Below are 72,089 nucleotides of genomic sequence, written 5' to 3'. Positions count from 1 at the left end.
CCTATTGGGACTTGTTGACTAAAGTTGATGGTATTGAAGTTGGCAATGGTCTGGGCAATACTGATACGAAGCTCAATGGCTGAGATGCCAGTTTTGATAAAATGGGAGGACGCTCCGTTCCTTGGTTAGCAAGAGAGAAGCTTGTGATGGCTTATTTTGTTGTCATTTCTGTTGTCCGGATTATTCTTAGGGTTGTAATCCGAATATTGTCTTGTGTCAAACCTTCTTATCTTTCCAGTTTGTCATATCAGTTTGTTTAAGTTTTGTCAAGGCTGTGTTAGGATTTTATTCTGGTTTTTTTGTTTGTTTTATTATTCAAACCATTTCGCCGGTAGTCTAATACAAAATCCGGTCTTTTATTGTTTCCAGTCATCTTTTGTTTAGTCCTTTTATCATTTTGTTCAGCGCCGATTCTCGTGACATGACATGCGCACACAGTTTGGGCCTAATTTTAAAAGTTAATCATAAAACTCTGGGAAGGTGATCAAAACATTTAAAGGAAATAAGAACGGTTTGGGATTATTTGAAGCCCGAGTCATGTGGAACTGGGGCAATTTAAACACGAAGAAAACCGTTAAAAGCAAGATTCGCCAAATTGGCATGAGGGCCGTTCATGATAATGAGAGTGTCGTCCAACGGTGCTTTAGAAATGACAAAGGAAAAATAAAATGTTTAACATAATTGTCAAAGTCCAGCACCATCGGAAGAGACTATAAATCTATGTTCAATTGTGTTGTTTGCACTTGGCATGTTTTGAAGACTGGAATGACGAAGGCATTTTGTTCTGCTACCTAAACACTTTATCCTTCGTTACCCCTTTTGAGCCTTATTTATTTTCTTTCATACCCCTCGTTCGGAATCAGTAGCAACGAAGAGAAACAGAGAGAGAAAGAAAACAACAAAACGAAAAAAAAGAAAAAGGAAGAGGAAAAGAAAAGAAAAGAAAAATGATAACAAAAAAAAAAACAAAGGAAAGTCAATTGAAAATAGAGGAATTGGGAACTACGTTTGACCTGATTCCTCAAAGAGGATACGTAGGCGCTTTACGGCTCGGTCATAGTTTTGAAAAATAAAAAAAAATCAATTAAAATATCCCTAAGCAAGAAACTGGGGAAAATGTTGCGTTTGTTGTAAATAAATCTAGTTCCGAAAGTTGTAATTAATAACCCAATATCGATGCATTTTTGAGCCTTTAATACCCTTTCTTTCCAGCCCTATCCAAAACCCACATTACGGTCCAAAGAAAGACCTTCTGATCAGTCTTCAAAAGATGCCAAGTCAGACAAATGAGAGTCTTACCGATGAACATAACACTCTGTGCCATAGCACAAAGGACCCTAAGCCCCAACAGAAAGAGTCATTCCGGCAACACGCCAAATCCCCAGCTGGAAAGTGATACAAATGAGAGAGTCTTATCGGTGAAAATCTTTACGGACACCGTAAGGCGATGAAAGCTGAGAGAAAAATCAAAATGAGAGAGACTTGATAGTGAAAACCTTTTGGGCACTACAAGTCGAATAAGATTGAGAATCAGATGGGGAATTGCCAAGTGAAGGCCTTGAAAGATGATTGACGGCGGAGGATAGGCCACATGTGCATGTCATGACCATTAGAGTCGGTGTCTGCGTTTGATAGGTTTTTATTTATAGTTTCTTTTGTTAAAGAGTCATCTTTTTCCTTTGTTTTTTATTCTGTTCCTTTTATCTTTTCCTTTCATAGAAAAATTCCCCAGTAGAGTCTCTTTGGTCAGAACCAGTGGGAAATGACTTCAAAATAGGCCATAAACTTTCCAATCATGCAAGATGAGATCTGACAAGTACATCCAAATGGTATGGTCAGCAAGGAACAAGCGCGAGGCCAGTGTCAAAAAAGATATCCCCAGCAAAAGGGAATTGACAAAAGGATTGATGAATGTCAAGAGGGATACCCTTGCCAAAATCAAAGGTTATTAAAACCTCAAGGCCGAGGCCCGTGGACAAATCAAGGAGAGTAGTGAGCACGATTTGGCGAAATCCATACTAGACTAAAAGGTCGGGGAAATGCCAGTTTCCGAGCTATGCCACAAAATAAGAGGGATATCCCCAGCAGAAAGGGATTATCCCCAGAAAATAATATCATCCCCAATAAGTTGTGGAACGCAGAGCAAGGAAGGAGAAAGGGAAGACCATCCCAGTAGGAGTATCACAACCAACCACCGCATTTTAAACTAACAAATTTTGTTTGATTTGAAACATGTAAAGGAAATAGCATTGACGACAGAAATGCATTCCATAAGGGAGACTGTCAAACTGGGGCAGAAAATTTTCCTTTCATTTAGAAAATTTTCTGGAAGTCAGGTACCCATTCGAGGAAGAATAAAGATAACACCAATCTCAAGGAAAATGGTCTTAGAACCAATGTTTCCCCCAACATAATAAGTTTCAATGGAGGAAGTTGTTCCCCAGCAGACAGAACAAAGGGATGAAACTTGTGCTTAGAAGAGCAAAAGGCTAGTATCATTCCCAACAGCCTTCCGAAGAGTGAAGCACTAGTTCTGAAGGAATCAGAATCCCCCAGCAGTGTTATCCTCGACAGAGTTATCCCCCGCTGATAACATTCTATCCCCCAACAGGTAAGTAAATAATTCCCCAACAGTGTTATCCCCAGCAGTTTCGAGGAGTCCAACACAAGTTTGGTGAAAATCGGTATCCTCAGCGGTTCCTTTCGGGGAAAGGCAAAACGAATCTTAAGGGAGTTAGTCTTCGAAGGAAGAATATAAAAAAAAAGAGAGAGAGAGAGAAAAGAAAGGGGAAGTAGTTTGCAGAGGAATGAAACATCCTACTCAAAGGGAAGTAATTTTGGAAGGAGTAAGATAACATATTTACTCAACAGAGTTATCCTCAGCAGTGTTATCCCCAGCGGATCATCGAGATGTAGAAGCATCCTCGACAGAGTTTTTGGCAACCCAGAGTGGGTAAGGAAAAAGTGAAAATTCATCCCCCGCAAAATAATCCCCAGCAAGTTTTCGAGGTAAGACAATATTTTGGGTTCATCCGCCCTCGAATAGGATATTTTGGGTTCATCCGCCCTCGAATAGGATATTTTGGATTCATCCACCCTCGAATAGGATATTTTGGGTTCATCCGCCCTCGAATAAGATATTTTGGGTTCATCCGCCCTCGAATAGGATATTTTGGGTTCATCCGCCCTCGAATAGGATTTTATTTTCAAAGTTGTTGTTGAAGACAGGCGCCCACCTGAATAACGAGAGGAATACTTTTTTGTCTGTCCATTTCATATTTTAGGTGCCCACCTGTATAACAAGGGAATACATTCCACGCCTTTACCAATAGGTGACACACTTCCTAGGTCTAGTTTTGCCAATAGGAGACGCACTTCCTAAGTTTTACCCATAGGAGACGCATTTCCTAAGTTTATTTTACCCATAGGAGACGCACTTCCTAAGTTACTTTTACCCCAGAGGAGACGCACTTCCTGAATTAAGATTTCACGCATAGGAGACGCACTTCCTAAGTTAAAGATTTCATTAATAGGAGACGCACTTCCTAAGTTTAGTTTTACCGATAGGAGAAGCACTTCCTAAGTTCATTTTACCCATAGGAGATGCATCTCCTAAGTTCATTTTACCCATAGGAGATGCATTTCCTCCTAAGTTTACTTTTACCCATAGGAGACGCATTTCCTCCTAAGTTTAGTTTTACCCATAGGAGATGCATTTCCTCCTAAGTTTAGTTTTACCCATAGGAGACGCATTTCCTCCTAAGTTTATTTTACCCATAAGAGAGGCATTTCCTCCTAAGTTTAGTTTTACCCATAGGAGAGGCATTTCCTCCTAAGTTGTTGTTGAAATCAGGAGCCCGCCTGAAGAGAGGAAAGACGTTTTATTTTTAAAAGTTGTTGAAATCTCGCCAACCTAAAGGAAGGAATGACATTTTATTTTCAAAGTTGTTAAAATCAGGAGCTCGCCTGAAGAGAGGAATGACGTTTATTTTAAAAGTTGTTTGTTGAAATCAGGAGCCCGCCAGAAGAGAGGAAAGACATTTTATTTTTAAAAAGTTGTTGAAATCTCGCCAACCTAAAGAAAGGAATGACATCTTATTTTCAAAGTTGTCGAAATCAGGAGCCCGCCTGAAGAGAGGAATGGCGTTTATTTTAAAAGTTGTTGAAATCAGGAGCCTGCCTGAAGAGAGGAAAGGCATTTTATTTTTAAAAGTTGTTGAAATCTCGCCAACCTAAAGAAAGGAATGACATTTTATTTTCAAAGTTATTGAAATCAGGAGCCCGCCTGAAGAGATGAATGACGTTTATTTTCAAAGTTGTTTGTTGAAATCAGGAGCCCGCCAGAAGAGAGGAAATGCGTTTTATTTTTAAAAAGTTGTTGAAATCTCGCCAACCTAAAGAAAGGAATGACATTTTATTTTCAAAGTTGTTGAAATCAGGAGCCCGCCTGAAGAGAGGAATGACGTTTATTTTCAAAGTTGTTGTTGAAATCAGGAGCCCGCCTGAAGAGAGGAATGGCGTTTATTTTCAAAGTTGTTGAAATCAGGAGCCCGCCTGAAGAGAGGAGAGGAATGACGTTTATTTTTAAAGTTGTTGTTGAAGTTGGGAGCCCGCCCATAGAACAGAGGCATACATTTCAGTCTTTTCATTTCAAGTGTTGAAGTTGGGAGCCCGCCCATAGAACAGAGGCATACATTTCAGTCTTTTCATTTCAAGTGTTGAAGTTGGGAGCCCGCCCATAGAACAGAGGCATACATTTCAGTCTTTACATTTCAAGTGTTGAAGTTGGGAGCCCGCCCATAGAACAGAGGCATACATTTCAGTCTTTTCATTTCAAGTGTTGAAGTTGGGAGCCCGCCCATAGAACAGAGGCATACATTTCAGTCTTTTCATTTCAAGTGTTGAAGTTGGGAGCCCGCCCATATAACAGAGGCATACATTTCAGTCTTTATATTTCCAGTATTGAAGTTGGGAGCCCGCCCATATAACAGAGGCATACATTTCAGTCTTTACATTTCAAGCGTTGAAGTTGGGAGCCCGCCCATATAACAGAGGCATACATTTCAGTCTTTTCATTTCAAGTATTGAAGTTGGGAGCCCACCCATATAACAGAGGCATACATTTCAGTCTTTACATTTCAAGCGTTGAAGTTGGGAGCCCTCCCATATAACAGAGGCATACATTTCAGTCTTTTCATTTCAAGTATTGAAGTTGGGCGCCTGCCCATATAACAGAGGCATACATTTTAGTCTATACATTTCAAGCATTGAAGTTGGGAGCCCGCCCATATAACAGAGGCATACATTTCAGTCTTTACATTTCAAGTATTGAAGTTGGGAGCCCGCCCATATAACAGAGGCATACATTTTAGTCTTTACATTTCAGTCTTTACAGGGCATACATTTCAGTCTTTACATTTCAGGCATTGAAGTTGGGAGCCTGCCCATATAACAGAGGCATACATTTTAGTCTTTACATTTCAAGTATTGAAGTTGGGAGCCCGCCCATATAACAGAGGCATACATTTCAGTCTTTACATTTCAAGCATTGAAGTTGGGAGCCCGCCCATATAACAGAGGCATATATTTCAGTCTTTACATTTCAAGTATTGAAGTTGGGAGCCCGCCCATATAACAGAGGCATACATTTTAGTATTTCATTTCAAGTGTTGAAGTTGGGAGCCCGCCCATAGAACAGAGGAATACATTTCAAGATCAAGTCAGAAGACAATAAAACAGAGGGTTACAACAGGAATCCCCAGCAGGAAACCATAAAAATCCCCAGCACCGGGAAACAGAAGGTTGCAACAAGAGGTCCCAACACAAATTCAAGCGCATGAGTCAAAAAGAAGAAAAGACGCGTCTTGAAAGAAGTGGCTTGTGAACATTAAATCATTCCCAGCATAACAAATATGATGAAGAGAGCCGTAACCCCAGAGGAACCGCCGAAAAGCTTAATGAAGAAAGCCATGTCCCAGCGGACCGAGCAAAGTGATGAAAACTGGTATTCAGAAAAGCAAAGGGCCAGTATCATTCCCAAATTCACGGAAGAAAAGCGCCGGAGGAAACACAAGCCGACAAGAGAGCAAGGCAACAAGAACAAATTTTAGTCTAGCCTAGCTTCTTGTTTTCTTTTAAGCATGGTGTAACAAGGAGATCGGTAAACAGTGATAACAGCATGCAACAGCAGTAACATTGCAGTCCCACGGTAGTCCCAGCTACCAAAACTTCCCGAACTACACTAACCTGATTCCCCTTTAGCCAGGGATATGTAGGAAACCTTTGAAGCAAAGGTTCGGTTAAATCTTTTTCAAAAAATGCTTCACACGGAGTACTCGGAGAGGCAAAAATCGCTCGCTTTATCTTTACGCGAAAACCCTTCGTGTCTTCGGGCAAAGAGGGGCAGCTGTAAGCACGTGATTTTTGCTCTATATGAGAATTACTCCCAAAAAATTCAAAATCAAATGATTTTCCTTGGTGTGCAATTTTGTGAGATTTTGTGATATTTTTGGATAATTATTTGTATTTGTCTATGCTTGTTTATTTGTTAAATTAATAAAAAATACAAAAATATGTCGCATTTTGCATGTAGGATTTAATTCTACAATTGTTAGTAATTAAATTTGTTTTACAAAAATTAAAAATTATAAAATAGGCATCTTTTGCATTTTTAGCATTTAATGTCCAAATGAATAATTTTATGCTTAATTATTACTTAATTGTGCGTTAATTATTATTGGGAGTTAATTTGCGTTTCTATAACTTAATTTAGTTCTTAATAATTATTTAAGAATTTTTAGAATTTAGTTTAAGGAAAATAAAAGAAGAAAAGAGGGCAAAAATACAAAGAAAAATCGGATTGGGCCACTTCTTCAATTTCAAACCACAGGCCCAAATAATTGCCCAACCTTCCCCATGACCCGGTCCATTCTAAACTGAGTCGACCCGGTTCGCCCCATTAACCCAAATACCCAACACCCTTTCTTCATTTTTTGACCAAAACAAAACAAAAAAAAAAATACCAAAAACCCTAAAAACTAAAACCATCCGCCCCCTTCCCTATTTTCACCTTCTTCTTCCCCAAAACAACCCCTCCACCTTCAACCCTCCCATGGATGCCCTCGCTACTTCCCTTCCCCCTCACGACCAACTTCTGCTCCTCCTCCTTCGTTCTTCATTCAAACCACCAAACGACACAACCACCCTCGCGTCCAAACGACCCCCTGTCCTCCATTAAAACCAAACAACCACCTTCAAGCTCGAGCTCGACATCCATGGTCGCCACTGCTGCGTCTTCGTCGTCAACAACCAGTCGTTGCTACTCCATTCCAGCTGCTTCTGTGTCCTCGCTCCAGCTGCGTCGTCCGCTTCTTCATCTGCGTCTTGCGTCGTCTGCTTCTTCAGCTAATCGAGCTGCGACCATGAAGAGTGCCACTGATTTGGCTGCAATAGTCGCTGCTACTGTTTCAGTTTTCCTCCTCGTCGTCGTCCATGGATGCTGTTGCTGCTCGAGCATCGCTTCTGCTGCGTCGACTGTTGCTGCTACTGTTTCAGTCTTCTTCCTCATCGACGACCTTAGTCGTTAAACACAGCAGCATGTCGACGACCATAGCTGCTTCAGCTGCGTCCGCCACTGTCCGTCGACCTCGCTACTCCATCATCTTCATTTCTTCGTCGTTGTTTTGAATCGGTTAGTTGGTTTATGTTTCAAATTTCGTCCATATTTTGTTCTGTGTTTTTCGGATCCAAAATCGATAAATGATTCAATTCTTATTTTGTTTGTTCGTCGTTGAAATGATTTTTGTTTTGTTCATGTTCATATGTTTTGTTGAATTAATTTCCAGATTTCAAATGGAAATTTAATTAGTTGTTTTTCATGTTTATTTCATGTTTGTTTTATTGTTTAGGTAAAAAATTGTTAGTTTAATGTTTGTTAGATTCAAATTGAAATTTAATTGATTATTTCTTCAATTTGTTTCATGTGTTTTATGTATTTTTTTAGAAATTATTAATGTTGTTGAATCATTTAATCCGTCATATTTGTTGTTTAAAATAGATTTTAATGCATGTTTATTCATTGTTTGAAGTTCGTCCAGTAAATTAATTTGAGTTTGTTTTGCTTTTTAATTTGTTGATTTAATTTGAATCATGCATTTTGTTGTTTGTATTGTTGTATCCTTGCTCATCCATTGATGGTCTAAATTAACCAGGATTGGTTCCCAATATGGTTAATTCATTCTATTAATTTCGAGTTGTGTTGTTCATCGTGTTCGTGTAATTTGTTGTTGAAGATTGTTGAGAAATTGGTCATCTTGGCTATATTTTGGTTAAGTTATGATTAATTGATTGTTTAGAGCTGATGGGGGTAGTTTGGTAAATTGCATTACATTCAGGGGTAGAATGGTAATGGCAATAAGGTCGGAGGGGTAGTTTGATAATTGAACATTATTATAATTGTTTATGTAGGCATGGGGGACAAAATGTAATGGGGTGGTGTTTTGATATAATTGTTTAACATAATGGGGGACAAAACATGAAATAGTGGGGTGGGAATATTGTATTTGTTTATGTTAGGCATGGGGGACAAATTGTAATGGGTTGGGGTGGATGTATTTATTTAATGTAGGCATGGGAGACAAGGTTTAAAATAAAGAAAACATTAAGTAGTGGGGACAAAGCATGCCCTTGGGGGAATAATTTCGGGTTGGGGATTCAAGACTTGTCTTGCTATATATATAGGGTCATTTGACATATTTTGGAGTACCGGAAAATTAGAGAGGAAGATTTGAGATAGAGAGTGAGAAGAGAAAAGAACTTGAAGAAGACTTAGGACTCGAACATTAAACAGATTTTTACACTTGAGAGCGGACAGACGTGAAACATTTTGAGAGTAAAAGTGAACTTCAATTTGAACTTTCACTCGAATAATTTCCGTTTGCTTTTCTCGAGTGTTATTCAAAATCAGTAAGCTACTGCATCTTGTATCTGTCTCTCTTCTGCTTTGACTGCGATTGCACTTTGGTATTGCTAATTTTTCAATCCGTTGCTGGGTTATTCTACTGGTTGTTACTGGTTTGCGGTGTTGCTGAACCTACTGTTACTGTGTTATTATTGCTGCTGACTTCTCCTTCTTTCGTTCTTGTACTGCCATTTCCAGGTACACATTTGTACACTCTCGGCTTGAAGCGAAATGAAATATTAATCAGGCTCTTGTTTCCTGTTGAATTCCTTTTGTTTAGATTTGTGTTTGAATAAAATTTTCCTTTCTTTGTATAAAAATGTAGTTGACTGATTAATGAGTAATGGGGTTGCATATGTATAACTTCTTCATCTAATAATATTAGTTCAAATTAATCAAAGTTGTTTCGATATTATTATCTATCTCATGTTCTAGTATTATTGAATAATAGAATATAGAATGAAAGCAGTTTTCCTTTGCACAAACTCGATCGCAATTTTCCATTCACATTAGCCGTAACTTAATAACTAATAAGTTACGTTTTTCAGCATGTAATTAATTGAGAAATTTTCTTTTATTTTTAGAGACAAACTTAATAGAAGAAATGTAGTCACTATAGGTTCATCCTTTAAAATAAAAATGAGACGAGCCTCGCTAAATAAATCACACATCGCCGGGGCCCTCAATAAGATACATAACCATTGACTAGACTTTGGATTTGGCCGTTTAATGAACCTTCACGGCCTCTTCCTAAAATAACAATACGTTAGTCTCTTTAGGACGCGCCTTAATAAACCTTACCTTCTTAAACTCGGGTGCACATTTATGTGACCCAAATCCAAATCTCAACGGAGTCGAAATGTGTCTTTAATCACGGGTACATTGATTGTGACGTGGTTCGAGATGCGTGTCCATGACGTTGCAAATTCCTTTTGAAAAATAATAACGAGATGAGCCTCGCCGAATAAAAATACAAAATTGCAGGGCCCTCAGTAAATATTTGCTTTAAAATTGCTTAGACTTCGGGATGGACCGTTTAGCAAAATTCCACGGCCCTACCCAAAGTAGATGATACGCTAGTCGCTTTAGGCGCGCCTTTAATAATTTAATTTCCTTAAACTCGGGTGCACATTGATGTGACCCAAATCCAAATCTCAACGGAGTCAAAGTGTGTCGACGACCACGGGTACATTGATTGTAACGTGGTTCGAGATACATTTTCACAACGTTGCAATTCTTGATAAAAATAACAGTAAATGATAAAAGCGGTTAAAAGTTAAATTTTGCACATAGGTTCAACATGTATTAAATCAGATAATCAAGCCGAATATGACAGTTGAGCGACCGTGCTAGAACCACGGAACTCGGGAATGCCTAACACCTTCTCCCGGGTTAACAGAATTCCTTATCCAGATTTCTGGTACGCAGACTGTAATATGAAGTCATTCTTTTCCTCGATTCGGGATTAAAATTGGTGACTTGGGACACCCTAAATCTCCCAAGTGGCGACTCTGAAATAAATAAACAAATCCCGTTTCGATTGTCCTTTAATTGTAAAAAACTCCCTTGTACCCTCTCGGGTATGTAAAAAGGAGGTGTGACACTGGGCATTAGCGGCTGGTTCAGATATTTGATAGTGGTAATCACCATGATCTTCGTATATATCAAGAGAGAATAAGGTTTCGTCAGTGGGTTCATCATCCATAGAGAATATGGACTCGAGGTCTTCTTCTTTTCCGAGATGTAAGCCAGTATAATCTTCAATTTCTTGCAAGAGCTTGACATATTCACACGATTAGGGATAATTTCTAGCGAAATGTCCAATCTTGTGGGAAATAAAGCATCTGTTCTTTTTGTGAAAATTTTCTGGCCTCCTTCGTCTGAAATATTTTGTGCGCCTCCCGGACCTTGATTTCCCGTCTGGAATTCTTGGCTATCTGAATCTCCTGAATCCTCTCCGTCGCCTAGATATGTGGCAGGAACATCCCGATCCGGTGATCAGATCAGATTTGTAGCATTCTTTTTCAAGCGCTGGATTGTGTTGGATAATTTGTTTTAGGACAGAGCGCTTTCGTAAAAATATCATCCAATGCGACGAAAATAGCTTTCCTGATGTAACCAACTTGTGGGATTGTTATGGTCTGAAATTTTTCTTCAATAATGGTCATGGTTCGGCTTGCCAATAGCTTTGGAAGGGAAGAGACAAAGGCTTGCTTTAGATTGATGTCTTCACCGATCTCGAAGTATATCTTCGCCATTTTTTGAAAATGCTTTTCATTATCATTTTTGTCGAATGACAGACACTTCATCTCAAAGAGTTGTCTTCACATATTTTCTTGTCTATGGCCAGTATCTCCACAGAAAACTTCATGTAATATTCTGATGTTGAAGGCAAAGTCTTAGGAAGTAAGGAAAGTGTTTTTGTCTTGAATTCCAAGTGAATTCCACCAATCTCTGAGAATTCTTGAGAACCGTGAAATAAGTTATGACAAGATGATATACTTTTCTCGTTCCACCAAATTCCATCCAAGTATAGATGTCTTGGATCCTTTGAGGCCATTTTGAAACCTTGACGTCATCAAAGGTGAAAGTGTGGAAACTAGTTCCAACTAGTTTTGACGCCATGGGCTCATATCGTTTTTTTGGGATTGGTTCATCGGTCATGCCTTCTTGTTCCTCATATACTTCAGATGTTTTTGGGTCTCTTGGCTGGTATACAATTATTGGGGGATCGCCATCTTTGGAAGAGTTTGTTGTGGATTCATTGCTTGATTTAGAGCTATCTTCGATTATTTCATTGTCTGATGAATTTAGAGATTCCGACCATGGGGTATCTTCTTCTGATATGTTTCTTGGCTGGGAGACATAGAGGTCTGGAGCCTTCTAATCAGAAATCATCAAATTTTTGGGGTTGGACCCTTTTGAACTTTCACCATGATCTCGTCTTTTCTTGGTTTATTTTTGTTCCGCAAGAGCATCTTTCGTTTCCCAAACCATTTTGCAATATCAAAATCATCTTCTTTTAAGGGTTGGGTGAAAGAAATAGGATTTTGTGAGGCAGTTGGAAAAGTAGAAAATGTGTAGTCCAATTTAGGTGGGGAATATGCTTGTGGTGACATAGGAAAGAAGGTAGGTTTTGAGGGGAAAGCTGGGGTATTTTGTGAGTCAAAGCGGTCATTTATCAGAAGTTTAATTTGTTCTCTGATTGAAATCGTCTCCTATTGTTGTTGTTAGTAGAATTGGAAAAGTGAGGTTCCTGGCGGATAAATCTCATATTGTAAATTTGTCAACCTTAGTTCCAAGGCATTGATTAGTCCTGCATAGTGAGACGATGTCTGCTCCGCCTTTTTCACAATTGTTTCCACTTTGCTCATCAATTTGTTTTGTGTATGGGCCACATTCTCTATGGTGTTGCCGATTTTGTTCAACACTTTGTTTTGGCAGATGAAATTTTCTGATTGCCAGTTCATTGTTGCTTCGATGTCAGTTGTTGGGGGCGTTTTTCTCCAGTAGGTAGCAATTTGTTTTCTTGGGAATTTTTAGAGCATGACTTATACCCTCTTTTTCAAAAGGTTGAAGTGAAGAAAAATCTTGGGTATGAGTGGAGCTTGAAGGACTTAGCATGAATATATGTGATTGTGTGGGTTTCGTGATTTTTTGAGTTGGTGAAGTTTTAGGTTCAGATGGTTTTTTGGATTTTGGGGTATGAGTTGATGGTGGTTTGGGTTTGGGTATGGTTTCACTATCTTCCCAAATTGGAATGAATTTTTCTGGTAATTTTGGCCATTCTTGGGGTTTGTAACTAACAAGAAATTCATATTTATCCGGACGGCTTAATGAGCCAATTGAAGGGTCTTTATTTTCATATTTGGCTCGAAATTGCTTTTCAATGGTTTTCCCTTTTTTCTTGAATTTTGGTTTGGGCTCGTTGAGGGCAAATCTTTCCCAATGACGCAGATGGTGTTCATCATATTCTCTAATTGGGTCTTCCAATCAGTCTTGGAAGTCACAACCAAGATTCCAAGGACAGTATGCCATAAAGGGGAATTTGAACCACCAAACTCTTTTTCCTTCTTTGTCAAAATGTTGACACCAGTCATGTTCTTCCATGATAGTTTGTATATTCAAGAAGAGTTCTCTTTTAGGATCGAGGTCTATATCTTTGGGTTGGATCATTTGGCAAGAAAAAATAGTTTTATTGGGTTTTTTGAGATGGGAATTGTCAAAGCTTATGGAAACGGTTTTGTCATTTCTTTTGACCTGTTCTAGAATCAACAAGGGGATATCTCTGAGCGATCGACACTTTTCTCTCTTCTCCTTCCATATTCTTAAGATTATGGTGCAAACCTGTAACAGATGTAAGCTTATCATTTACATTTGATGTATGACAACAATCTTAAGAAATACTATAGGAGCTCATTCCTCTTTGATTTTTTACTTAGCATGCCTGGATCTAAAGTTAATTATATTTGGCTAAGATTTACCTTTTATCTCTCTATTAATTAGTTTAACTAAAGAGTTTAATACATTTTTAGTCAAACAATTTAGCACTGTCTGTGGGGATTTCTTAGCCAAATTTTTTAGTTTCCTTTAGATCCAGAACCAGCGAATTATCACTACCAGGCTGTCGTGGCCTCGCCATCTCGGCACTAACACCAACTCGAAAGAGTGGTAGGTAAACCTTCGAGATGGCCGCACCAAACTAGGTCAGGTTGCTACATAAATTTGAAGTTATATCCCATGTCTATGCAACACACGCGTCTCACCTGTAACGATAGGTCTGGCACGACATATGCACGTTTAAAATAGGATCATGGTTGTTTGGCATGGCCACAACCCCATTTGACGTATCTGCCTTATATATTGACCAGTATTTCAACCCCTTGGGAAGGGATGGCGGCCTACGGTGCAGTCTATTGAAAGAGCAGGCACATCCTGCCCTATTTTCACATTCCCCCCCACACAGGATGGTCTATGAACGAAGTGTGACATACTTCCCTTGTTGTTTGTGTAAATCGGACGAGATCGGATCAGGACTCTATTTCAAAACTTCAGCGAGTGAGGTGGGCCCAACCTGTGAGAAGCGCAGACACTATTAACGATGAAGCCGTACATGGCCACCAAATCTAAAACCACCATTCAAGCACCAAGCGGAACGAGTAACCTTACAACATCTCTCCTTCTCTCACTGACATGTTGGGTCGAGGTAGCCAAAAATTTAATTTTTGTTTACGTTCTCTCTTTTTGTTGATTCAAACAAGAATGCAAGCACTCATATGGGTAAGTGAGCGAGGAACCAACACCTCAAAAGACACCCCCGAAATGGTTCCGTAGCATACCACCCCGCAAGTAATGACCAAGCAAAATCCCCCCAAACCGCAGCATATACCGAATAATAGAAATGACTCGGCATAGAACAACTATAAAAAATTCTCCAATGAAGGTGAAGTTAAGCGAGCCGGGACTCACCCAGAAAGCGCACAATATTCTCCAACAAAAGCGAAGTTAAGCAAAACCAGGACTCACCCAAAAAGCGCACAGTATTCTCCGATGAAAGCAAAATTAAGCAAACTGGGACTCACCTAAGAAGCGCACAGTATTCTCTAATGAGAGCAAAATTGAGCAAACCGAGACTCACCCAGGGAACGCCCGGTATTCTCCAATAAAAACAAAGTTGAGCACACCGGGGCTCACCCCGACGCATGCATAAATAGGACGACGACGCGTAAAGTTCCCCAAAAAATATTCATAACTATGACACAACAGGTTAACATTTCGACCTTTTCTCGAAATAACACCCATATGGCCAACGACCATCGCCAAAAGAAGAATTCGACTTTGATCGAATCACGACGGGTTAACATTTTAAGCTCGCTCGAAATGACACCCCTACGGCCAACGACCATCCCCAAAAGAAGAATTCCATTTCGATCGAATCATGACGGGTTAACATTTTGACCTTAGCTCGAAATAACACCCCTATGGCAACGACCATTACCAAAAGAAGGATTCGACTTCGCTCGAATCATGACGGGTTAACATTTCTACCTTTGCTCGAAATAACACCCCTATGGCCAACGACCACCACCAAAAGAAATATTCGACTTCAGTCGAATCATCACAAGTTAACATTCTGACATCGCTCGAAATGACACCCCTACGGCCAACGGCCATTGCCAAAAGAAGGATTCGACTTTGCTCGAATCTTGACAGGATAACATTCCGATCTCACTCCAAATGACACCCTTACAGCCAGCGGCCATCGCCAAAATAATGATTCTACTTAGCTCAAATCATGACGGGTTACCATTCCATCCTCGCTCGAAATGACACCCATACGACCAACGGGAATTGCCAAAAGAAGGATTCAATTTCGCTCAAATTATGATGTGTTAACATCCCGACCTTGCTCAAAATGACACCCCTATGGTCAACGACCATCGTCAAAAGAAGGATTCTACTTTGCTCGAATCATGACAGGTTACTATTCTGACCTCGCTCGAAATGACACCCCTATGGCGAGCAGCCATAGCCAAAAGAAGAAATTGACTTCACTTGAATCATGACGGTTTAACATTCTAACCTCGCTCGAAATGACACCCCTACGGCCAACGGCCATCGCAAAAAGAAGGATTCGACTTCACCCGAATCATGACAGTTTAACATTCCGACCTCGCTCGAAATGACAACAATACGGCCAATGACCATCGCCAAAAGAAGAATTTGACTTCGATCAAATCATGAAGGGTTAATATTCCGACCTTGCTCGAAATGACACCCCTATGGCCAATGTCCATAGCCAAAAGAAGAATTCGACTTTGCTCGAATCATGACATGTTAACATTCCGATCTCACTCGAAATAACACCCTTACGGCCACTAGCCATCGTCGAACCAAACAGGTCACTGTTTACCTTGAAAATGATAATTACAATTAGATTTGATTTTGTGGTTCTAAAAATATGCGATTTATTTTTATGCTAGTTGTTAGGAAGTAGATGCTAATTGTGAGACTAGATAATAAGATAAGAACTCAAAAGTAGTATGTTTCAGCAAACCGAGTGGCTGAGAATTGGGGCCTCGAGCCAGGCTATACGCGGCCTCGAGGTCGAGCTAGGTACTGAGCTGTGGAGAGCCGATAAAGGAGTAACAGTTTTGGGAGCTTTGATGAAGCTCTTTCATGATCAATAATGAGCAATAAATGAAGAGCAATCAATGGAACACAATAAATATAAGCAATAAATGTAAATAATAGAATCAAGAGAGAATGTGTTAGAGAGCAGAGAATGTTCTTGTATTTAATGTTGTAAGTGATATCCTATGTTATCATGTGTGGAAAAAATAATAAGGGTCCCTTTTATATAGGAGGGGAAATCCCAACATAGTACATGTGCATTTATTAAAAAGAGATGTAGCTGGTACAACTACTTAGCAGTCTGGTACAGACTAGTACTATTCTTGTAAGTGTTGTCAGCTTTGACCACGTGCCTAGGAAACTTCCCATTTATCCATGATAACCATCTATTTAGGCTGCCCCGTGGTCGGGCATAAAGAACCCTTGAGGTCGAAAACTCAAACCTCGCCCCGGGCCTTCGAGGTGAAGCTACGAAAGGACGTAATGATCGTAAAATCCGGCTCTCCGATTTTATCCCTATACAGATAGTCCCCGCGTTTCTTAGAGTGAAACTATAAGAAACGATCTCGAATTCTTGCCCCTTCGATACTTCCATCACGACGTTAATCATGCCCCACCAAGCGATTGACATGACAAAATGAGGTGTCTAAAGGTCGCGCCCACACAGCCCTTGAAAGCCTTTGAATTTATTACAGCGGTTGGCTGTCCTTTGGTCCGTTCCAACGTGCACGTTAGACCTCTATAAATACTTCTTCTTTCACTCCTTATTTTGCACTGCACCATCAAGCCCTCAAAAGAGTTCTTCTCACTTCTCTCTTATGCTCTCTTCTGAAATGCTATTTTCATTTCTCCTCTGAAATATTTTAAGAATGGCGAAGACTTCCACCTCTGTCCCTCAGGAAGATGCGCCCACTTCTTCTTTGCGCTCATCTAAAGGCAAAGCAACAATTCCCCCTTGCGTTGGGGAATGCATTCTAGAAACCTTTGAAACAACCTCCGACTTTAAGACTGAAAAACCTTCTTCGAAGCCGAGACGATGAGAAACCGTGTCCTAATATATTAGCTCAACCCGTGAGAAGCCCAGATGCTGTTAACGACGAAGCTGAACACGACCGCCAAATCTAAAACCACCATTCGAGCACTAGGCGGAACGAGCTACCCTACAATATCTCTCCTTCTCCCACTGACTTGTTGGGTCGAGGTAACAAATAATTTCATTTTTTTTACGTTCGTTCTTTTTGTTGATTAAACAGGAATGCGAGCACTCACATGGGTAAGCGAGCGAGGAACCAACACCTCCAAAAACACCCCCAAAATGGTTCCATAGCATACCTCCTCGCAAGTAATGACCGAGCAAAACCCCCCAAACCACAACATATCACAAATAATAAAAATGACTCGGCACAAAACAACTATAAAAAAATTCTCCATTGAAGGCGAGGTTAAGCAAACTAGGACTCACCCAGAAAGCGCGCAATATTCTCCAACAAAAGCAAAGTTAAGCAAAACCAGGACTCACCCAAAAAGCGCACAGTATTCTCCAATGGAAGCAAAATTAAGCAAACTCGAACTCACCCAAAAAGTGCTCAATATTCTCCAATGAAAGCAAAATTGAGCAAACCAAGACTCACCGAGGGAATGCCCGGTATTCTCTAATAAAAGCAAAGTTGAGCACACCGGGGCTCACCCCGACGCATGCATAAACAGGACGACAACATGTAAAGTTCCCCAAAAAATATACATAACAATGACACAACGAGTTAACATTTCGACCTTTTCTCGAAATAACACCCCTATGGCCAATGACCATCGCCAAAAGAAGAATTCGACTTTGATCGAATCACGACGGGTTAACATTCTAACCTCGCTCGAAATGACACCCCTATAGCCAACGACCATCGCCAAAAAAAGAATTCCACTTCGATTGAATCATGATGGGTTAACATTTTTACCTTTGCTCGAAATAACACCCCTATGGCCAACGACCATCACCAAAAGAAGGATTCGACTTCGCTTGAATCATGACGGGTTAACATTTCTACCTTTGCTCGAAATAACACCCCTATGGCCAACGACCATCGCCAAAAAAAGGATTCAACTTTAGTCGAATTAACACGGGTTAACATTCCGACCTCGGTTGAAATGACACCCGTACGGCCAACGACCATCTCCAAAAGAAGGATTCGACATTGCTCAGATCTTGACGGGCTAAAATTCCGACCTCGCTCCAAATGACACCCCAACGGCCAATGTCCATCGCAAAAAGAAGGATTCGACTTCGCTCGAATCATGACGGTTTACCATTCCGTCCTCGCTCGAAATGACACCCCTACGGCAAACGGGAATCGCCAAAAGAAGGATTCGATTTCGCTCGAATTATGATGGGTTAACATTCTAACTTCGCTCAAAATGACACCCCTAAGGTTAACGACCATCTCCAAAAGAAATATTTGACTTTGCTCGAATCATGATGGGTTACTATTCCGACCTTGCTCAAAATGATACCTCTATGGCCAGCGGCCATCGCCAAAAGATGAATTTGACTTCGCTCGAATCATGACGGGTTAACATTCCGATCTCGCTCAAAATGACACCCCTACGGCCAATGGCCATCGCCAAAAAAAGGATTCAACTTCGCTCTAATCATTAAGGGTTAACATTATGACCTTGCTCGAAATGACAACCCTAAGGCCAACGACCATCGCCAAAAGAAGAATTTGACTTCGATCGAATTATGACGGGTTAACATTCCGATCTTGCTCGAAATGACACCCCTATGGCCAATGTCGATCGCCAAAAGTAGAATTTGACTTTTCTCGAATCATGACGTGTTAACATTCTGATCTCGCTCGAAATAACACCCCTACGGCCACTGGCCATTGTCGAACCAAACATGTCACTGTTTACCTTGAAAATGGTAATTACAATTAGATTTAATTTTGTGGTTCTAAAAACATGTGATTTATTTTTATGCTCGTTGTTAGGCAGTATATGCTAAGTGTGAGACTAGATAATAAGATAAGAACTCAAAAGCAGTATGTTTGAGCAAACCGAGTGGCTGAGAATTGTGGCGTCAAGCCAGGCTATATAGGGCCTCGAGGTCGAGCTAGGTATTGAGCTGTGGACAGCCGATAAAGGAGTAGCAGTTTTGGGAGCTTTGATAAAGCTCTTTTATGATCAGTAATGAAAAATAAATGAAAAACAATCGATGGAACACAATAAATGTAAATAATAGAATCAAGAGAGAATGTGTTAGAGAGTAGAGAATGTTCTTGCATTGAATATTGTAAGTGATGTCCTGTGTTATCATGTGTGCAAAAAATAACAAAGGTCCCTTTATATAGGAGGGGAAATCCCAATATAGTACATGTGCATTTATTACAAAGATATGTAGCTGGTACAACTACTTAGCAGTCTGGTACAGACTGGTACTATTCTTGTAAGTGTTGTCAGCTTTGACCACGTGCCTAGGAAACTTCCCATTTATCCATGATAACCATCAATTTAGGCTGCCTCGAGGTCGGGCATAAAAAACCCTCGAGGTCGAAAACTCGAACCTCGCCCTTGGGACTTCGAGGTGAAGCTCCAAAAGGACGTAATGATCGTAAAATCGGGCTCTCCAATTTTATCCCTATACAGATAGTCCCCGCATTTCTTAGAGTGAAACGATAAGAAACAATCTCGAATTCTTGCTCCTTCGATACTTCCGTCACGACGATAATCACGCCCTACCAAGCGATTGACATGACAAAACGAGGTGTCTAAAGGTCGCGCCCACACAGCCCTTGAAAGACTTTTAATTTATTACAGCGGTTGGCTGTCTTTTGGTCCGTTCCAACGTGCACGTTAGACCTCTATAAATACTTCTTCTTTCACTGCTTATTTTTCACTGCACTATCAAGCTCTCAAAAGAGTTCTTCTCACTTCTCTCTTGTGCTCTCTTCTGAAATGAAATTTTCATTTATCCGCTGAAATTTTTTAAGAATGGCAAAGACTTCCACCTCTATCCCTCAGGAAGATGTGCCCTCTTCTTCTTTGTGCTCATCTAAAGGCAAAGCAACAATTCCCCCTACGTGGGGGAATGTATTCTAGAAACCTTTGAAACGACCTCCGACTTTAAGACAGAAAAACCTTCTTCGAAGCCGAGATGATGCGAACCCACGTCCTAAATGCCCCCCTACGTTGGGGAATGCATTCTAGAAACCTTTGAAATGACCTCCGACTTTAAGACCGAAAAACCTTCTTCGAAGCCGAGACGATGCGGACCCACATCCTAATATATTAGCTCAACCCGTGAGAAGCCCAGACACTATTAATGACGAAGCCGAACACGGCCGCCAAATCTAAAACCACCATTCGAGCACTAGGTGGAACAAGCAAGCCTACAACATCTCTCCTTCTCGCACTGACTTGTTGGGTCAAGGTAATAGAAAATTTCATTTTTGTTTACGTTCGCTCTTTTTGTTGATTCAAAAAGAATTGCGAGCACTCACATGGGTAAGCGAGCGAGGAACCAACACCTCCAAAAACACCCCCGAAATGGTTCCGTAGCATACCGCCCTGCAAGCAATGATTTAGCAAAACCCCCCAAACCACAACATATCATGAATAATAGAAATGACTCGGCACAGAACAACTATAAAAAATTCTCCAATGAAGGCGAAGTTAAGCAAACTAGGACTCGCCCAAAAGACGCACCGTATTCTCCAAAAAAAGCAAAGTTAAGCAAAGTTGGGACTCACCCAAGAAGCGCACAGTATTCTCCAATAAAAGCAAAATTAAGCAAACAAGGACTCACCCAAGAAGCGCACAATATTCTCCAATGAAAGCAAAATTGAGTAAATCGGTATTCTCCAATAAAAACAAAGTCGAGCACATCGGGGCTCACCCGTACACATGTATAAATAGGATGACGACGCGTAAAATTCCCCAAAAAATATACATAACAATGACATGTGTTAACATTTCGACCTTTTCCCAAAATAACACCCTTATGGCCAACGGCCATCGCCAAAAAAAGAATTCCACTTCGATCGAATAATGACGGGTTAACATTTCGACCTATGCTCGAAATAACACCGCTATGGCCAACGACTATCGCCCAAAGAAGGATTCGACTTCAGTCGAATCATGACGGGTTAACATTAATGATACCCTTACAACCAACGACCATCACCAAAAGAAGGATTCGACTTTGCTCAAATCATGACGGGCTAACATTCCGACCTCGCTCCAAATGACACCCCTACGACCAACGGCCATCTCCAAAAGAATGATTTGACTTCGCTCAAATCATGACGAGTTACCATTGAGTCCTTGCTCAAAATGACACCTCTACGGCAACGGTCATCGCCAAAAGAAGGATTCGATTTCGCTTGAATCATGACAGGTTAACATTCAGACCTCGCTCAAAATGACACCCCTATGGTCAACGACCATCGCCAAAAGAAGGATTCGACTTCGCTCCTATCATGACATCTTACTATTCCGACCTCGCTCAAAATGACACCCCTACAGCCAGCGGCTATCGCCAAAAGAATAATTCGACTTCGCTCGAATTATGACGGTTAACATTTCGACCTCGCTCGAAACAACACCCCTATAGACAGTGGCCATCGTCAAAAGAAGGATTCGACTTCGCTCGAATCATGATGGGTTAACACTCTGACCTCGCTCGAAATGACACCCCTACGACCAACGACCATCGCCAAAAAAAGAATTCGACTTCAGTTGAATCATGACGGGTTAATATTCCAACCTCGCTCAAAATAACACCCCTACGTCTAATGTCCATTGCCAAAAGAAGCATTCGACTTTGCTCAAATCATGATGGGTTAACATTCCAATCTCACTCGAAATAACACCCTTACGGCCACTGTCCATCGTCGAACCAAATTGGTCGTTGTTTACCTTGAAAATGGTAATTACAATTAGATTTAATTTTGTGGTTCTAAACATATGCAATTTATTTTTATGCTAGTTGTTAGGCAGTAGGTGCTAAGTGTGAGAATAGATAATAAGATAAGAACTCAAAAGTAGTATGTTTGAGCACACCGAGTGGCTAAGAATTGGGGCCTCGAGCCAGGCTATACGGGGCCTCGAGGTTGAGCTAGGTACTGAGCTGTGGACAGCCGATAAAGGAGTAACAGTTTTGGGAGCTTTAATGAAGCTCTTTTATGATAAATAATGAGCAATAAATGAAGAACAATCAATGGAACACAATAAATGTAAGCAATAAATGTAAATAATAGAATTAAGAGAGAATGTGTTAGAGAGTAGAGAATATTCTTGTATTGAATGTTGTAAGTGATATCCTGTGTTATCATGTGTGCAAAAAAATAACAAGGGTCCCTTTTATATAGGAAGGGAAATCCCAACATAGTACATGTGCATTTATTACAATGTGATGTAGCTAGTACAATTACTTAGCAGTCTGGTACGGACTAGTACTATTCTTTTAGGTGTTGTCAGCTTTGACCACGTGCCTAGGAAATTTCTTGTTTATCCATGATAACCATAGATTTAGGCTTCCCTGAGGTCCGGAATAAAGAACCCTCGAGGTCGAAAACTCAAACATTGCCCCCGGGCCTTCGAGGTGAAGCTACGAAAGGATGTAGAGATCGTAAAATTAGGCTCTCTGATTTTTGTCCGTATACAGATAGTCCGAGCATTTCTTAGAGTGAAACAATAAGAAACGGTCTCGATTTCTTGCCCCTTCGAAGCTTCCGTCACAACGGTAATCACGCCCTACCAAGCGATTGACATGACAAAATGAGGTGTCTAAAGGTCGTGCCCACAAAGCCCTTGAAAGCCTTTGAATTTATTACAGTGGTTGGTTGTCCTTTGGTCCGTTCCAAGGTGAACGTTAGACCTATATAAATACTTCTTCTTTCACTCCTTATTTTCTACTACACTATCAAGCCCTCAAAAGAGTTCTTATCACTTCTCTCTTGTGCTCTCTTCTGAAAAGCAATTTACATTTCTCCTCTGAAATCTTTTAAGAATGGCAAAGACTTCCACCTCTGTCCCTCAGGAAGATGTGCCCTCTTCTTCTTCGCTCTCATCTAAAGGCAAAGAACCAATGCCCCCTAGCGTTGGGGAATGCATTCCAGAAACCTTTTAACGACCTCCGACGTTAAGACCGAAAAACCTTCTTCGAAGCCGGGATGATGTGAACTCGCATCCTAATATGTTAGCTCAATAACGAACGTTGAAAGGGTGAAGGTTGACTGCCACTGGGGGGACGCGGTGCTTGTGGAGATTCCTTCTCAGTGGGACGATATAAAGACATACAAGGCCGACTTTCTCAGTGTGTATACTTATCCATTTACCCTTGGCCCGGTGGAGCCATGCTCGCCTCCAATAGGCCTTGTGATCCTCGACTTCTGCAAACGATATCGAGTAACCCTTTGCCAAATTCATCCTTCATTCTGGTGCATTATTTATATGACCAGATATTATGCGAACATGATTAAGGGGATGCCCTTCACCCTCGACAACCTGGTAAGAATGTATAGTCCCTGACTCTTCCGTGGGGGCTTGATTAAGCTCTATTGTCGGGCCTCGAGAGCCCTTTTTTTCTTGTACTAACGCGGTTAGGAACGGAGGATAGATGAGCTATTTTGTCCGAGTTAGGACTTCAGACTTGATTCTAGTGAAGAGGATGCCATTCCCTATAAGGTGGAACATGAAACGTAAGTAGATATGTCAATTAAATGTTCCCTTGTTTCTTTTTGGATATATCTCCCCACGAACTGACTTCCTTCGCAGTGTACCCAAGTGCGGTGAAAGACCTCTCGCGCTAGGTCAACCAACTGGATTCAATTTGTCCATACGTCGAGCGCGCGTGGCACAATTTGTTCCAGGCTCGATAGGAAGTCAAGGATCACGGTGAGCCTCCACTTCTGTTGTAATTGCATCCCACAAAATGACCATTACTAATAGCGTCCTCATTCCCTGCACTTATATTTTGTATTTGTGCAGGTCTGGGGAAGGTCTCCTTGATAAGGAAGCATTGCTTGGTGAAGCGGGTACCCTGAAACCCTACGAAGAGAGGAAAAGGTGAAAGAGGTCGCCGACTCATTCTCTGAAACCCAAGAATGCCAAAGTGGAAGGATCAACCTTAATTCCAGAATTTCCGAGAAGTCCCCGAGATAAAGACAAGAAGAAAAATGATTCATCGGAAGCACCCGCGGGGGGAGAAAGCCTGACCGCCCTACATACTACAGAGTCGATGGCTTCTAAATCGGAACTTGATTCTGTTGTTGTCCTACCTCGGATTTAAGAGGCCTTTGAGGGTGCACCAGATGATATCCCCAAGTTATTTGTTGGCAGAAACTCTCCTCTAGATAAGGTGCATTCGTTAGTCGGTCCATGGGAGCTTGGTTCTGAAGCTCTCTTGAAACAAGAGTTGGCCCCGATTGATTCAGTCGTGGTCATTTAAGTGAGTGATTCCCCTTCGGGATCAGCCTTTCCTTCGAGGGAGATGCATGACGCCCAAAATAAAGAGTCTTCTAATGCGGGAGCGCCCGTCAAAGATTGGAATGTGCTTGAAAGGCATTATGTTGCACTTGAGGAAAATCCTTAGCTCGACGTCTCGCTTATTTTCAATGAGATCGACAGGCTCTATGAGAAGGTAATCATTTCGTAAAATTCTGCTTGGTGCCTTAATTTTTGTCTTGCTAACCTCGTTTCCTTCATGGTTTCAGGCCAATGTGCTTTACAATCAGACCTTCGCCATGTTTCAAACCGAGCTGACTCATTACGAGGGTGAGCACAAGAAGCTTACCTTGGAAGCTGATGAGCTTAGAGTTCTTTCTACTAAGAGGGAGAAGGAACTCTGTGGCCTTCAGGATTGTTTGGAGGCGGCATCCCGAGACTGGACTCATCTCACTGAGCAGGTTATATAGTTCTTGCTTGTTTTTTGTCTATATATTTACTCGGCTTCAATGATTTAACCCCTTGGGGTCGATCTTTGCAGCTTAAGAAGAAATATGTCCTAATGAAGGAGGAGCTCCGAGCCAGGGACTCTGAAATTCTTGAACTCAAACGACACGTGAGTGAGATAGTCTCTGAGAGAGATACCCTCCAGGGGGAGGTGGCCTCAGTCGGGCACCAACTTGCTGATGCAAGGGAGAAGAGTAAAAAGTATAGGGATCTTCATACTAGGTTGGTTGCTGTGTTAGCCAAGGTTAGGGCTGAAGCCAAGGAGTTCCTATCATCATACAAAGATGATGTTGCTACTGCAAATGCTCAGGCCAAGAAAGTGTCCGAGGAGGCCGAGCTGCGATTGACCCAAGCTGTGGAGCATGCCTGTTTAGAATCTCAGAGACGGGCTCTTGAGGATATATATGCGGGGGGGGGGGCATCGATTTATCCGTCGAGATCGAGAGGGTGAAGACCCTTGAAGAGGAGGTCGCGACCTTGCTTTCCTCTAAAGACAAGTCGAGCAGTGACCTAGGGGATGGTGAAGATGGAGGCAAGATACCCGAAGGGGAAGAGGCCGTTGAAAATCCAGGGGTTATGGTCGGTGCTGTTGAAAGCATAATTTTTTAGGGAGCCGTCGAAGGCATAACCCCGGTAGTAGATTAGGGTTTTGTTTGCCTTTTTTTCCCTTGCAAGGGCTTCATGCATAGGCCTTGTAGATGCACGTTTATGAACATTCCAACATATATGTAAAGGCTTTATCATCCTTTTTTGCTTTTGCTTTGTTTTAAATTTCGACGTTCGTCAATGATTAGCCAAATAAATTAGGCCTCGAGGTAAAAACCCTTAGGTTTATAATTTGGCCCTGGGGCTTGTTAAGTTGGCTTGTAGGCTCTTACACATTTGCTCTCAGGCATTTTTAGTTAACTATTTCGGGCTCAGCCTTCGAGTCAGATTTCGACTCAAGCTCATTGACTCTTAAGTTTTTGGATTTTAAGTTGGCTCTTAGGGTTTTACGCGTTGGGTCAATACGACCTCTAATATAGGCTAGTGTCCGGGCTCTTATGCACTGGGTCGGTACAACCTCTTAATATAGGCTGGCGATAGTGGCTCTTTTGCATTGGGTCGGTACGACCTCTTAATATAGGCTGGCGATAGTGGCTCTTATGCATTGGGTCGGTACGACCTCTTGATATAGGCTGGCGACAATGGCTCTTACGCATTGGATTGGTAAGACCTCTTAATATAGGCTTTATTTTCCCTTGCTAAAGACTTTCTGAAGCTTATATGTTCGCTCGACTCTTCGATGCCTTGCTAAGAGCCTCGATTGTGAGCCGTTATGTAGTGACAAATGAGCACCTCGGGAGGTTTCACTCGATGGCTGAATTGCTTCGAAGCCTATTGTTTGGTGCTGATCTGATCGAAGTTCTTTTTCTTATGCTGAGGGTAGCCTAATGACTGGTTCTTTTTGAAGTTTTTTCAAAGTAATTGAAGGCCTGTGATTTTATAGCGATAGTCGTGCATCCCCGAGTCGCATTAGTTTGGCTGATACAGCCATGTGACCGTAGTTATTGTATTTGGCCAGAGCCTTTTAGTCCCCGAGTGAAGTAGTTTCGGCATTTATATCGAGGGTATGCCTTTTTAGGGGTCTTATAAGTTCGAATATATAGCCTTAACTTTAAGATCAGGATAATGCCTTTTGGAAGGTCTTACAAATTTTAACATGCCTTACTTAAGGTCTTATAGATAAGTTACTTGGTACAAGTATGGTTCATGCCTTGCTTGATGTCTTACAAATTTGGTTACTTGGTGCAAGTATAATTCATGCCTTGCTTGAGGTCTTATAGATTTGGTTACTTGTTATAAATATAATTCCTGCCTTGCTTGAAGTCTTACAGATTTGGTTACTTGGTACAAGTATATTTTATGCCTTGATTGAGGTCTTACAGATTTCGTATTGCCTTACAAAGGTCTTATGAGCTTAAGGCTGCCCGCATGGGGACTTGTAGCCTTGGGTTTTTGACAAATCGATGGGGGTGACCGTCGGCGATAGTCCCCGAGTCATCGAAAGATTTTGGGCTCTGGAGTCGTTCCTTATAAACTTGGTATTGCCTCATTGGGGACTTATGAGTTCAAAGTTTCTGACCCGGAGACCGTGTACTCTCACTAGTGTGGGAACTAGCATCAGCGTGTTGGGCGTTGCGTGAGACCGTGCCCACAGGGATAGATTCTAGTGCACTTTTAGGGTTTTGTGGTGGTACACCATTGTCTGGAACAGCTGCACCAGTCTCTCCATGGTCCTCGAAACTATTATTTTCGAGTGTGTTCACTGAGGTAGACGTTTTGCCCTGAAATCAAAGATTCTTGGACAAGAAAAAGTGTGAAAGATAACTTGTATTATGTAGTAAACCAGCAAGAAAACAATCACTATTATTTTTAGCCTCACAGTGGGCGCCAAACTGTTTACCTTGAAAATGGTAATTACAATTAGATTTGATTTTGTGGTTCTAAAAATATGCGATTTATTTTTATGCTAATTGTTAGGCAGTAGATGCTAAGTGTGAGACTAGAAAATAAGATAAGAACTCAAAAGCAGTATGTTTCAGCAAACTGAGTGGCTGAGAATTGGGGCCTCAAGCCAGGCTATACAGGGCCTCGAGGTCGAGCTTGGTATTAGGTTGTGGACAGCCGATGAAGGAATAACAATTTTGGGAGCTCTGATAAAAGCTCTTTTATGATCAATAATGAGCAATAAATGAAGAACAATCAATGAAACACAATAAATGTAAATAATGGAATCAAGAGAGAATGTGCTAGAGAGCAAGAATGTTCTTGTATTGAATGTTGTAAGTGATATCCTGTGTAATCATGTGTACAAAAAATAACAAGGGTCTCCTTTATAAAGGATGGAAAATCCCAACATAGTACATGTGCATTTATTACAAAGAGATGTAGTTGGTACAACTACTTAGCAGTCTGGTATAGACTAGTACTATTCTTGTAGGTGTTGTCATCTTTGACCACGTGTCTAAGGAAACTTCCCGTTTATTCATGATAACCATCGATTTAGGCTGCCCCAATGTCGGGCACAAAGAATCCTCGAGGTAAAAAACTCGAACCTTGCCCCTAGGCCTTCGAGGTGAAGCTACAAAAGGACGTAATGATCGTAAAATCGGGCTCTCCGATTTTATCCGTATACAGTCACAATTCGATCTTGCTCGAATTAACACCTTTATGGCTACCAGCCATTGTCAAAACAAGTAGATTATGGTCCGACATCGTTCGGAACAACACCTTCACAGCCGCCAGCCATAGTCAAATAAAAGAAAAAGTTCGAAATCGTTCGAATATAAGTCAGGAATAGACTTCGCCCAAAACGGCGACTCCGAATTTGAACTCGTTCAAAATAAAGCCAGAAATGGACCTCACTCTAGACGGCCATTGCAAGTTTGACCCTGCTCGAGTACACATATAAAAATTGACTTTGCCCAAGTCGAAAAGTCTAAACTTAATCCCACTCGAATGTTCAAGTAGAAAATGACTTCGGCCATAAGGGCGGATCCGAATACAACCTCGTTTGAATCAAGGATGCTACCGCCTAAAGTGACAAATTGGAAGTTAACCTCGCTCGGAAGTGCAGGTCCGAAATGACTTCATTCAGACTAACACGACGAGACCTTACTCGATCCAGTCAAGATCTGATTCCTAAACCAAAAAATCAGGGACTCGTCACAAAAAAAAAATCTGAAGGTCTACTCCAAAACAAAAAGATATGTAACAAGCAAGGGGAAGGGAAAGAAAATCAAAAGATATACAAAGGAGAAACAACTGCTTTATTTATATATACGTGCAAAACAGACTCACCTTACAAAAGGCCAAAACAAGCCCAAAAAAAATAGTAACAAAAAAGAAAAAAAAAGTACTAACGCAGAAGCAACTTTTCACTCAGCGTCATCACCGCCGTCCTCCCCATCATTGTCTTCAGGTAACAGTCCTCAACATCAGCATCTTCGCCAGCCTCCGGTATCGTTAGGTCATAGCCGCAATTGACAAGAGCCTCTCACGCTTTAGCCCGAGCTTCTTCAAAGGCGACCTCAGAAACATTGCCCGCCTCTTACAAACCCTTGTATATGTCTAGTTTGGCCTCGGTATGGACCTAAAACTCATGTAAGTGATGAGGAACAACAGTAGAGGCAGATTCAACTTGAGCCAACAACTGCGCCCTCTTAGCCTCGAGTGCCACGACTCGGTCCCCTAGGCTCGAACCCTCTCGATCAATCTCTCCAATGTGCTCCTTGATCTGCGCCTCCCTCAGCGTGGTCGTTTCCCTCTCAGATTCCTACTCAGATTGAAGGATGCGGATAGTGTCCTCTAATGCTGCCGCTGTCGCTAAAGCCGATGCCCGAGCGCTCTCGGCATTCTCTAACTTGGCTACTTTCCTTTCCAGCTCGGCTAACTTGCCCATCCATTCTGCACTGAAAGCTTCAACCCTAGCTGCATTATGATCAAGTTCGGCTTGCAGCGACAGCACCTTCGCTTGAAGATGCTCGCACTTTGCAGCGGCCCTCTTTCCCAACTCAAACTCCTAGTCCTTGGCGCGAAGAAACTCCTCGAGATCACTACATCTAAGAATGGATTGCATCAGCTCCTAGTCCATGTTCTCTAACTTCTCTCCGAGAGATTGGGTGACAGAACCCGCCCTAAGTCGCTCATGCATCTCACGACATTTGTTGCGATACTGCCGATACTTTTCAAGCATTATCGGAAAAATTCTTGGCCCGAGTCTCTGCCCTGCAAGCACTTTCGATCTCCAACATGTAAGACTGAAAAAAAAAATTGATAAAGGCCACGACCGCAAAAAGAAAAAAGGGGGAAAACAAACAAGGAAAAGAAACTTACCCTCAGGCCCATCGTGACCACACCATACAACAATTTGGTGTTACTGACGTCCTGAAGAGCTCCACTTTCTACGAAAGAGCATAGAAGGTCGAACAATGGCATAATATCCATCATGTCTGGCAGAAGATTGAGGTCCGATGGAATTTCAAGTATTCGGGAAAGACCTCATGCTCTTACCACAGTTCGGGTAAAGCCCTCCTCGAATATCCTAACATTATCAGGATCGAGCTCTAAGTCTGACTGATAATCGCCAACCACGACACCTTTTCCCCTCTCCGCAGCAGAAGAAGAGGTGCGGTTTGGCGGGGATGACAAAGGGCCACCTAGGACAGCAATGACAGTCTTGGGACTCCGTCTCTCTGCCACATCAGCCCGTTGACCGCTCACAGGGGGCGTAGCCTTTGTAGCCAGATTGGCACCACCGTCAAATTTGGGCACCGCCAAGGGAAGGTCACCCCTCAAAGATGTTTCGTCCAGAGGAGCAACTTCTAACACCACTCGTCGTCTCTTTGATGGGGCCTCTCCACTATCAGCACGCGAAGATTCGCACGTTTAGCAGACGGTGGAAACTGGAGTCTCAGGTTGAGGGGTAGCCTCTGCGCACATGGCTCCAGCCACAAGTGTAGATTGGGTAGTAGTCCTCAAAGCAGGTTGGGTAGTGGTCCTCGATATAGGTTGGGTAAGAGGCGCCGGTTGACAGAACGCGTGCGGAGGAGCCCTCGTCCTTCATACCCTCCCTATCAACAAAGAAAGATGATCATATAACGATAAGATCAAACCATAAGGCAAAGAAAAAAGAACTGCAGCGGTCTGACTCACCAGTGAGAGGCTTATGCCCATATCTCTCGTAGAAGGACGCCCACTCACGAACCCCCATTGTATGGGGAAGAATTGCATTCGCCTACTCGTGGATGTCATCAACTGGCGGGGAGGCAATCTCTCGGCGGCAAAATGAAAACAAGTCCTTAGCAATATCACCTAGAGAATAATGATTGACGACCACCTTGATAGGAAACACAAAATAAACAAAGGAAAACTTACGAGCGAAGTTCCACGTCTCAGGGAACCCTGCCGAGTCCGCCACAAGATGCTTTGTCCGCACATAAAAATAGCTTTCCGAGAAGCGACGATTAGCCTTATCGTCCATCTTCACGACCAAACTCTTGGTTCTTCGGTGGCGCATGTGGATCATCATGCCCCGAATAAATTGAGGGGAAAAAATATGAAGCATGTGCCCTAAAGTAATCCTACGACCGGCGAGCTTCGCATACTTGATGAGCATAATGAAGAGATTGCATGCGTACGGTGAGATCTGATCCAGGCACAATTCGTAGAAGCGGACGAAGTCTACTACTAGAGGGGGGAGAGGAAGCGTGTATCTAAAAACAAAAGGATACGCGTAAAATTGCAGTACCCTGGGCGGTGCAAATGTATGGTGTCTGTGCCCATCGCCGGAACCATTTCGATATGGTCTGGAATTCCACACCTAGCCTTGAGCACCGTAATCGCCGTATCATCCATGGTGGAAGGAATATGTTCCGGTTCGTTGTCGGCAGGGGTGTTAAAGTCAGTCCATAATTTCCCCGAACAAGGTAATATCTCAGCCACCGTCGAAAATCCCTCATCTTCTGTCAGCTCAATTCCCTCTCCAAGAAGGGATACTTCATTTTTCGACACCGGAGATTCGATGAATCTGTTAGTCTGTGAAGAAGTACCGACCATTTGTCTAAGTTTGATCGAAACAAACAAGAGTGATAAAGGAATAGAAAGGATGGTCACCGTATAGTTTCGTCAAATTATGACGAAAGCAGAAGTATGAAATACTGAAGAGGATTGAATTTTGAAAATTTTGTTTGGTAAATTGAAAAGCGTAACAATTGAATGGTAGGTTCCCCCTATTTATAGAAACACAAATGTCCAAAGCGGGAAATCCGAGATCCACCAATCAAAAAGCTAAAAGGGCACGGGAATCGATACAGTGCCTAGGAAATGTGCGTCATAATAATGCATAACGAGCATTCATGGTATCCAAAATCGACGTGATGATCTGCCTCTGAACTGATGTAACGGACCAGTAAAGTCCTTAAAGCATCAAATCGCCACCTCTCCATAAGGATCCCATACTCGCATAATGATCAGATTTCTTATTTTGGATTCACAAGGTCCGCCCATTGAGCTCGCCAAAAGACAACCCCAACGGACGGAGGGACTAACTTTATGGGTCAAAATCTGACAAGATGATTATCATTGAAGGGAGCGGTAATAGGTTGACCTAGCCATGGACGTGGCCACGAGGCGTAATGGCGAGGAGTATCACGATCACTGCAGAGATCAAGCCCTCAGAAATCTTGCATCGCAGAATAAGTGCAATGTTTGGGCAGTTAATAAAGGCCACAATCACGAGAAAGTAAGACACTCAAAGACCATTAGATGAAAGGGAAAATTGTTAATATATATAGGGGGAATGAGATCATTAAAGGGGGATCCGAGCTTAGATCTGATTAGAACGTTTATATAATCATCATGGAATCAACAAGGGGATATCTCTGAGTGATCGACACTTTTCTCTCTTCTCCTTCCATGTTCTTATAATTATGGTGCAAATCTGTAACAGATGTAAGCTTATCATTTACATTTGATGTATGACAATAATCATAAGAAATACTATACGAGCTCGTTCCTCTTCGATGTTTTTACTCAGCATGCCTAAATCTAAAGTTAATTATGTTTGGCTAAGATTTACCTTTTATCTCTCTAATAATTAGTTTAACTAAAGAGTTTAGTACATTTTTAGTCAATAAATGATTCCTCTTGAGTGCCAAGAATAAGATGCTGGTCAAGTTTTGAGGTAGCAACATATTCTTTGACTCCTCTTGGTATGTGTTGGACTAGGGAATGAATTTGGGTCCAGGGTGCAAATGATTTTTAAGATAAAGAGAAGTAAAGGTTTATGAGGGGTAGTTCAGTGGAGGATACTTTCTGTTCGTCGGGTAGGATATCTACTTTATAGAGGTAATCATATTTTCTGGACAATATTTTATATAGAGTATGTGACATATTCATTTTTGCAAGGGAAGAGGATGATGAAAATGACTCAGATATATTTAGTAAACTGTTCCTCCCTTCGAAAGGATGGGCTGGCTCTGATACGACAATATAAGGAATCGAGCAAGAGACTCCAAGAAAGAAAACTAGATCATAGATATGAAAGTTTCCGTACAAAGTGGCTGGCTTCAACAACTCATAAGGGACGGCTTGCCAAACTACACAAATAGTTAATTTGTTCTTTGGGTTGGTTCATTTGGCAAGAAAAGATGGTTTTATTAGGTTTTTTGAGATGCTAATGGTCAAAGCTTATGGAAACAGTTTTGTCATTTCTTTTGGCAAAATTTGGCTCACCAAATTGCAGAGATTTCCTCTTGTTCCCCAAACTTTTCCTAATTTGTGATCCAGTAATCATGAAAAATTTTGACAAGCTCATCTCTGGAAATTTGTCTGCGTATTTGGGTGTTCATGATGTTTCCGGTAGCATCAATATTCAAGAGTAAAGAATTTTCTCTTCCGGGAAGGCAGAGATCCATGGCTTGATTTTGGACTCACCACGCCATTTGGTGACGAAGAGTGGCTTAGATGGAATCTTTGGCTTGAGGGACTCTTTGGATTTGGACTTGGATTTTGAGTGCTTCAGTTAAGTATGTGTCTTAAAGGGACATGTTGAAATTTGGAAAGATAGTTATGAAGACAGTCCCAGCATTCAAGGTATCTTCTGCAGTACCTAAATTCGCATGTTGGACTCCGAGTATCTTGTATCTAGAAAAGAAAGTCGAGTTACCACAGGTTGACTTTTTCTTCCGTGATATGTTAAAGCATTTCGAATTGTACCAAAATGGATATGGGTAAAACCATGATATCTCCATTATCTGGAAAAATTATTTGGGATTTGAAAGGTGATAAATTGTTTCTCTTGAGTAGCAAGAATAGGATGCTTGTCATGTTTTGAGGCAGCAACATAATCTTTGACTCCTCTTGGTCTGTGTTGGACTAAGAAATGAATTTTGGTCTAGATGCAAATAATTTTCTAGCAAAAAATGAGCAAGGGTTTATGAGGAGTAGTTCAGTGGAGGATACTTTCTATTTGTCGGGTACAATATCTACTTCATAGAGATAAATCATATTTTTTGGAAAAAAGTTTTATATAGAATAGGGGACATATTCATTTTTGCAAGATAAGAGGATGATGGAAAGGTCTTAGACATTTTTATTAAACTGTTCCTCCCTCCGAAAGGATAGGCATGCTCTGATACCACAGTACAAGGAACAAAGCAAAAAACTCCAAGAAAGCAAACTAGATCATAGATACGAAAGTTTCCCTACAAAGGGGCTGGCTTCAACAACCAATAAGGGATGGCTTGCTAAGCTACACAAACAGTTAATTTGTTCTTTGGGTTGGACCATTTGGCAAGAAAAGATGGTTTTATTGGGTTTCTTGAGATAGGAATGGTCAAAGCTTATGGAAAAGTTTTTGTCATTTCTTTTGGTAAACTTTGGCTCACCAAATTACAGAGATTCCTCTGGTTCCCTTAACTTTTCATAATTTGTGATCCAGGAATCAGGAAGCATTTTGACAAGCTCAATATCTGGAAATTTGTCTAGGGTATTTGGGTGCACATGGTGTTTCCTTTGGTAGCATCAATATTCAAGAGTAAAGCATTTTCTCCTCCGGGAAGGGAGAGATCCATGACATGATTTTGGACTCGCCACACCATTTGGTGATGAAGATTACTTTGGATGGAATCTATGGCTTGTGGGGCTCCTTGGATTTGGACTTGGATTTTGAGTGTTTCGATTAAGTATGGGTCATAAAGGAACATGTTAAAATTTGGAAAGAAAGTTATGAAGACAGTCCCAGCATTCAAGGTAACTTCTGCAGTACCTAAATCTGGATATTGGTACTCCAAGTATCTTGTATCTAGAAGAGAAAGACTAGCTATAACAGGTTGACCTTTTCTTCCGTGATATATTAATGCGATTGGAATAGCACCAAAATAGATATGGGTAAAACCATGATATCTCCATTATCTGGAAAAATCATCTGGGATTTGAAAGGTGATAAATTGTTTCTCTTGAGTAGCAAGAATAGGATGCTTGTCAAGTTTTGAGGCAGCAACATAATCTTTGACTCCTCTTGGTCTGTGTTGGACTAAGGAATGAATTTTGGTCCAGATGCAAATAATTTTCTAGCAAAAACTGAGCAAGGGTTTATGAGGGGTAGTTCAGTGAAGGATACTTTCTATTTGTCGGGTACAATATCTACTTCATAGAGATAAATCATATTTTTTGGAAAAAAGTTTTATATAGAATAGGGGACATATTCATTTTTGCAAGGGAAGAGGATGATGGAAATGTCTTAGACATTTTTATTAAACTGTTCCTCCCTCCGAAAGGATAGGCATGCTCTGATACCACAGTACAAGGAACAGAGCAAAAAACTCCAAGAAAGCAAACTAGATCATAGATAGGAAAGTTTCCCTACAAAGGGGATGACTTCAACAATACATAAGGGACGGCTTGCCAAGCTACACAAACAGTTAATTTGTTCTTTGGGTTGGAACATTTGGCAAGAAAAGATGGTGTTATTGGGTTTTTTGAGATGGGAATGGTCAAAGCTTATGGAAACAGTTTTGTCATTTCTTTTGGTAAACTTTGGCTCACTAGATTGTAGAGATTCCTCTAGTTCCCTTAACTTTTCATAATTTGTGATCCAGTAATCAGGAAGAATTTTGACAAGATCATCTCTAGAAATTTGTCTGGGGTATTTAGGTGCACATGGTGTTTCCTTTGGTAGCATCAATATTCAAGAGTAAAGCATTTTCTCCTCCGGGACGGGAGAGATCTATGGCATGATTTTGGAGCCTTGAATGGAAACTTTGGATTTTGGGTCTCCTTGGATTTGGTGTTGGATTTTGAGTGTTTCGGTTATGTATGGGTGATAAAGGGACATGTTAAAATTTGGAAAGATAGTTATGAAGACAGTCCCAACATTCAAGGTAACTTCTGCAGTACCTAAATCTGCATGTTGGTACTCCAAGTATCTTGTATCTAGAAGAGAAAGACGGGCTACAACAGGTTGATCTTTTCTTTCGTGATATGTTAAAGAGATTCAGATAGCACCAAAATAGATATGGGTAAAACCATGATCTCTCCATTGTCTGGGAAAATCATTGGGATTTGAAGGTGATAAATTTTTCCTCTTGAGTGGCAAGAATTGGATGCTGGTCAAGTTTTGAGACAACAACATAATTTTTGACTCCTCTTGGTATGTGTTGGACTAAGGAACGAATTTGGGTCCAGGGTGCAAATGATTTTTAAGCAGAAGCTGAGTAAGGGTTTATGAGGAGTAGTTTAGTGGAGGATACTTTCTGTTCGTCGGGTAGAATATCTACTTCATAGAGATAATCATATTTTTTTGAAAAATATTTTATATAGAGTAGGGGAAACATTCATTTTTGCAAGGGAAGATGATGATGGAAATGTCTCAGACATTTTTATTAAACATTTCCTCCCTTCGCAAGCGTGGGCTGGCTCTGATACCACGGTATAAGGAATAGAGCAAGAGACTCCAAGAAAGCAAACTAGATCATAGATACGAAATTTTCCATATAAAGGGGATGGCTTCAACAACCCATAAGGGACGGCTTGTCAAGCTACATAATAGTTAATTTTTCTTTGGGTTGGAATATTTGGCAAGAAAAGATGGTGTTTTTGGGTTTTTTGAGATGAGAATGGTCAAAACTTATGGAAACAGTTTTGTCATTTCTTTAGGTAAAAGTTGGCTCACCAGATTGTAGAGATTCCTCTGATTCCCTTAACTTTTCATAATTTGTGATCTAGGAATCAAGAAGAATTTTGACAAGCTCATCTCTGGAAATTTGTCTGGGCATTTGGGTGCACATTGTATTTTCTTTGGTAGCATCAATATTCAAGAGTAAATCATTTTCTCCTCCGGGAAGGCAGAGATCTATGGCATGATTTTGGACTCACTACACCATTTGGTGATGAAGAGTGGCTTAGATGGAATCTTTGGCTTGTGGGGATCCTTGGATTTGGACTTTTATTTAGAGTGCTTCGGTTAAGTATGGGTCATAGAGGGACATATTGAAATTTGGAAAGATAGTTATGAAGACAGTCCCAACATTAAAGGTAACTTTTGCAGTACCTAAATTTGCATGTTGGTACTCCAAGTATCTTGTATCTAGAAGAGAAAGTTGACTACAACATGTTGACCTTTTCTTCCGTGATATGTTAAAGCGATTCGGATATGACCAAAATGAACATGGGTAAAACCATGATCTCTCCATTGTTTGGGAAAATCATCTGGGATTTGAAGGGTTATAAATTGTTCCTCTTGAGTGGCAAGAATAGGATTTTGGTCAAAACACAAACATGGAATGCCTTGTAGGGGGTGTGTCCAAAGTCCCGTGCAGAAAAGAAAAATAAGTTACTTATAAGGAGTTGGATATTCTTAATGGTGTGAGATCTTTTGAGGAAAATTGTGCGGGTTTGGTCTAAATTGGATAATATTATACCATATTAAAAGTATTTTGGATTGTTTTATCCCAACAACTGGTATTAATTAGAGTTGATCATTTGGCTGGACGAGTATGGAGATGGCGTAGTGATGAAGTATGGCCCGACTTAGTGCCTTTGCTCGTCTATGGGGTTTACTACCTTTACTCGTACCTATGCCTTTGTCCGTTTGCGGGGTACCGTAACTTCAAAGACGCATACATATAGACTCTCATATGGGTTTTTGTGATCATAAGTACTCAGATCATATAGGTTGCACACAGTTAATCTCCAAATTAGCCTATGAATTGTGATGGATCATGTGAGACTTTGTTCTAATTACCTTGTTAAACTAGTATACCTAATTGAAGGAAAGAGCATTAAACAAGACCGATAGCTGAATTCAAGAGTTGTGTCTCTTTCGGGAAGGGCATTTCAAAAAGAGCGTAGTAAATGAGCTAGTGAGATGTATGGCCCCGCGCAACATATACATATTTGTGTATGTAATTAATGATCATCTCACTAGTTTAGCTAAACCTGGTTAAAAAGTTAGTTCTTGTTAGTGAACTGTGATGAAAGTGATTAAATTTGACAATATAATTTTCCCAAATTATATATATATATAGTGTGAAAATTATTCTTGAAGAAACTTTCTTTCTTAAAATGCTTCCAAAGAAACACCATTTTTATGTATATTGTTTCCTTTATAGTTTGCCAAGCTTCCCAAGAAACTTTAGATAGAGATCGCTCAACAAAAGTGGTGGCCTAAAGCCAAATCTTAATAAGAGATCTTAAATTTATTTAATATTTTTTTTCCTTTTGGTGGCAATTATATCCGAATTCTTTTGTATGTATCTTGATTATTTACTTGGTCATATGTATGTTAGTTCCACCATTGAAGATACTTGGTAACTCAACTCACAAAGACTTATATAATATTTTATAAGAAACATATGTTGACAATTAAAATAGCATTTTTATAAATTTCCATAATCTAATAATCTCAATTTTATACCACTTAGTAGAAATGCGGAGACTATCTGTATGCGGCGAAATCAGAGGGTCCAATTTCTTGCTATTAATTCATTTCAGAAGAACACCTCGAGGTCTTGAGGACGTGAAATGATGACCGAGTTCCCTCCATCAAAGCTCGTCGAGGCCCGACCTAAAGGGAATATCGCTCGAGGCTAGTGTAAAAATGGGGAATTCCCAAGGCACGCGGCTAAGTATGACAAAGTCGGCCTTCCCGGAACCTGTATCAAGGTGTCACGTCTAGCCATCCCATCTCCATACCTTTACAATTAATGCATTTTATACTATGTTAGGATTCACCTACTATATAAAGGGTATCCTTGCCATTTTGTAAAGGCTCTCTTGTTGTTGCTCCAACTATTCTACACGAGATGAATAATAACTCTCTCTCTCTCTTTTCTTTCTCTAACATATTCTCCCAACACTATTGCTCTTACTTACTACTTTTATGCTTGTTCTTCATTTATTGCTTGTCATTGGCCATAAAAGAGACTCCCTTAATTATATTCTAACTGCTAACCCTTTCCTAATTATCCCCGATAGCTCGAGCCTGAGCCCAGGCATCGACCTCGAGGCCCATCATCGGTCAGTCTGAGGCCCGAATAGCTAACCCCTCGGTTTGATTATAGATCTACTTTAGTTCGTATTTCATCTTTGAACTTCACATACCTAGCATCAATTGCTTAAACAACTAGCATAAAGATAGATCACATATTTTTAGAGTCCCATCAACAGATTTAATTGTTATTACCATTTTCACGATAAACAATATATATATAATTGCTCTATCGTAGTAGGCTCGCTCATAGGCGCTCGGCCATACTAGGCTTTGTATCTTGACCAACTGGGCTTGCTCATAGGCGCTCGGCCACAGTAGGCTCGGTATATAACTTACCATCTGATCAGAGGTTGCCAAATAGGGGCCTGACCATCGATTATAGCTCAATGGTAATGAAAATGATGTAATACTCTATATATAGATTCTTTTCTCTCTTGACTGGAAGAAGAAAATACTCAATTGAATATGAAGTCCCGATAATGAGAATATTGTAACTTACAAAACTAGGAAAATATACTTAAATTCCAGGATATGAATTTTTGTTTATGAATCGTTATCAAACTTGTGTAATTATGAGATCATGAGAAAATGAAGGAAAGTCTTAGCCTCAACATATATGGAGTAGTAGAGAAAAATCTGTATGATATTCTCAGAAAAGGATGCACCGCACTACCTTAGAATCACAAAAATCTCTCCGTTTCTAAGACTCTAAAAATTCTCGTTGGATTTTCTTTTGTAGGAATTTGTTGCAAGAAGAATGTCGCTAAGATTGTAGTGTCTTGAAAATAATATTTTGTTGAATCTCGTCAGAATGGCTAATGTCCTTTTATCACTTTTCATTGTAATATTTGATATGGAAAACACTTGTAAGGAAATGAAGGTGTGTTTGACACATTGTTGCCACCTAATAAAATTTTATCAAGTCATATAGATAAAGAGTGGCTTTCTTCCAAGTTACTCTTTCCCCATCTTTATCCAATTAGCTCTTTAATTAATTGGATAATATCGCAATACCCAATAATTAACCAATTACCCGCATAATTAAGAATTGTCTCAAATTACTTAAAATACTACTCATTTCTCACATGCCTTATACACCTTACTATAATGGTCATGTGGTACCTTGTATGACACTAGTCCATAAATATCGGGTATTAACGCTCGACCCGTATTTTATCCCAGCATGCCAAACTTGGACGAAAATTTATTTTTTTGACATGCTTTCCCTCTCACCTTCACAAATTTACTCATCACTTGTTTGAAATAGCATAATCCTTATAATCTCCAAATAATCTTTTCCTTAGACTGATGTCAATTTCCTTACGACAAATTCAATGTACAATACAATAGGGTGCAACATCGTCGTAATTTCATACTGCGAAGCGTAACATCATCGTAATGTAATACTGCAGGGCGAAATATCGACATAATATTGCGGGGCGTAACATCATTCCCCCCTTTGGCACATTCGTCCTCTAATGTTGGCTGATGCTCTTATCATTTTCATAACTTATAGCTCTTGTGAATACCTTATTACTCCCATTGCCATTTAGGCAATTGTTCTGTGAATAAATCTAAAGGCTAGGGCATTCCCCCCCTTTAGGCCTTTTCCCACGCCATGACTTGTTTTTGAATTCCTTCCAATCTCATAATTGTTGCTACCTTCTATCATGCAGCGTCTACGATATTGACCTTGTAAGTGTGCCTATGCAACTCTCATCTCCTTTTTCCTCTAGCTTTTAGCCAATCTCTAGGCCTTACTTTGTAAACATATACAAGGACTAATAGGATGCCTCTTTGGGCATCTATAGGTGTACTATAGTTCTTCACTCGATACTTTGTAGAACTTGAGAATATGGCTATATCTTATTTCATAGACCTGGTTATCCATCCATATGACTTTACTGCACCTAGGTACATCATACTATGCCATAAATCTTACTTTGATTTATCGTTACTGAGGTCTGCAACCAACTCCAGGTTACTCTCGTTGTTTATCCTTAAGACGGATGGTCTAATTTCATCTCATACTGTTAAACTTTTATCCATCTATTGTCAATTTACCTTAATGTTGATTCATTATCTACCACTGATAACTTGATCTTTTATGTAACAAGGCCGCTAGGGATCGCATCTCATCGGGGACATATGGAGCAATTAGAATGATCCACCTAGGGGTGATACTATACTATACTTCTATAATCGTTTTTCATAGCATCCCAATGTGGTTTACCTTATGTGGGTATTTTAATCCTGTACATTTCATGAAAAATTACTCAATCGAAGGCCAAACATCATCCTTTATCTATCACAATTACACCCTCAGGCATCATTCCATCTTTTCTACATGCTACTAGTCTTGGACTCCTTTGAGTTCATTCAGGCTATATTGAGCTTTTTATAACTTAGAGGGACCATCAGCTCCTTTGGTTTTACGGGTTTAATCCTGAGGACTTATCCATTGTTGTCATCTTCTCACTTGCCTTCTTCTTATCCTTACTCTTATCTTTCTAAAACCTTGTCGTTCTATCATACTTTAGCTTGCGATCGATTCCCTTATGCTTTTCTGGAACATCAAGCGAGACATTGCATCGTCTCTAACTCTCCTTTTACTCTTTAATTAAACCTTTCGGTACTTAGAAACCATAAGCTGGAAGGCATGCCACTGATGATGCTGCTATCATTCCTAGATACTGAATCCCAGCGCTTCTAGTCTTTTACCTGAAGTATGGATCACTCTCATCCTTCTATACTTGAGTATTTTGTACGTTGTTCATCTTTACCTAACTTATTTAAAATATCACCTTATATTCTTCTATCTCTCTTTAATAACCTCCCTCCCACATAGGTATAAATCACATCCACCATTTGAAGCTCTATTAGAATACTTGCACCTCTGGTGCCTATACAATCCGGTGAGAGATCCATACAAAATTCTTGTGAGGCTGGTATTTTTCTAACTGGCTTTATTGTAGCGCCCTTATTGAATATGTTTGTTGTGCTATCTCTCTTGCACCTCTAATATTAAGAGTGATTCTGCTACGTTTTTAATCATGATTCCTACAACTTCTGGGTCCAATAACTGGATTCCTGATTTACTTCATTGATGTAACTCTTTAGTTTCCTCCTTCTTCTGATTGGCCTTTATGTTGGCTTAAATTATCTCCCGATCTGGGATTCATGGTATTAGTTATTCTGTTTAGCCTTTCATGGGCGCTGAGGAATATGCATGATACAATTCTTCATTTATGGCCTGGGCTCAATTCTTTCTTTTTAACGTATACCAGAATTATTTACGGTTGTACATGCTGCATGCATAAAACTCCGAAACCTTAAGTGCGTTCATAACATAACCAACTCTGGATCATTGATCGAATAATTTCTTTCGTTCCATCTTAGCTTCTTTCAATGTAAGATATTACATTTCCTAGTCTTTCCGCATCCTTATTGCGTCCATACTTAGCTTATCTTAGTGCCCACACATGCTAGAGTTTTCGTGTAACTCATCAGATCTCGATTATTACTTTTAATTATACTTCCCGTTTATTAGTCACGGTAGGTGCCACTTTCCTTTGGAGTGCTTACAATGTTGTTGTGAGACTGTTGTTACACGACCATTTCCTCTTTAGGTCATTGTGCTTAGGTTGAAGCCTTTTTCCTTATTTTCCTAGCTAGTCTTTTGTTGTAGTACTTAGGGAGAACGCTTGACTTCTTGTAAAGTTATGAGATTATTGCAGACCTTTGATGTCCTTCTTTGCCTATAATTATCTGTAGTTGTTTACCTCCGTGTCCTTGTGCTTGTAGGGTTGCTTCTGAACTGATATTTTGACTATCTTCCCAGTGGCACTATTCTTTTATCCCCGTAACATGCATACACTACCTTTAACTACCTCGATTCCTATTTGAATATATCTCAAGTATTATAATGATGTTACTGCGAGGCTGAATTCTCCATGTTGGGGTTTACTACCTTTATCTTGCATGATATGCTAGTTTGTCTGTAACTTCTTGTCTAGTCATGACTAGGCTCTTCCTGAATCAACTACTAACTACTCATCGACCCATTCTCATATCAATATTCCGCGTAATCTTTCTTGGGTTATTTCATTCTCTTAACTTACATCACATACTGGCTCCTTATCTATCAATAACATCCCGGGTAGGAACACTTACTTCCTTTTTTTGACGCCGTGCTTACATAATGTTCCGGAATCATAGCATACCTGTAACATTGGGTAAGTGCAATCTCATCCTTTTCTCATTTTTATCGCATTCTTCCTTTATCATTCTATATTCCCCTCTTTAGGGGAGTACTAAGATTTAGAGCTACGACAACCTGCCTATAGATGTTTTCCTCTCCACTTTTGGCATTCTTTCGCATCATCAATGACCTTTACTTGCCTTGTGGTAATCTTTCTATACCAAGGATAACAAAATTTCTTACTCGCTATGGTGACACTTAGTGTAACTGGCATATATAGTCCCTTAAGCTTAACTTTGCTCACATTGATTGCTTTAGGGAAGCGTCTTCCTGAGTGACCATTCTTTGAATTCATCATGGATCTTCCTCTGTTGTCCATTCTATTATCACCGGAATGTAATATGAAATTCTCATGATGCTGACTATTACCAAATCACTCAGTCCCAAATTCATTTTTGGTTTGTCTTGTTCACTAGTCCATACTGATTTCTATTATTCTAGGGTCACGTTATAGTGGCGAACTTATTTCTCGAAATGAGGATGTGACTGTATGGTCCATACTCTTTTGTTGTCTTAAGGCCTATCACCTCTCGTCTCTTTCTTCATTTGACTATAGATTCTGTAACATTCTACCATTGTCATCCATGTATCACATCTCACTCATAATGCTTCATTATCCCTCTTTGTACTTCCCTGCTAATATTTCTATCTATCACTTTATTTTGAAAACTTTAACAAGACATTCTTTTGCTTTTACCTCCCCTTGCTCCATCTACTGGCTCTTCGGGCTACCTAACATTCTCCCTCTACTAGAGATGGGAGCCACACTAAGGTAATATTTATCCCTTCAAGGTTTCCAGTTCCTATCCTTGTAGTACTCATATCTAGCAGTACTATTTTAGAGTGCACCATCTAGGTGTCCCACAAGGAGATATATTAGCACATTTCCAATATCCTTTGGCAATGCCAACTGACGTAAACAATTCATCCATCATTTTGGGTTATTCTAACCCCAGCCATATCCTAATTGTCACGCTCCAAACTTGAAGAGGCGTGGCCGGTACCCGGTACCGTACTCGGCTCGAGTGTACCACTCTGTAACTGTGGACTCGGAGGGGTAACCCTCAACTTAGGCCGATGAGGCCATATTTTGAATTGTCTGAAACTAACATCTCTCTCATCTGTCGGGTAAACATACCCAAAAGATCATATATATAAATATATATATATACTCGGCTCGAGTATACCACTCTATAAAGGATTGTCTATAGGCCTCTAAAGATAACTGAATTGTACCATGGTCGGGTCAAGGCCTAGACCTACCTGTCAAACCTGTATATATATACAATGGACTCCAAGGTCTAGACCTGGCAACTCCGAGGAAGTGGAGCTTACCAACTAAGATGATATTTGACTCTATCTGCTGGGAAAGTCTGTCCAACTGTCAAGGAGGACCTGCAGGCATGAAATGCAGCGTCCCCAGCAAAAAGGACGTCAGTATGAAATAATGTACCGAGTATGTAAGGCAACAAGATAACTGAAAGCTGAAACCAAACTGATAATATAATAACTGAAAGTAATTGGGAGTCAAAGATAATGTGAAGATATGCTTGCCTGCTGATACTGACTCAACTCTCTCAATATAACAAGTAAAATAGTTGTTCGACCTTATAAGGCTCGGTATGTGTAACTAATCTGCCGTAATAGGCTAAATCATAGGCGCTCGGCCATAGTAGGATAGGTATATAACTCACCATTTGATCAGAGGTTGCCCAATAGGGGCCTGCCCATCGATTATAGATCGATAGTGGTGAAAATACTTTAATACTGTATATATATATATATATATATATATATATATATATATACACTCTCTGCTATCTTGCCTGACAAAAGATAAAACTAACCTGAATATGAAGTCCTGATAAGGGAGAATACTGTAACTTATGAGACTAGGATAGTGTATATAAATTCGGGAGTATGGACTTCTCTTTATGTCCCGTTATCAAACATATATAGTTACTGGATCATGCCAAATGAAAGAAATGTTTAGCCTTAACATACCTTATCACAATATTTCCAATCACCAAGTTGAACTCGCCTCTTCGCACCTTAATCTACAACAACAATAATAATACTATCATTATGTTACGAAAGGTACAACTATCGCACAATGAAAAACAAGTTTATTTTGTATTAAACGGGCAGCATCTACCCTATAATCCTTACTTCCTCCAAATTCAAGATAACACCAAAAACACAACAATAACAACATATATACATTATTTTTTAGGCTTATATACACCATCAAATACTACAAAACAACCCAACACACCACAATCTCTTCATACACAATACGACCACCATAGTAGTGTCATACGACTCGGAAATATTACAACGAACGACCAGCCCACCACCCTATAGTCATATGGTTTTTATCCATACCCTTCCTCCTCGAAAACTCCACAATACAGTAGTAAAACATGCATCCCAACAACAACACAAAACAGTCCGCTCCAAGTGAATAACTCAAACTCACGGCTTCACATTACCGCACCGCGAGTTCTTACAAGTATAGGACGACTTATCATGAATTTAAAGCAGAAAGAATGGGTGAAAGAGAGCAGTAAACTTGCCTTATTTGTTGGATAACTCAACCCTTATCTTTTTTCTTCAAACTCTACATTTTACCCCAATTAGAACTTGAAAGGGAGAGAAAATCAATTAGGGTTTGTGGGTAATTTTTGGGAGGAAGTTTACTGGGGTTTAGTTAAGGTTATTTGTGATATATAATGAGGTTTATATTACCGGATATAAGCCCTTAAATGGGATCTTTGTCTGACCCGAAATTGCCTCTTTTTGGGCTCTCATTTAGCCAAGTAGGTGACACACCTACTTGTCACCTAGCAGCCTCTGCAGTCTCACAAAAATACATATATATCTCTACTACAATGTCATATTGATGAACAGTTTAATGACCTAGAAAATAGACTCATAGAGCTTCAATTTGGTAGGTATATCATCCCCTAATTCTAAGTATATTGGGATAAAAGCTCAGTTGTATTTGACTTAAGTTTCAACATATTTATGAATGGAACTTCTGATGACCTTTTTCAACTTTTGTTCCACAACTCGCTTGACTTAAAAACATAACATATGACTATCATACAACTAAAATAACTCATAATATAATCTCCTTATAATGTTAATCACCCTAGTCTCACCCCAAAAGTACATGTTATGACATTCCAACTAGTCGACTTTCGACAAAACTTATTTTCTTCAATTTGTTTAGCTTCTAAGCCTTCAAACCCTCTTGGTACTTGGTATTCATTATCTTAAATATTTGTAATCTACACATTAACATGATTAACTAACTTTGTAAACTTTTCATAGATGATTTTATTTCTAAGCTACATCAATTAACATACGACGTACTCTTACGTATGAAAACATGAGGTGTAACATCATTCCCCCCTTTGGAACATTCGTCCTCGAACGTAGACTGATGTGTTGATCAGTCTTATTACCTATAGATCTTACAAATACTTTACTACTATCCTTTCCATCTAGTCAACTAATCTGTGAATAATTCCAAATGCCAGGGCATTCCCTCCTTTAGGCTTCTTTCTCACACCATGACTTGTGGTCGGAATGTTTCCAATCTCGTAATTGTTGCTACCCTATGTCCTGCAGCTTGTACGACTCTATCCTTATATGTGCAACTATGTGATTCTTCTCTCATTTTTCCTTCATATTTTAGCCAATCTCTAGGCCTCACTTTGTGAACATATACAGAACTATGACAAGCTGTCCCTCTGGAAATCTATAGGTGTACTTGAGTTTTTCGCTCGGTACTTTGTCGAACTTATGACTATCCCTATATCTTGTTTCATAATCTCGGTTAGCTATGCTTATGGCTTTACTATATCTAGGTAGCTCATACCATACCACAACACTTACTTTGATTTATTATGACCAAGGTCTGCTACCCAACTCTAGGTTACTCTCTCGCTGCTTATCCTCTATGTATAAATTTAAGTCCCCTAATGCTTCCTCATTACTATTCATCTTAAGAATTATAGTCTAATCCCATCTCACACTTTGGAACATTTATCCATCTATTTTTGATTCACCTTAGCGTTGATCTATAATGTACCACTGATCACTTGAAACCTTTTATGTAATAAATTGTCACTAGGGCTCATATCTAATCGGGGAACATCTGGAGTTATTTTCCTGATCCACTTCGGAACAATACTATACTTCAATAATCGTATTTCATAGCATCCCAACATGATTCACCTTATGGGGGTATTTTAATCCTGTACAATTCATATAATCCCTTCTCTTTGAATAATTACTCGATCGAAAGCCTAAATGTCATCCTCTTAAAATTTATCACAATTACACCCCTATTCTCCTACCAGGGCTGCATTTCATCTCTTATACATGCTCATAGTCTTAAACTTCTAGTTCATTTAGGTTATACATAGCTTCCTATAACTAACAAAAACCACCAGCTCTTTTATTTTGATGGGCTTAATTCTGAGGCCTTACTTATTCTCGTCACCTTCTTAATCACCTCTTCTTATCATTACTCCTGTCCACATAAGGCCTTTTGTTTTACCATACTTTAGCTTGCGACCTACACATATCTATTTATAGTACTCACAACCTTCCTTTAACTTTCTAACACCATACATTTCCTTATGTTATTCTGGAATCTCCAGCGAAACATCACGCCATACCTAGCTCTTCTGTACTCTCTTAGCTAGACCTCTCGGTACCTGGAAATAGTTGGGTTGAAGATATGCTATTGACGACATCTGGATACTGAATTACGGAGCTTCTAGCCCTATATTTGAAGTCTTGGCTATTCACAACCTTCTGCAGTTGAGTATCTCGTACCTCATTTACCTTTACTTTCCTTACCTTTAAATCTCGCATCATATCTTCTGTGGCTTTTATAACCTCCCTTCCACATTGGTGGAATTCACATCCACACCTTAAAGATCTACTATAATACTTGCACCTCTTATGCATACACAATCCGGCGGGAGCTTCATACTAACTTCTTATGAGGCTGGTACTCTTATAACTGCTTTATCGTAGAGCCGTTATAGAATATGGCTGTTGTACTATCTCTTTTGTACCTCTGATATTTAGAGTGATTCTACAATATTTTGAATCACGATTTCTATACTCATCGGGGTCTAATAACCAGACTCCTAATTCACTTAGCTGATGTAACTCTTTAGTTTCCTCTTCTATCTCAACCTTTAAGTAGGCTTACTTTATCTTCTGATCTACAACTTAGGGTATTAGTTATTACTTTAGCCCATCATGGAGGCTGTGAAACATCCATGATAGAACCTTCTAGCAATTCAAGCTTTTGTCTGTGACGTGGACTCAATTATTTCTTTTAACTTATACTGGAGTCTCCTATAGTTGCATTATTGTCAACATATATGTTGCATGGATAACACTCCGAAATCTTATGTGTGTTCATAACATAACTAACTCTGGGTCATAAATCGAATAATTCCTTTCTTGCCTTCTCAGCTTTCATTAAAGGTAAGCAATTACCTTTCATGGTCATTCTGCCACTTGTGCATGAATACTTGGCATATCTTAGTTCCCACATATATTAGAATTTTGTGCAACTCATATGATCTCGAATATTACTTTAGATTTTACTTCCTGTTCCTTAGTTATGAGATGTGCCACTTTGTTATGGAGAGCATACAATGTTGTAGCGAGTCTGTTGTTCCAAGATCATTTCTTCTTTAGGTCGCTATGCTTATGTTGATGCCTTCTTCCTTATTTCTTGAGCTAGTCTTTCATTGTAGCACTTAGGGGAGATCCTCTGACGCTTGTAAAAATGCGAGTTTATTACACTGTATACCCGACAGAATTTTTGATGTTCTTACTCGCCTATAATTATCCTTAGTCACTTACCTCCGTGCCATTGTGCTCGTCGGGTTACTTCTGAACCCAAATTTTTATAGTCTCCCAAGTGACACTCTTTTTTTCTTTATGTAACACTTATACTATACCTTCTACTATCCCAACTCTTATCTGAATATTTCTCGAGGATTACGTTGTCGTATATGAGAGACAAAATTTCCTATGTTGGGTTTCACTACGATTATCTTGCATGATCTACTGATTTATCTTAGACCTCTTGTCTAGCCATATCCATACTCTTCTAGATCAACTACTAACTACTCGTCAGTCCATGCTCATATTTATATTTTGTGTAACCTTTCTTAGGTTATGTCCTTTGCCTTAACTTACCTCTCATACTGGCTTTTTATGTATCAAATGCCCAATCACACTTATTTATTAATAACATCCTGGCCGGGAACCCTTACTGCCTCTCCCCGACATCGTTCTTGCATAGTGTTCTAGACTCATAGTATATATGTATGACCTAAATAAATTCAATCTCACTCCTTTCACCCTTTTACCGCATTACTCCTTTACTATTCCATAGCTACCTATACCCCTTAACTCCTACTTAATACCATATCACCCCATCCTCACCCCTTTAAGGGAGTAATAATATTTAATGCTATGAAGATTCATCTACAAATATTTTACCTCTTCATCTTCGGTGTCTTTTCACGTATTCACTGACTCTACTCACCTTGCAGTAGCCTTTCTCTACCAAGGATAAATAAATTTCTTACGTGCGAGGGGGACACCTAGTGTAACTGGCACACTTAGTTCCTTAAACTTAACTCTGCTCATAATTCTTTCTTTAGGGAAGCGTCTTCCTGAATGAACTTTTAAAGGTTGTTCTTCTATTGTCCACTCTATCTTTGCCGGAACACGATCTCTAAAATTCTCATAATACCTACTGTTATCGAATCCTTCGGTCCCTAAATCATGTTCGATTTATCTTGTTTACTAGCCTATGCTGATTTCTATCACTCTAGGGGTCTAACATAGCTTTCTAGTAATCATGTTGGAGTCGCCAACTCATTTTCGAAATAAATATATGACTTTATGGCATATACTCTTTTATAGTCTCAAAACCTGTCTTCTCTTGTCTTTTCTTTCACTTGACTATAGACTCTGTCATCCTACTACATTTTGATTTACCTTTATCATCTATTTATCATATCTTACTCATAATGCTTCATTTACTCTCTTCTTATTCTCCTGATAATACTTCTGTCTATCGCATTATTCTGAAAACTTCAATAAAACATTGTTTCACCTTTAGCTCCCCTGGCTCAATCCACCATTTCGGGTTACTCTAACCCAAGCTAGATCTTAATATCTCATCCTTCTTTTAAACTATATATGTTAGCTCCCATAGGACAAACTGAGATAGGTTTGGTTGAATGTACATACATCTATTTCTATTGAAGGTAACTTAGTATCCTTTTATTTCTCTACCTGACGTGGAAATTTGGATAATCTTCATTAACTAGGTAACTCGTACCCTTCTTCACCCTGCTTCTGTTACTTGTTGAAACTTATACTTTTACCTTCTGATACTCTCATGGCCTGCTATTCGCGGGGTATGTTAGATATTCTCGTCTTAGGATAAGTGGGAAATTCGCTCATCTCGTATGCACAATCAAATAGGGTCTCATACAGGGCCACGTCGTCAAGAACTCTCTACTAATGCCCTTACCTGTTGTTGTATTAGCCCTCTGGCTAGCTATTATTTTTCTAATTGAAAGCATCTCTATATCATTAGCAAACATAAGTTTTGGCTCGAACTCTTTGACTCAACTTCATAGCATGACTTGGATTTGAAATAAAGGTAACAGACTCTTAAATGCGTTGTAGCTTCCTGTTTATATAATGTGGTAGACAACACATCTATAAACAAGGCTCTACTAGATATGGCTTATAGACTCCCTAGGAGAGAACTGCTTTGATACCAAGTTTGTCACGCCCCATCTTAGGCCGATGAGGCCATATTCTAAATTGTCTGAAAATAACATCTCTCTCACTGTGGGTTAAACATACTCAATATATATATATATATATATATATATATATATATATATATATATAACTGTGGAGGCTGACGAGGTCGCCATGAACATCTACTGTTATACAAACTATATAGGATTGTCTAAAAGCCTCTAGAGATAATTGAACTGTACCATGGTCGGGACAAGGCCTCGGCCTACCCGTCAAACCTGTATATATATATACAATGGACTCCAAGGTCTAGACCTGGTAACTACGAGGAACTGGAGCTTACCAACTAAGCTGATGTTTGACTCTATCTACTGGGAGGGTCTGTCAAATTGTCAAGGAGGACCTGCAGGCATGAAATGCAACATCCCCGGTAAAAGGGACGTCAGTAGAAAATAATGTACCAAGTATGTAAGGCAATAGGATAACTGAAAGTTGAAACTGAACTAATAATATAATAACTGAAAGTAATTGGGAGTCAAAGATAATGTGAAGATATGCTTACCTGTTGATACTGACTCAACTCTCTCAATATAGTAAATAAAATAGTTGTCCGGCCTTATAAGGCTCGGTATGTGTAACTACTCTGCCGTAGTAGGCTCGCTCGTAGGTGCTATACCATACTAGGCTTTGTATCTCGGCCATACTAGGCTCACTCATAGGCGCTCGATCACAGTAGGCTCGATATATAACTCACCATCTGATCAGAGGTTGCCCAATAGGGTCCAGCCCATCGATTATAGCTCGATGGTGGTGAAAATACTGTAATACTATATATATATATATATATATATATATATATACATATACGCACGCACACACTCTCTACTCTATTGGCTAACAGAAGAAAAAACTAAACTGATATAAAGTCCCGATAAGGGAGAATATTGTAACTTATGAAACTAGGATAATGTATATAAATTCGGAAGTATGACCTTCTCTTTATATCCCATTGTCAAACACATGTAGTTACTGGATCATGCCAAATGAAAGAAAGGTTTAGCCTTAACATATCTTATTACAATCTTTCCAATCACCAAGTTAAACTCGCCTTTCGCACCTTAATCTACAACAACGATAATAATACTATCACTATGTTATGAAAGGTACAACTATTGCACAACGAACGACAAGCTGATTTTGTATTAAAAGGGGCAGCATTTCCCCTATAATACTTACTTCCTCCAAATTCAAGATAACACCAACAAAACAAGAACACAATAATAAAAACATATATACATTATTTTCCTGCCTTATATACACCATGAAATTCTACAAAACAGCCCAACACACCCCAATCTCTTCATACACAAAACGACCATGGTAGTAGTGTCAAACGACCTGGAAATGTTACGATTAACGACCAGCCCACCACCCTACAGTGATATGGTATTTCTCCACACCCTTCCTCCTCCAATCCTCCAAAACTCCCCAAAACAGTAGTAACACATTGTTACACCCCATAAGTTTAACAACCTTGATGTCGTTATATATAAGTTTAACAACCTTGATGTCGTTATGTATATATATATATATATTTGATATGGTATTTTGAGTGGAACATTTTTTGTAAAGAAAAAAAATAGTTTGAAAAATATGATTTTAGATAGTTATTAATATTACTACTTTCGAATATATTTTAAATTATACACATAATATGAGATAAGTTTATGACATTTTCTTTATTGTAAAGATATGAATTATTTTTTTCACAAAAAAAAAATTGTATCTTTTTAACATTTTAAGAATTAAGCATACAAAAATTTGTATTTTTTTATGAGATTAGGAAAATTATAAGTTGAGAAAATATATGTATTTTTATATGGATATTTTAATAAAATAATAATGTATGTATTTATTATAGTAAGCTATATAATGTGTATTAAAAATGAGTAGTATTTTAAGTAAGTTGAGATAATTCTTAATTATGCGGGTAATTTAAAATATTTTGGATAAGAATGTAAAGATTTGTGGAAGTAGAGGTGCTCTAATATCTTTCTCTACACGAACAGACAAGTTTATACTGGATGATAAGAAGATTTTAATATAAGTGTGATTTTATAATTATGCTTGAATTCCAGCTAGTTATTCTCACCAATATTTGTTCCTTTTGTGTTTGGTTTTTTTTTTTATTGAGTCCGTGTTTATTCTGTGAAACTATAGGTTCTTTGAGATAATTTTCCTCTAAGTAATCTTAAGTTTGTATCCCTTCTTTCCTTTTGGCATGATCCGTACGATACAAACGAAACAAAAAAATGCACAACTTCCACAAATGACTCTATTCATAGAAGTATTAGAAGTGCCTATATTCTCGAATTTCCATGTGTCCTATTATTATATCTTCTATTCATGGGTCACAGAAAAATACGTATTTGATAAAGTTTATCCGAAAGGTATATTGATTTTTACGGCATTCCGAGAAAAATCTTATTAACGTATTTCTTATGCATTTCATGCATTTCATGCATTGCATTCATTTACACTAACCTATGACCAGATGGCATTATATACGCGTATATTTATAAATATATGTATATAGGATATGGGAAAATGTTATGGCGTTATATACGCACCACCACTTGATCAGCTGGTATACGTTGATAATTTTGTCCACAGTGGTGCCAGATGGCGTTATATATGCGTATATATGTAAATATATGTATATGTAATATGGAAAAAGGTTATGGCGTTATATACGCACGACCACCTGATCAGCTGGTACACGTTGATGATTTTTCCCACAGTGGCCGAGATGATATGATAGGATGCCCTCGGAGGCCTGATGATGTTATGTACACCTATACATATGCATGACATGACATTCATACGCACGTGCATGACATTATAAATGTTTCAGGATTTACAAAGTTATTTAGGTTTACATGCGGAATTCGTTATTCCATATGTGATGTATGTCTATTATGTACTAATTTTCATACCTTACATACTCATTATATTATTCGTATTGACGTCCTTTTGTTGGGAATACTGCATTCATTCCTGCAGGTATGGACAATCAGTTTGACGATGTGACGACCCGGCCAGTCGTCTCGTGAGTTCCGCTCCGTTTTCCTCATTTCTGCTTCTTATTGCTTTGTCTATTGGTTCTATATGTTATCGGGTTGGTTGGATCAGGTTCGAAAAGGATTTGGTAAGGTTTGAGACACTTAGTCTCTTTTGAAGAAGCTTAAGTTGAAAAAGTCAATCGGATGTAAACTTATGAGTTAGAGGGCTCGGATATGAGTTCAAATGGTTCGGTTAGCTTCGGGAGGTGATTTGGCACTTAAGAGCATGATCGAAATGAGTTTTGGAGGTTCAAAGTAGATTTAGGCTTGAATTAGCGAAATTGGATTTTTGGCGATTTCCGGCTGACAGGTGAGATTTTGATATAGGGGTCGGAATGGAATTCCGAGAGTTACAGTTGTTCTGTTGTGTCATTTGGGTTGTGTGTGCAAAATTTCAGGTCATTCGGATGTGGTTTGGTTGGGGTTTTGATCAAAAGCGTAATTTAGAAGATTTTAGAATTCTTAGGCTTGAATCCGATGCGAATTTGATGTTTTGATGTTGTTTTCAACGTTCCGAAGATTAGAACAAGTTTGAATGAGGTTATGGGATATGTTGGCATGTTTGGTTGAGGTTCCGGGGGCCTCATGCGAGTTTCGGGTGGTCAATCGGACCATTACATAATGTTTGGAATTGTAGAAATTGTTGATCAGTGTTGCAGAGGAAATGGCCTTCGCGTTAGTGAAGGGTTAGCTGGTGAAGGCTGGAATTTTGGCCTTCGCATTCGCGAGGAAGGCTCCGTATTCGCGAAGAGCTGAAGGATTGAGCATCGCGTTCGCGAGAGAAGCTCTGTGATCGCATAGAGGAAAGTGGTCAGCTGGGTTCGAGGTCAAGTTGTTCATCGCGTTTGCGAGTGAAGGGGTGCGTTCGCAAAGAGTTGTCTGAGTAAGCATCGCGTTCGGGAGGGCCAGGTCGCATTCGCGAAGAGGAAATTTTGGTCAAAGTTGGTTTGTGTTTCGCGAACGCGAGACGGTGACTGCGTTCGCGAAGAAGGATTTTAGGCCTGGGCAGAATGTTTAAATAGTCGTCTTGTCCGCGATTTTGGGGTTTATTTTCACCATTATTGAGCGTTTTTTGGAGCTTTTTGAAGAGGATTGAAGAGGGATTCAAGGGAAATCACTTGGAGGTAAGATTCATAGACTTAAAACTCGATTCTAACGTGAAATCTACCTAATTAATCATGGAAATTAAGCCTAAAATTGAAGAACTAGGGCTTGAAATTGGACACCTAGAATTTGGGATTTGAGGGGTCATTTGCGGTTGAATTTTGATGCTTTTGGTATGAATAAACTCGGGGAGTGATAGAAAATCCATTGATGTAATTTTTACCAGAATCCGTGACGTGAGCCCGGGGGTCGGGTTTTGGTAATTTCGGGATTTATGTTGTAAATTGATTATTTTTGCTTGAGCTTCGTTCCCTTAGCATATTTTGACGTCGTGGTTTTGGTTTTTTGATAGATTCAACGCGAGTGAAGGCCGATTCGAGGGGCAAAGGCGTCGCGGGCTAGAGTTTGGACCGGATTGAGGTGAGTAATGATTGTAAATGATGTCTTAAGGGTGTGAAACCCCGGATTGCACATCGCTGTGCTATATTGAGGTGACGCACACGCTAGATAAGAGCGTGGGATCGTGCACTATTGGGGATTGTGACAGTCCATCCCGAATGACTGTTTTACTGCGTATTTGACCAAAAACTATTTGCTATCATCATGTTTTGGGCTGAATGCCATATTTGGGCTGAATGCCAACTATTTGAACCCTCAGGGGATTTTTATTGATATTTCCTCACTATTTTGACTTTATACTTGAACTCAGTCATGCTATATTCCACTGTTTTCATATTTCAGCCATGTTTACTCTATTTTAACACTTAAATGATCTTTTGGGCTGAGAATCGTAGCTCAGCCATGATTCTGGTGGAGGCCCATAGCTCGCGATATTCCAGTCATCGGCTTCAGCACCAGTTACTTCACCACCACCCGCTCAGCCAGCTAGGGGTCGCCCTAGAGGGGGAGGTCGCTCAGGTGGCGGTCAGGCCCATTTCTATGCACTTCCAGCTTGACCTGATGTTATTGCTTGTGATGTTGTCTTTAAAGTATTGTTTCAGTATGCCACAGAGCCGCCTCTGTATTATTTGATCCCGGTTCCACCTTTTCTTATGTGTCATCATACTTTGCTCGTTATTTGGGTATGCCTCGTGAGTCTCTTGCTTCACCTGTTCATGTATCGCCCCGGTGGGCGATACTTTTATTGTAGACCGTGTGTACCGATCGTGTGTGGTGACTATTGGGGGTCTGGAGACCCGTATGGATCTTTTATTATTGTGTATGGTGGATTTCAATGTCATTTTGGGCATGGATTGGCTATCTCCATGTCGTGCTATTCTAGACTGTCATGCCAAGACAGTCACATTGACTATACCGGGTGTGCCATGAATTGAGTGGCGAGGTTTGTCTGATTATGTTCCCAGTAGGGTAATTTCATTTTTGAAGGCCCATCGTATGGTTGGGAAAGGTTGTCTATCATATCTAGCCTTTGTGAGGGATGTCAGTGCTGAGACCTCGAGTATTGATTCTGTTTCAGTTGTTAGAGATTTTCCCGATATATTTCCTGCAGACCTCTCAGGCATGCCACCGGACCGTGATATTGATTATGGTATTGACCTGGTATCGGGAACTCAACCCATTTCTATTTCGTTGTATCGTATGGCACCAGCGGAGTTGAAGGAGTTAAAGGAGAAGCTTCAGGAACTCCATGATAAAGGGTTCATTCAGCCTAGTGTATCACCTTAGGGTGCGCCGGTTCTATTCGTGAAGAAGAAGGATGACACTATGAGGATGTTCATTGATTATAGGCAATTGAACAAGGTAACAGTTAAGAACAAGTATCCTTTACCTCGCATTGATGATTTATTCGACCAGCTTCAGGGAGCGAGAGTGTTCTCCAAGATTGATCTCCGTTCGGGTTATCACTAGTTGAAGATCAGGGACTCGGATATTCTTAAGACAGCTTTCAGGGTCCGATATGGTGATTATGAGTTCTTGGTGATGACTTTTGGGCTGACCAATGCCCCAGCAGCGTTCATACATTTGATGAATAGCATGTTCCGGTCTTATCTCGACTCATTTGTCATGTGGCTTTCTTTGGACATGTGGTGTCCAGCGAGGGTATTCAGGTTGATCCGAAGAAGATAGAGGCAGTTCAGAGTTGGCCCAGACCGTCCTCAGCCATAGAGATTCGCAACTTTCTTGGTTTGGCAGGCACCGGTTTGTTCAGGGGTTCTCATCTTTCGCATTGCCCTTGATCAAGTTGACTTATAAGGGTGCTCCATTTGTGTGGTCAGATGAGTGTGAAGAGAGCTTTCAGAAGCTCAAGACAGCCTTGACCATAGCTCCAGTGTTAGTTTTGCCATCAGCTTCAGGTTCATATACCGTGTATTGTGATGCTTCGAGAGTTGGTATTGGTTGTGTTTTGATGCAGGAGGGTAGAGTTATTGCTTATGCTTTTCATCATTTGAAGCCTCATGAGAAGAACTACACCATTCATGATTTGGAGTTAGCTGTCATAGTTCACGCGTTGAAGATTTGGAGCCATTACTTGTATGGTGTTTCTTGTGAGGTGTTTACTAATTATCGTACTCTCCAACACTTGTTCAAGAAAAAGGATCTTAATTTGAGGCAACGGTGGTGGTTGGAGCTACTAAAGGAATATGATATCACTAAATTGTACCATCCGGGGAAAGCCAATGTGGGGGCCAATGCTTTGAGCCGAATGGCGGTGAGTATAGGGAGTTTGGCATATATTCCAGTTGGGGAGAGACCTCTTGTAGTTGATGTTCAGGCTTTGGCCAATCAGTTCTTGAGGTTGAATATTTCGGAGCCTAGTCGGGTATTGGCTTGTGTATTTTCTTGGTCTTCCTTATATGATCGCATCAGAGAGTGCCAGTATGATAATCCGCATTTGCTTGTCCTTAAGGACAGAGTTCAGCATGATGATGCCAGAGATGTGACCATTGGTGATGATGGGGTGTTGAGGATGCATGGCCGGATATGTATGCCCAATGTGGATGGGCTTCGGGATTTGATTCTGGAGGAGGCCCGTAGCTCACGGTATTCCATTCATTCGGGTGCCGCGGAGATGTATCAGGATTTGAGGCAGCATTATTGGTGGAGGAGGATGAAGAAAGACATTATGGGATTTGTAGCTCGGTGTCTCAATTTTCAGCAGGTGAAATATGAGCATCAGAGACCGGATGGCTTGCTTCAGCAGATGGATATTCCAGAGTGGAAGTGGGAGCGGATCACTATGAACATTGTAGTTGGACTTCTACGGACTTTGAAGAAGTTCGATGCCATTTGGATAATTGTGGATCGACTGACCAAGTCCGCGCAATTCATTCCTGTATGTACTACCTATTCTTCAGAGCGGTTGGTAGAGATCTATATCCGGGAGATTGATCATTTGCATGGTGTCCCAATTTCCATCATTTTAGATACGGGCACCCAACTTACTTCACAGTTTTGGAGGTCTGTGCAGCAAGAGTTGGGTACTCGGGTTGGGTTGAGCACAGTTTTTCACCCTCAGACGGACGGGCAGTCCGAGTGCACTATTCAGATATTGGAGGACATGTTGCGTGCTTGTGTCATTGATTTCGGAGGGTCATGGGATCAATTTCTACCGCTTATAGAGTTTGCTTGTAACAACAACTACCAGTCGAGTATTCAGATGGCTCCATATGTGGCTTTGTATGGGAGGCAGTGTAGATCTCCAGTTGATTGGTTTGAGACGGGTGAGGCTAGACTATTGGGGACAGACTTGGTGCAGGATGCTTTAGAAAAGGTGAAGGTAATTCAGGAAAGGCTTTGTACAGCGTAGCCGAGGCAAAAGAGTTATGCTGAACCAGCGGGATATGTCCTACATGGTTGGTGAGAAGGTGTTGTTGAAGGTTTCACCCATGAAGGGTGTTATGAGGTTTGGGAAGAAGGGTAAATTGAGTTCTCGGTTCATTGGACCTTTTAAGGTGTTTCGGAGGATTGGGGAGGTGGCTTATGAGCTTGCTTTACCACCCAGCTTGTCGAGTGTGCATTCGGTATTTCATGTTTCTATGCTTCGGAAGTATATTGGCAATCCGTCTCATGTTTTGGATTTCAACACGGTTCATTTGGATGATGATTTGACCTATGATGTGGAGCCAGTAGCTATTTTGAAGCGTCAGGTTCAAAAGTTGAGATCAAAAGATATAGCTTCAAAGAAAGTGCAGTGGAGAGGTCGGCTCGTGGAGGAGGCTACTTGGGAGACCGGGCGGGAGATGCAGAGAAGATATCCTCACCCGTTTGAGGGATTGAGCATTGCGTTTGCAAGTGAAGCTCTGCGATCGTGTAAAGAAAAGTGGTCAGCTGGGTTCGAGGTCAAGTTGTTCATCGTGTTCGCGAGTGAAAGGGTGCGTTTGCGAAGAGTTGTCTGAGGAAGCATCTCGTTTGCGATGGGCAGGCCGCGATCGCGAAGAGGAAATTTTGTTCAAATTTGGTTTGTGCTTCGCGAACACGAGGCGTTGACTAGGTTCGCGAAGAAGGATTTCAGACCTGGGCAGAATGTTTAAATAGTCGTCTTGTCCGCAATTTTGGGGTTTATTTTCACCATTTGTTGGCGTTTTTGGAGCTTTTTGAAGACGATTAAAAAGGGATTCAAGGGGAATCACTTGGAGGTAAGATTTATGAACTTAATACTCGATTCTAACGTGAAATCTACCTAATTAATCGTTGAAATTAAGCCTAAAATTGAAGAACTAGGGCTTGAAATTGGTGACCTAGAATTTGGGATTTGAGGGGTCATTTATGGTTGGATTTTGATGTTTTTGATATGAATGAACTCGGGGAATGATAAGAAATCCATTAATGTGATTTTTACCGGAATCTGAGACGTGGGCCCGGGGGTAAAGTTTTGGTAATTTCGGAATTTATGCTATAAATTGATTATTTTCGCTTGGGCTTCATTCCCTTTGCATATTTTGACATTGTGGTTATGATTTTGGATGGATTCGACGTGAATGGAGGCCGATTCGAGGGTCAAAGGCATCACGAGCTAGAGTTTGGATAGGATTGAGGTGAGTAATGATTGTAAATGATGTTCTGAGGGTATGAAACCCCGGATTGCACATCGTTGTGCTATATTGAGGTGACACACATGCTAGATGACAAGCGCTGGGTCGTACACTATTGGGGATTGTCACTTAGTCCATCCCGATCGACTGTTTTACCGCGTATTTGACAGAAAATTATTTGCTATCTTCATGTTTTGGGATGAATGTCATATTTGGGCCTTGTGCCAACTATTTGAACCCTCATGGGATTTTTATTAATATTTCCTCACTGTTTTGACTTTATACTTGGACTCAGTCATGATATATTCCTTTGTTTTCATATATCATCCATGATTACTCTGTTTTAATACTTAAATGATATTTTAGGCTGAGAATCATGTTTTTCTATTGCCCGAGCGGCTTGTAAGGATTTTTACTGAGAAGGGCCGAGGGCCTATTAGTGAGGAAACACTGATTATGATTATGAGGCCGAGGGCCTGCGATATGTACACCACGAGGTGACTTGTTGATATAAGGTCGAGAGCCTAGTGATGATGTCACTAGATGACTTGATATTGCGCTTGGGCCGTAAGGGGCCCCTCCAGGAGTTTGCATACCACCAGTGAGCGTGGGTACCCATTGTGATGTGAGATTTAGCCTGAGGAGTTGGTATTGTTTTGAGATATTGCCCAAGGGGCGGAATTGTTGACATTGTGCCCGAGGGGCAAACCTTTATGTGTTTATCTTTCTTATTTGTCTGTCATTTACCTGTTTAATTGTTGAAAAGTCATTCTATGAAGTTTAAACAGATTAAATGATTTTACATATCTTTACTGGTTCACTGTTTTTACTGGTTTTACTGCTTACCTATGGCCTGTAATGTGCCTTACGTGTTTTTATTTCTCCCAGTCGTTTATTTATAATTATTACTCATTGAGTTGGAGTACTTACTTTACTCCTTGCACCCCGTGTGCAGATTCAAGCATTGCTGATCCTACTAGCACGAGTTGAGAGCTCCCGGTAGACTTCGGAGTCCACTAGATAGCACTTAGCATCTGCAGTCCCGTGTTTCTCCCTCTTTATCTCATTTCTATCTCTTTATCAGTTATTCTGTAATAGTTTAGTAGGCATTTTAGACTTGTAGTGTATTGATAGATGCTTATGACTAGTGACACCCAGGTATCGGGCTGTGTTGGTTTGTATTCCGCAAATTGTTCTGTATTGTCACTGCTTACTTTTGGATTTATATCATGTTTAAGACTAAATGCTTATTGCTTAATTGCTTAAAACTGAATTGGAATTGTGTCGGCTGGCCTTGTCTTTATGAGAGGTGTCATCACGACCGGGTTCGTGTTTGGGGTCGTGACAGATGAGCCCCCATAGTAGACGAGATTGGCATTCAGCGAAGGATCGGTAAGACTCCACCTCATTTGGAGTGTAACCGAGTGTATGAGTCATCATGTAAGAGTTTTACTACAGACTTATGGGTAAGCTGATATCCTGTCCCATTTGATGTCTCATAATCTTAGAAGCTTTGTAGACAAACGTTCATTTTGTACAGTATATAAGATGCCTTGACGGCCCATATGTATTCATATTTTAAAAACGATAGTTTATTGACACAGTGTTGCCCACATATAGTTATACATTACGAGTTATGGCCATGTTGGCCCATGATAATTATAAAAGGAATGAATGAGTTACAGTCCCATGAGTTCCCCGATCCTATACTTGTAAGAACTCAAACAGTCCTCTACAAGTGAATAACTCGAACTCACGGCTTTTGATCACCGTCCCATGAGTTCTTACAAGTATAGGACGACTTATCATGAATTTATACCAGAAAGAATGGACGAAAGAGAGCAGTAAACTTACCTTATTTGTTGGATAACTCAACCCTTATCTTGGTTCTTCAAACTCTAGGTTTTACCCCCAATTAGAACTTGAAAGAGCGAGAAAATTAATTAGGGATTGTGGATAATTTTTGGGAGGAAGTTTGGGAGAAAAGCTCGGTTGCATTTGACTTAATTTTCAACATATTTATGAATGGAACGTGTGATGACCTTTTCCAACTTTTGTTCCACAACTCGCTCGACTTACCTTATTTGTTGGATAACTCAACCCTTATCTTGGTTCTTCAAACTCTAGGTTTTACCCCCAATTAGAACTTGAAAGGGGAGAAAATTAATTAGGGATTGTGGATAATTTTTGGGAGGAAGTTTGGGAGAAAAGCTCAGTTGCATTTAACTTAATTTTCAACATATTTATGAATGGAACTTGTGATGACCTTTTCCAACTTTTGTTCCACAACTCGCTCGACTTCAAAACATAACACATGACTATCATACAACTAAAATAAATCATAACATAATCTCATTATAATGTTAATCACCCTAGTCTCACCCCAAAAGTACATGTTATAATATTCCAACTAGTCGACTTTCGACAAAACATATTTTCTTCAACTCGTTTAGCTTCTAAGACTTCAAACCCTCTTGGACTTGGTATTCATGATCATAAATATTTGTAACCTCCACGTTAACATGATTAACTAACTTTGTAAACTTTTCAAAGATGATTTTATTTCTGAGCTTACATCAATTGACTTACGATGTACTCTTACGTATGAAAATATGGAATGTAACATCGATATCTTGTCCTCCTCTTATACTTTGTTAACCCCCATAGGGCGTAACTAGAATGGGTGTGACCAATTATACATACCTCTATTACTATTGCAGGTAACTCATAATGCTTATATTTCTCTACCTGAGTTGAAAATACCGATAATCTTCATAAACTGGGTACCTCGTACCCTTTTTCACCTTGCTTCTGTTACTTGCTGGAACTTATGTCTACTTTTTGATTGTCTTTTTCCCTTTTTTTTCCTATCGTAAAAGTGAATAGGCATTCTTGCCTTAGGGATCCTTATCAAGAAGCTTACACATCATAGTATACACATGGTTTGCTGAATACTTCATATTTATCCATCATAAGCATGATGCAAAAATCGAGTTCTTCTAACTCAACTCTTCCACAACTATATCTCTTACCACCTGTCTTTATGGATGTAAGCATCGCCGTATTATGAATAAGGTCGAGTTTAGGAAATTGTATTCTTACAACTGAGCTCTACTACGATATAGAGTAAGAAGAAAGAGTGATAACCCTAAATGCCCTGTAGCCTCCAGCTTATAAGTGTGGTGCACAACACACCCATAAACAAGACTCTACTAGGCACAGCTAGTAGACTTCCTAGGACAGAACTGCTCTGATACCACTTTTGTCCCGCCCCTAACCCGGGGGCGAGACCGGCACCTGGTGACTCACCTATCCTTGCATACTAACTTGCGACTAAGAGACTCTAAATATGTGATGTCATACTTTTGTCATGGGCCACATTGCAAGACAACTGCGATTGTTGACTAAATATCAATATAAAGCTGGGCCAACAAGGCCGTCATAATTATTGCAGCTAACAAACCAACGAAATATACATACAAGGACTACAAGCCCAACATATTGCACTAACTGATAGGATATGTCTACAAGTCTCTACTGATGGATATACTGCGATCAGAATAGCTTTCCAACCTACTCATAACATGTATACACATATATACAAGATGTACATAAGGTTCTAGACCCGGCAACTCCGAAAGACATGGAGCTTACTAATCAAGCTGAACTCGAGCAACACTTAATGAGGAGGCCTACCCGTCTTTCTGTCTGAACCTGCACGCATGAAATGCAGCAGCCCCAGAAAAGGGACGTCAGTACAAAATAATATACCAAGTATGTAAGCCAATATACTAAAAGTTGAAACTGAACTGATAATATAGTAATTGCAAGTAGCTGAAAGTCAAAGATAATTTGAAGATATGCTTACCTGCTAATACTGACTCAACTCTCTCAATAAAGTAAGTAAAATAGTTGTCCGGCCGAATAAGGCTTGGTGTATATATATATATATATATATATAATGACTCTGCCGTAGTAGGCTCACTCATAGGCGCTCAGCCATACTAGGCTTTATATCTCAACCAACTGGGCTCGCTCATAGGCGCTCGACCACAATAGGCTCGGTATATAACTTACCATCTTATTAGAGGTTGCCCAATAGAGGCCTGCCCATCGATTATAGCTTGATGGTAATGAAAATACTATAATACTGTATATATAGCTCTGCTCTCTTGATTGGAAGAAAGAAATACTCAATTAAATATGAAGTCCCGATAATGAGAATATTGTAACTTACAAAACTAGGAAAATATACGTAAATTTTGGGGTATGAATTTTTCTTTATGCATCGTTATCAAACTCGTGTAATTACGAGATCATACAAAAAATGAAGGAAAGGCTTAGCCTTAACATACCTGGAGTAGTAGACAAAAATCCATATGATATTTTTGGAAAAGGTTGCATCGCACTCCCTTAGAATCGCAAAAATCTCTCCGTTTCTAAGACTCTAAAAATTCTCGTTGGATTTTCTTTTGTAGGAATTTGTTGCAAGAAGAATATTGCTAAGATTGTAGTGTCTTAAAAATGAGATTTTGTTAAATCTCATCAGAATGGCTAATGTTCTTTTGTCACTTTTAATTGTAATATTTGATATGGAAAATACTTGTAAGAAAATGAAGGTGTAATTGACACGTTGTTGCCACCTAATAAAATTTTATCAAGAGTCATATAGATAAAGAGTGGCTTGCTGCCACGTTACTCTTTCCTCATCTTTATCCAATTAGTACTTTAATTAATTGGATAATATCCCATTATCCAATAATTAACCAATTACCCGCATAATTAAGAATTGTCTCAAATTACTTAAAATACTACTCATTTCTCACATACCTTATACACCTTACAATCATGGTCATGCGGTACCTTGTATGAAACTAGTTCATAAATATCGGGTATTAACGTTCGTCCCGTATTTTATCACAACATGCCAAACTTTGACAAAAATTCATTTTCTTTGACTTGCTTTCTCTATGACCTTCACGAATTTACTCATCACTTGTTTGAAATAGCATAATCCTTATAATCTCCAAATAATCTTTTCCTTGGACTGATGTCAATTTCCTTACGACAAATTCAACGAACAATACTACAGGGTGCAACATCGTTGTAATTTAATACTGTGAAGCGTAACATCATCGTAATGCAATACTGCAGGAAGAAATATCGACGTAATATTGCGGGGCATAACAGTATACCCACTAAAGCACTCAACTTTGATCGTCGGCGTCCTCTTCCTCTTAGGCGAACAGATCTTGCCATTCCTAAGCCGAAGAAGAGGGCCGGATTTTTGTTCGTCTCCATTTTCAGTTTTAATACAATATATAAAGTATTTTTCTTGGCTGGGAAAAGCTATATCCGGCGAGCTTTCTTCTCTTATTTGCTTTTTTAGTCACATACAATGATACAAATATATTATATTTTATAAAAATACACTCAAATACATTATATATTTGTATAAATACATTATTTTTTCAACTGTATTTATATATTCTCAAGGTCTGTATTTTTTAAGTACAACCGAATATCACTATGTCTTGTGATTTTTTGTTGTTTGAATATAGTTGAATTAAATACAGTGAATTGAATATAACGTATAATAGTGAATAATAAATATTTATGATTGAATATAATGTATACAATCAAATTGAATAAAATGGTATATCACCCTATTTGTTGATTACCTCACTGTATTTATTAATACGGTCGCGTGAATTCATGGAATATAGCTCTGTAGCAGCAACATTTATGTAGAATTAATTTTGCTGAGTTAAATTAGAATTGATACTGTCACGACCCGGATTTCCCACCCTCGGGGGTCGTGATGGCGCCTACTAATGGGAGCTAGGCAAGCCAAACCTTAACTACTCGCTAAACTTTCATTTTTGCCTCTTTTAACAAACACAAGCCGATAATATAATAAAAGCGGAATTTTAAATAAATAAGCGGAAGTCAACAATTATATATCTTAAGGCTACGTCTATTACAACCTTTAAAACCTTAAATACCCCAAAACCTTGTGTCACGGTGTCACGGACTATCTAAGAGTTACTACATACAAGGTCTGAAGAAATACAATACAGTGTTTCTGAACAAAAGGAAATGAAACAGGAAATAGAGATAGAGGGAGAGTGGGAGACGTCGGGACCTGCGGATGCCTGCAGGTCTACCTTGGGTGTCCGAGTGGAATGAAGGAAGCACTCCAACTACTGTCTGAAAGCTGGTCCTGGATTTACACACAGTGCAGAGTATAGCATCAGCACAACCGACCCTATATGCTGGTAAGTGTCTAGCCTAACCTTGGCGAAGTAGTGACGAGGCTAGGACCAGACTACCAAATAAAACTGTACAAGGACCAGACTACCAAATAAACATGTGCAGTTCATATATATATATACAGTGGAAAAGAAATACAAAAATAACCAGTCAATGTGGGAGGGGGAAACATGATGTGGGGGAGATAATAGTTCCGATTAGAAAGGCATCAAGTAAGGAAAGAAACAACAAAACTAGAATATCAACAAGGAAGCAGAAATCAACAAATGCATGGCATCACCCTTCGTGCTTTTACTCTCGTCCTTACCAAAGCAATCATATAATAAAAATGTGCACGGCATCACCCTTCATGCTTTTACTCTCTTTTCTCACCATATAATCAATAAAATTGGCACGGAATGGTACATCGTGCGGCACGGCATCACCCGTCGTGCTTTTACACTCTTTCCTCATAATAACAAACAATGCACGGCATCACCCTTCGTGCTTTAACACTCTTTCCTCACAATAACAAACAATGTGCGGCATCACCCTTCGTGCTTTAACACTCTTCCTCACTCAAACAACAATCATAAGCAAAGGGGCAAGGGAATAAACAAAATAATAGTAGAAATCCCGGTAAGGGTACACAATTAAACAATTAAATCCCGGCAAGGGAACAATTTAATAACCCTTTCTCAATTTTTACTTCACAATTCACTTCACAACTTGAGTCAACGCTCTAGAGGTTCGATTATCAATTTTCACAACTCATTTCACAACTCGAGCCAATGCTCTAGAAGTTCAATTGTCACTTATACTTTCACAATTTCGCTATACAACCTGAGCCAACGCTCTTCAATATTCATAGGTCACAATTCTTTCCACAAGCTTTATACAACAATTAGAAATCTTCACCAAGGCATGAATAATACAACGAAATCATGAAAATCACAATATAAGACCCACGGTCATAATTGACACCAACGTATAGATACTCGTCACCATGCCTATACGTCGTACTCGACAAGAAGAAAATAGCAAATAGGACACAACTCTTAATCCCTCAAGCTAAGGTTAGACCAAACACTTCACTTGATGCAACGAACACAATTCAAGCCTCAATTACTGCTTTATCTCTTGTTTCCATCACCAACTCGCTTGTATCTAGCCACAATTTGCTTAACGATATCAATAAATGCTAAAAATGCATGAAAATAGGTTTTATAAAGATTTCCCCAAAAAGTCAAAAATCGACCCCGGGCCCACTTGGTCCAAACCCGAAATTCGGACCTAAACCCGCTTACCCATTCCCCCACGAGCTCAAATATGTAATTTGTTTTGAAATCGGACCTCAAATCGAGGTCCAAATTCCCATTTTTGAAAAACCTAGGTTCTACCCAAAACACCCAATTTCCCCCATGAAAATAATTGATTTGAAGTTGAAATCATATTAAAAGATGTTAATGATTGAAGAAAACTAGTTAAATATGACTTACATTTGATTTGGAGAAGAAAGGTTATTTGAAAAATCGCCTCTTATGTTTTTGGGGTTTTGAAAAGTGAAAAATAACTGAAAAGTCCGTTTAAATATACTCTTCTCAGACCCTCTCCGCGGACCGTATAAAAAGGACTGCGGCCGTGGAGCTCCACCACGGACCACAAAAAAAAGGCTGCGGCCGCGGAGCTTCACCGCGGACAGCAAGAAATCGAGCGCAGCCACGGAGGCTTGGCCTTGCTCACCACGGACCGCACAAATCCCGCCGTGGTCGCGGAGTCCCCACCGCGGCCGCGAAGTTTCCACCGCGGACCGCGAGACCTGGCTTCAGAGACCTGCAACTTCTCTGAATCTGCAACTTTTTTCTAAGTTCAAAACTTGCCGAAACACATCTGAAACACACTCGTGCCCTTGGGGATCCTACCCAAACACACGTACTAACTACAACATCATACGAACTTATCCGTGCGATTAAATCACCAAAATAGCCTCAATAACAATGAATCAAACCTCAAAATTAAGAACTTTTTCTCAAACTTCATCAAGTATCAAATTTAGCAAATTTAGGTCCGAATCACGTCAAATGACGTTCATTTTCAACCAAATTTTACAGAAATGACTTAAACCATATATAAGACTTGTACCGAGCGCCGGAACCAAAATATGGGCCCGATACCATCTCTTTCTAATCAAACTTCATTTCAAATTTCCTTAAAAAATTTCAGAAAATAATTTCCTTTAAAAATTTATTTTCTCGGGCTCGGGACCTCGGAATTCGATTCCGGGCATACGCCCAAGTCCTATATTTTCCTACGGACCCTCCGGGACCGTCAAATTATGAATCCGGATCTGTTTACCCAAAATGTTGACCGAAGTTAAATTTATTCATTTTACAGTCAAAACTTATCATTTTTCACAAACTTTCATATTTAAGCTTTCCGACTACGAACCCGTACTGTGCATGCAAATCGAGGTAACTCTAAATGAGGTTTTCAAGGCCTAAGAACACGGAAGTTTCGTTTTAAAATAAGTGATGACCTTTTGGGTCATCACAGATACATGCTAATTGACCCTCTTTCCATTATTAAACAGCTGGATTAACCTATTTTTTAGACGAATTTTGCTATCGTATTCATGAATACAGTAGCGCGAATACAGCGAATACAGTCGCACAATTGGAATCCCTTATTATTGTATTCATGAATACAATAGCGCGAATACAGTTGCGTAGCAACAAAATTTATGTAGAATTAATTTTGTTGGGTTAAATTAGTGGTGATACACGCTAATTGATTCTCTTTATGTTATTAAACAGCTAGACTCTCCTATTTTTAGGCAAATTCTGCTACTGTATTCATGAATACATCAGTGCGACTATAGCAAATACAATCGCGTAACAACCAAATAATAGCTATAGGAAATAATTATATATATGGTAGTTATAGGAAGTTAATAGCCACTAAATAATAGTGGTTTCTGAAAATTTCTCTATTTTAAACAAATGTGATGGAAGTAATTAGTAAAAGTCAGCATTAACCTTTGAATTTCAAGAAAAGATTATGAAGAAAAATAGAAGAAATGAAACCCGAGAAATGAAGGGAAAAAAACTAACCTGCAGAAGTAAGATACATTCTAGTAAAATAGTGGTGTTCCTCTAGACATATAATAAATGATATTTTGATAATTATTTGCTCTATGCTTAGCCTAAAAATAGTTTTATGGTCAAAGCTAATATTAAAGAAAATTGGCTCACTGATAACTAAATTTACTTAACTTTTGTGGTAATACGGAAATAAAATAAATAATTAAAATAACAAGTAAAGGAAAGAAAGCTTATTGATGATTGTTTATCACTCCCAAAATTGCAGATTGGAATCTTAAGTAACATAAATGACTGATTGCATATATTTTGAGAGATTCAAATGATTGTACAAAATGAGGTATGGGACCTTATATAAGGATATATAGTTGTAACGGTTTTCCCACTTATTTTAACTCATTATTGACATTAATGGCCTTGATTTCTTTATTACCAATTTGTGAATCTTCCCCTTTTATGGTCTTCATGTATCTCGCGCCTATTTTCTCTTTTTCAGCTATCAGATACGGTACCTTCTCTGATAAATATCGTGGGTATTTTATTTGTGCCTTTCTGTCTTTCTTTATCGACCCAATTATGAGTTCCACTTGTCACCTCGTTGTTGGTCCACGTGTCATGCATTTTCACCAATACAAATAGTCCTCTCACTTTCTCAATATTCTCAACTGAATATTCGGGAAGTGTTAAGTTTATTTATGGCGGGAATGTCTTGTCGCCTTTTCACAACCATCATAATGTTCTCTTCAGAAACAATGAGACGTATGTCTTGTCCATTTAATGTTCAAGACATGTGTCCTATTGTAATTGGTTCTATAATTTTTATTGCCTTTTTGCCATGATGATGGTTCTTCCATATAAATATCGTATAATAAACAACTTTGAGAAACTTTTCTTCTATCTTGCATTCATATTCTAACTCTTCTTGTAGTTCTTCTTCTTTCTTTGTGTTTTCACCATTAAAGATGACTTCACGTCCTTCAAACCCTTCTTCATCATCGGACCACCTTAAAGTAATGATTGTTGATGAATTTCCTCCCTCTTCTGCCCCTACTAGAAGTCGTACTAGAAGTAGAAGGAGTGGTAGACTTCGTACCTTAGGCTCTCTATCTAACCGCAGTTCTACTCCTCCTCAGAAGAGTACTGCCAAACCTTCTTCTTCTTAATCAAGAACTTCCAAAACCCCTAGATCTTCATCTAGAGGAAAAGACCACAATGAACCCATGAGAGAACTCATTGTGTTTGAGATTGTTCCTCAGGAATTTTCTGTCAGATTAGATTGTGAAGATGAGAAAACAGGTTTCGTCCATAGCATCTCTTAACCCCGCTGATCGTTACTTTAGTTTGATCACTCCTAATCTCATTTCCTTGATTCGTCGTGAATGCAATTGGAAAACAAATTTTTCAGTGATGACCCCTAGTGCTGATGATAGAATTACCTCTTGTCATGAGAGTTATTCTTTTATTACACATACCCTTTTACTTTAGGGTTCAACCCTCATATTGGTCCAGTAATCATTGAATTTAGCCGTTACTTCAATGTTTTCTGTAACGTTCCAGCTGACCGTTTTGAGTTTATTAACCCTGATCCCCTATTTATTGCTTCTTCTATTTTATTTTGTGGTTACATTACTTTTCGGGGTGCTTGGTTTGGATTTCGGGAGAGTTTCAGAGTGAAATGGGACACACAGTCCCTAAGTTGGAAGATTAAGTCGTAGGAGTTGACCGTAGTTTGACTTGCGTGAAGATAACCCCGGAATGCAGTTGACGGTTCCAATAACTCTGTATGGTAATTTTAGTCTTAGGATTGTATCCGGATGTTGATTTGGTGGTCTGTAGTTCAGTTCGGTGTGATTTGGCGAAAGTTGGAAATCTAGAGGAATTGGGGAAGTTTGACCGGGAGTGGACTTTGTTGATATCTTGGTCAGATCCCGATTCCAGTAGTTAGAATGGGCCCGTCATATCAATTATGCCTTATGTGCAAAATTTTGTATCAATCGGAGTTGCTTTGTTATGAATTGATGTCGATTCCGGAATTTGGAAGTTCATAGTTGCTTAAGCTTGAATTTGGGTTGTGATTCGTTGAATTCATGTTGTTTGATGTGATTTTTGGCTCGAGTAAGTCCGTTAGGTGTTTTGGAACTAGTTGGTGTATTCGTATGTGGTCCTGGGGGCCCCGGGTGTGATTTGGATTATTATCGGATCATTTTTGGATTTAATGTTCTGCTGAAGCCGGGTTGTTCTAGTGTTATCGCACCTGCAGAGGGATTGACCACATGTGCAGGCTCGCAAATGCGAGCCACTGACTGCAGAAGTGGAATTGGCCTACCCTAGCTGGGATTGCAGGTGCGAGGTAT

This window comes from Nicotiana sylvestris, chromosome 10 (genome assembly GCF_000393655.2).
Source record: "Nicotiana sylvestris chromosome 10, ASM39365v2, whole genome shotgun sequence".
Lineage (NCBI taxonomy): Eukaryota > Viridiplantae > Streptophyta > Magnoliopsida > Solanales > Solanaceae > Nicotiana > Nicotiana sylvestris.
The sequence above is the reverse complement of the archived record's forward strand: the minus strand, read 5'-3'. Positions refer to the sequence as shown.